The 58,048-nt window shown below is 37.4% G+C and overlaps 4 protein-coding genes across 16 annotated transcripts; 2 read left to right on the top strand and 2 right to left on the bottom strand.

The window, feature by feature from the left end:
- Positions 1-8,693: 8,693 nt before the first annotated feature.
- On the top strand, positions 8,694-9,290 carry LOC126689947 (proline-rich receptor-like protein kinase PERK9). The gene is made up of 2 exons (XM_050385099.1): positions 8,694-9,180; positions 9,256-9,290. Exons 1-2 carry the CDS (start codon positions 8,694-8,696, stop codon positions 9,288-9,290), a joined length of 522 nt encoding a protein of 173 aa, XP_050241056.1.
- Positions 9,291-13,363: 4,073 nt separating this feature from the next.
- LOC126733125 (uncharacterized) lies at positions 13,364-20,720 on the top strand. Of its 13 annotated transcripts, XR_007659631.1 has the most exons (7): positions 13,364-13,674; positions 13,768-13,835; positions 14,242-14,306; positions 16,268-16,348; positions 18,308-18,518; positions 18,606-19,827; positions 19,909-20,720. XR_007659631.1 is itself a non-coding variant. In XM_050436310.1 (4 exons), exons 2-4 carry the CDS (start codon positions 13,776-13,778, stop codon positions 20,395-20,397), a joined length of 630 nt encoding a protein of 209 aa, XP_050292267.1. In that variant the 5' UTR covers positions 13,374-13,674; positions 13,768-13,775; the 3' UTR covers positions 20,398-20,720. The 13 variants fall into 13 exon arrangements, 3 of the variants coding, with proteins under 3 accessions (XP_050292267.1, XP_050292266.1, XP_050292265.1); XR_007659629.1 differs by having other exon boundaries at positions 13,365-13,835; XR_007659625.1 differs by lacking the exons at positions 13,364-13,674; positions 13,768-13,835; positions 18,308-18,518 and adding an exon at positions 14,533-14,611 and having other exon boundaries at positions 14,301-14,418; positions 18,606-19,179; positions 19,484-19,827.
- Positions 20,721-21,778: 1,058 nt separating this feature from the next.
- On the bottom strand, positions 21,779-24,320 carry LOC126733124 (G-type lectin S-receptor-like serine/threonine-protein kinase LECRK2). Its single transcript, XM_050436306.1, has one exon. It carries the CDS (start codon positions 24,244-24,246, stop codon positions 21,829-21,831), a length of 2,418 nt encoding a protein of 805 aa, XP_050292263.1. The 5' UTR covers positions 24,247-24,320; the 3' UTR covers positions 21,779-21,828.
- Positions 24,321-31,095: 6,775 nt separating this feature from the next.
- Positions 31,096-33,539, bottom strand: LOC126689945 (G-type lectin S-receptor-like serine/threonine-protein kinase LECRK1). The gene is made up of 2 exons (XM_050385098.1): positions 33,053-33,539; positions 31,096-32,940 (listed from the first exon to the last, which is right to left on the bottom strand). The coding sequence occupies exons 1-2, from the start codon at positions 33,537-33,539 to the stop codon at positions 31,142-31,144; spliced, it is 2,286 nt and encodes a 761-aa protein (XP_050241055.1). The 3' UTR covers positions 31,096-31,141.
- Positions 33,540-58,048: the final 24,509 nt, after the last annotated feature.

Genomic DNA, 58,048 nt, shown 5'->3' with positions numbered 1-58,048 from the left:
TGGGTTCACTGGGTCAGTATCCCATACATTTTGGGCCTGGGCTGAAAATCGTGTTCCTACAATACTTTTTCATCGTAAACTATCACCTCAGTCACACTTAATAGCCTAAACTATTAAAATGCATTATTGACCCGCCTCCCAATTTAAAAGTATTTTACACTTAATCCACTACTGTCTGTTTTGTTATTAAATCTGTCATAAGTTAACATTGAAAGACCAATTTATCCCTTTGCCTTTTATGTGTTAGATGGGGCAAATTGATATTTCAATGATAATTTTTGCCTGCTTAACACCAAAACAAATTGCAGTTGGGAAATATTTGGGGGTCAATTGTGCATTTTGACATTTAAGGTTGTTAAATATAATTGGGTTGATGGTTTAAGGGGATAAGTGTAATTTGATTTTTTTTTTTTTTTTAAGAAAAAAACTAGGTTTGCAACAAAATTAACGATAATTTCTTAAAACCTCCGAAAGAGTAAAAATTTGGCAGAAAACAAGCTTCTGTTCTCTTCCCTGTAAGCTTTCTTCTTTGGCTCTCTCTGTCTCTGCCTTCCCTCTGTAAAATCTCTCTCTCTCTCTTCTCGCAAATCTGCCTCAGCCGTAGCAGCTCCACCACAAAGACAAAGAGACATACCACAAGAACGAACAATTCGGTTGTGTTTTGATAAAAATTTCCTTGTTGATTATTAGAAGGGTAGTGTGCAAGGTGAGCCAAAGACTTGAGTTGGAGACTTTTCACAAAACCCGAGCTGGAGTTTTTGCAGAAAACAGAGCATTGGAAGAGTTGGTCCTACATAAATGACAGTAGCTTATCATGTATTTTTGTAATGCTACATGTAGTTTAGGCTTTACTTTAATTAGTTAGTTGTAATTATTAGCACATGTCATTTGTTGATTAGGATAGTTTGTAATAGATTTTAGAGGGAAGATTCGTAGAGTTTGGAGTTGGTTGTTTTAGGATTTGCTTAATTCTTCTTGTATAAATACTCAGTGTACATTCAGTTTTTAATTAATGCAAATATTCAGTTCTCACAATCTTTATATGGTATTAGAGCGCTTTGAGCTCTTCTAGATTCTTCTTTCCACCTCAAGCTTTCTTTCTCTATTCTTCAAAGGTCCTTCAATGGCGACCACCATTGATACTGTTACTACCATTGATGAATCTCATCCCTTCTTCTTGCACTATAGAGAAAATCCAGGAGCAGTTCTAGTTGCTCAACCTCTAGTCAATGACAATTACCCTACTTGGGTGAAGTCAATGTAGAGGGTGTGGACACAAGGGATTGGAGTCACCATCTAGTTTTTGTAATGGTCTATTAACCATATATATAGTGTCCTCTCGAGGAATGACCATTTGATCTTACTACCAGAGATATGGGTTCAGAGTTTAGGTACGTTCTTAGGAAGGTGTTAGGCACCCAAGATCACCTAACCCTAAGGTTGGCCTCCCATTATTGTTTCTTATGTCTTAACTTTGGTAAAATTATGTTCAATACTTGTATCTTAAACTCACACACACACTAGCATGCATCTAAACATACAATCATGGCATCATTATCCAAAACACATACATATCTATCCTAAAGCAAAAGAGAGCCAAACCCACACATAACTCTAACATTCATCTAATCATCATCAAGGTATTAACATAAACCATAGTGTCATACATCTAAGCATGCTCCATCATATCATACCAAGGCAGCAAAGTAGGCATGGATCATCACATGTACCCTAAAACACTTAGACATGAAATCATACATCAAACAAGCATATTCATCTCTATCATCAAAATATGGCCATAACACAAATGCATGAACATTTTTGATGCATGACTGACCCTTTACTTACCTTGCAGCAACTCAGCACCTATGGCATTAATGCATGGACATGTGAATGAAAGACATTAAAACTAAGGAACCCTAATCTAAACATGTGATAGCAAACAAACATGTGAACCAAGCAAACATAAGCAGATGGAGCATGAAACATATGAAAAGAAGCTAAACAGAACAAAGATGCGAAAGCCGAAGCAACAAATAAATAAAATTAGGGTTTCTAGGCTGCGGCTTGCGCATGCAAGAACAAGCCTGTGTGCGCATAATCAAACCTATGTGTGCAGGCAAGATTATGCGTACGCAGCCAATTGCCCAGGAAACCTAAAAACACATGTAGACACTTGATTTCGCACCCATAATTTAATCTTGGAAGATGGCTAAAATGACCATTTCATATACCCAAAAATTATAGTTGCATTACTTGCATTAATTCATTCATTGCATATCATAAAAATGATCTTGAGATTCTAACAGTTGTGACGATATGACCGATTCCCAAGTCGGACCATCGGATTGAAAGATATCACAAGATCAAATGTTCACGGTTTGCATGCATTTTGTTTGGGTGGAATCGATCACATGTGATTAATTAATATTAATTCCGATTGGTTAAACAATTAAAATTAATTAAATCATTTTGTGATTGGTAGTTGGTTTTTGTCAAAAATAAGCCTACTTGCATGGGAATAAAATGGATAATCAGATAATAAAGGAATTGTTGATAATTAAGTCTTTTTTAGAATATTTATCTATCAGATAATTATTGTTTTAAAGATCTGATTATCAAAATAAAAGGAATTAATTTTATAATATGAGTTAAAAATATGTCTAGGTGTGATTCTTGACTTAGAAAATCCCTAAAAAAGAGTCCAAATTGAACCAAAATTGGAAGTGGGGCTCGGCACGCGATAGGACCAATCGACACTCTTGGAGTGCCGATTGGCACAACTCCGAGGCCTGGCCTAGAAACCCTCTAATTAAGCTGGAATACATCTATTTTGAATTTTTGGGGATAAAGACGCAATCCAATTCGTATCTGATCTTATTCAGCTTATTTTTCAAGAATCCAACCTCTATAAATAGGGGAAAAACATCAGAAATCAGGGCCCTTCTTTTTTTGACCTTTTTCTCCCCTTACGTTAAAGACGTTCTGGAAGCCTTGGCTTTAAGAATTTTTTTCCATAAGTGAACATATTTTAGATCTCAAAGAGGTTATACTTCTTTGATTTCTAAAATATCCTTTCATTGAAGGGTATATTCATGCAAGTATGTCTTTATTCTTACTCTTTGTTTATTCTTTTCTTTCTTAACTATGTGTTTTGTTCATTGCATGATTTTTAGGAATGTATGTTTGATTTTATTTATTGTTGATACAATCTTGCTCATTTTTTTCTCTACTATGTTTACATGTTTAATTTGTTGTTTAATAGTTGATTGACATTTCTAAGATATAGTTCCCCTTTAAATTTCAAGATCTGCAATTAATTACTAAAAAAAAAAAAAAATAACAACAAAACTGACTTGTATTTTCATTAAATACAGATCTGAAATTTTTTCTGAAACAACAAAACTAATCTGTATTTTCATTAAATACATATTTGAAATTTTTTCTGAAACAAAACTAATCTGTATTTTTATAAAATATAGGTCTGAAATTTTTTCTGGATAAAAATTGATCTGTATTTTCATTAAATACAAATCTGAAATTTTTTATGAATAAAAACTTATCTGTATTTTCATTAAATACAGATTTGATTTTTTTTTTTAAAAATAAATACTGATCTGTATTTTCATTAAATACAGTTCTGAAATTTTTCTGCATATAAAACTGATTTGTATTTTCATTAAATACAGATCTAAAATTTTTCATAATAAAAAATGTTTTCTTTGATGTAAAATATCACCAATTTTTGTGTTCTTCTTAAATAAAAATTGCAGATTTTGAATTTTTAAAGAGTGAATTAATATTGAATTTAGGAATTTCAATATGTCATTGTAATGTCATGCATCATTTAAATGGGTATATAAATGGTCATTTAGAGTCTAGAAGACTAGACTCCGTCTGGGCAGAATGGATGCCTAACACCTTTCCATTCTGTAATTTAGCCGCCAAATCTAGATTTTGGTTCGTAGCATTAGTGCATTATCTTCTTTTTTTTTAGATTGTAATCTAGGAAACAAATCCTTGTAAATTTCCGTTTTTAGATTGTAATTTAGGAAACATAGCTTTGTAACTTTTTACTATATTGTAATCTAGGAAACGAAGCCGTATATATTTCATTTTATCAAAATTGTAATTCATTCAAATTAATGAGAGGTTGTATTATTCAAATATGTACCCTATGTATTTTCTTTTTCTTATTTTTTGTAACAAAAAATAAGTGGTGATTTCACACATAATCCTAAAAAGGGAAGGTGCCGATGCCTCACCCCTTTTCTGAGAGCACCATTTGGGAGTTAGTCTTTTTTCTAGTCTCTCACAACACAAAAACAAAGTAGAAATTTAAAACAAAAATTTTAACAACCTACATGCATTTTAAGCATACAACAACGTAAACCTAACCTAAACAAACATACATAAATATAAACTAAGCAGAAAACAAGATTAAAACGCAGAAAAGAGAAAGAAAGGGTTGGACTCAATACCTTAAATGAGAAGCTTTACAAGCTTGATTTTGATTGTTCCCCTCAGTTGAATCTATCACAAGTCATTAAATAAGCAATTAGCAACATTAAACTAAAAGGATTGGGGGCCAAAAAAGATCTCAATAAAATAAAATTGACTTGAGGGTGTTTTGTGAAAAAAACTCCCCTTTGATTCACTATTTTCTAGTGAATCTTAGGTTTTTCCCGTGGGATTTCTGTGTTTTTGAAAATGTACCATGTAAGGCCTTTTATAGTGGAAAAAATGGGGTTTGGAATGGCTCCCAAATAATGTGGGATTCATTCCAAACCTCAGTTTTTAATGCAGAAAACTTGCTTTTTTATTTTTATTTTTTATTTTTACGTTTCTGAAATCCTAGCTTCGTACGCAGGAGTGTGCTTGCGTACGTATGCTTTGGCCCACATACGCAGGCCGCTGCCTATGTATGTAGGCCAAAGGCCACTTTAGTCATTTTATTTCCAAAAATAGATTTTTGCTCATTTAAAAGGTTATATTTTCCATTTTAACACTTCTCATGTCAATTTGATATCAGATTGGGCTCTAAACTAGCCTTGGGCCTTAGAGTTTGAACATCATTAGGGAACAGGGGCCCAAGTCTAAAGGGTACAAAATGTGGTGTTTGCAGAGGGCATTAGGTGCAAAGAGGAAGTTAGGGTTTATTGATGGAAGTCTTTCACTGACACCTGCTATGGCGAAAAGTCCATTGCTTGTTCAAGCTTGGACTAAGTACAATAATATGGTGGTATCTTGGATATTGAATTGTGTTTCTCCAAAGATTCTTGCAAGTGTTGTCTATAAGAACACTGCCTTGGAAGTGTGGAATGATCTCAAGAATCAATTTTCTCAAAAGAATGGGCCAAGACTCTTTCATCTTCAGAAGGATCTTGCAATAGTTTCTCAGGGAGACCTTTCTATCATAGACCATTTCACTTAGTTGAATGTTATGTGGGATGAGATTGAGAATTACAGAGCTTTTCCATGTTGTACATGTGGTTCTTGCACTTGTTCAATCAATGAGAAATTAACACAGTATCAACTTCAAGATTTAGTGATGCAGTTCCTTATGGGACTTAATGAGTCATATAGTCAGATCCGAGGGCAAATCTTGCTAATTGATCTCCTTCCTTCGATTAACAAGATGTATTCTTTGGTTATCCAAGATGAGAGTCAAAGATCAATTGGTCATTCTACTGGTGCTTATGTTGGTTCCACTGCTTTGGCTGCCAAGGCTTCTGGTGGATCTGGTAATTCTGGTCATGGTGGCAAGGGCAACAAGAACAAAGGAAAAGAAAGACCAATATGTAGTCATTGTGGAATTACAAGTCATGTGGTTGAAAAGTACTATAAACTTCATGGATATCCTTCAGGTTATAAGGCTAAAGGAAAGAATCCAATGGCTAATCAAGTTGGCGGTTCTGAGTATGGAGCCAATCTTGGTGTTATGGAGTTAGATTCTATGCCACATCAAGCTTTTCCTTTTAATGCAGATCAATATTAGAAAATATTGGCCATGATTGGGGGTTCAAGTGGTTTTCAAGGCCAAGGAAACACTATTGCCACTGAAGCTACTCTTATAGCTATGGCAAACAATGTTTCTGCTTCCACTACACTTGCTAGTATTTCTTTTAACTTAAAACACTATATTTTTGCTGCTAAAGTAGTTAATAGAAGTGCTTATAGTTGCAAGACTTTGGTTCTAGATACAGCAGCCATAGACCATATCATTTGTTCTGTCAATTTGCTTACTTCCATAACCTGTCTAACCTAATGTGTTGTTGAATTGCCTAATGGAGAAAGTGCTCAAGTGACTCATATAGGTTCAGTTAGACTTTCTGCTACCCTTCTCTTGACAATGTGCTTTGTGTACCTTCTTTTTCTTTCAATTTGTTATCCATTAGCAAACTCACTTAGAAATTGCCATATTGCCTTGTGTTCCTTTCCCAATTTTGTTTCATACAGGACCTTTCCTCTTGGAAGACAATTGGAATAGGTGAAGTGCATCATGGATTCTACTTGCTGCAACAATCAGATTGTATCAGTCTTTCATCTTTGACAGATCACCTCACCAAACAAAAGTTTGCTCATTCCTTGTCTTTTGTCAATTCTGTAACTAGTATGCCTAAAATTTGGCACTTTAGGTTAGGTCATCCATCTTTGAATAAGTTGCAACATTTGCAGGAAACTCTATCTGCTGATTTCAGTTCTTGTACTGATATTTGTCATGTTTGTCCCTTGGCAAAACAGAAAAGGTTACCCTTTCCTTTTAATAACAATTTCTCTGTTTCTCCTTTTGATCTTGTGCATGTTGATATCTGGGGGCCTTATTCCATTCCAACACATGAAGGTTTTAGATATTTCTTGTCCATTGTTGATGATGCTACTCAATGCACTTGGGTTTATCTTTTAAAAACTAAGTAAGATACTAGAAGTCTTCTTATTTCCTTTTGTAAAATGATTCAAACTCAGTTTAAGACTAATATCAAGTCTATTAGATTTGATAATGGACAAGAATTTGCTATGGTTGATTTATATCCTGCTCATAGTATCATACACCAAAAGAGTTGTGTTTACACTCCCTAACAAAATTCTGTGGTGGAGAGGAAACATCAGCATCTTTTGTCTGTTGCCAGAGCATTAAGACTTCAATCAAATATGCCTTTATGCTATTAGGGGGGATTGTATTCTCACAGCAACTCACATTATCAATAGGCTTCCATCTCCTATTTTACATAATAAGAGTCCTTTTGAGCTGCTTTTTCATTCTATGCCTTCTTATTCTCATTTGAGAGTATTTGGCTACTTGTGTTTTGCTTCCACCATTTCTGTTCATAGAGACAAGTTTCAACCTAGGGCTTAAGCTTGTGTTTTCCTAGGATACCCTTCTGCAACTAAGGGTTATAGACTGCTTAATCTTAGCTCAAGAAATATTTTCATTTCTAGATATGTAGTTTTTCATGAACATATATTCCCTTTCATTTCTCATAATGCCTGGTCGGCCAAAAACACATTGACCCCTTGTGATAAATTAACCAATTAATTTAGCCAAGTGAATTAATTAAGTTAATTACATGCAAAGTGCGTGGTAGTACAAACAAATCACCAGATAACTAAATATGCAGTGTAAAATAAATTTGACACGGTGATTTGTTTACGAATGGGGAAAACCTACATAGCAAAAACCTCACCGGGTGATTTTAAGGTCACCACTCCAGAGAATCCACTATTATCAAAGCAAGTGGTTACAAGTAAAGGAATCCTAGTACCTTATACCAACCTACAGTTGAACTCTTACCCCAATATCCAATTGGACTTGTTCTGTAGTAACAATCTCTCCTTGTAATGCACGGCTGCTAGTACATGACTAACCAATTGCGCAGATCCCAATACACGACTTCAATCACCAACTAGAGAAGGTTGTTGGTTGCAAAGTTCTTCAGTTCATTACACGATGAAGATCAAGAAGCTTCTTGGTTACAAAACCCTACAGTGTACAAACATAGCAGCTTCTTCACAAGAAAGATGAACTAGGGAAAATTCTGTCTCTGGTCACAATTTGCTTGAACAAACTTTGCTCAACACTTGTGCAACTTGTGTCACCTTTGATGGCCCTTAAAATAATCTTTTTATATGTCTAGGGTTGTGAGAAAAGAAAGCTCAAACATACAATCACGGATTGAATGAAAAACTAAATTTCATAAATCTTGACAAATACCTTATTTGTCGAGCTGCTGTCAAGCCACAAGCTTCAACAGCTCTACAGGTCTCGATAGATAGCTAGTTGTCTAGCTAGCTGTTGAGCTTCAATGAACAGCACTTTGACACTTGAATTTTGGACAGACTTACATGGCTTTAACACTCGAATTTGAAACAAGGTTTCTTGAAGTATTAAACACATCCTAGATCTACCCAAATACAAGTAAAGTGCGTTTTGTCAAAGGATTAGCCAATTACATAAAATAGTAATATATGTTCCTAACAAGTGAATCACATATGTCCTAACAATGCCATATCTCCATCTCCAGCAGATTGTTTCCTCACATTCCATCTGATCCCAATTCCACTCTTTCCTCTTTACCTACTGCTTCACCCATTTTCCATGATAGTTTCTTTCATGATCAGCATTTTGCTCTTGATATTGAATCAAATTCTAGATGATGAGGTTGATGATTCACCTCCATTTGATTTAATTCAAGATGCCCCTCTTGGTGGTGCTTCTCAGTCTGATTCAGTTCAGATTGCCAAATTTACCACCTGAATCAGATGTTGTTCCTTTACCTGATACTCCTTCAAAGACTGTGGCCTCACATACATCTCCAATTGTTGTTCCACCTGACGTGTCATCTGTTGACCCATCTATTCAAGCTAATGCACAACCTAATGTCCCATCCACTACTCTACCTATACCTCAGCTTATTGCACAGCCTGCCTCGCATACATCTCCAATTGTTGTTCCACCTGATGTGTCATCTATTAACCCATCTGTTCAAACTAATGCACAACCTGGTGTACCATCCACTACTCTACCTATACCTCAGCCTGTTGCACAGCCTCACCTTGCCCCATCTCAAGGTCTTAGGAGATCCACTAGAGTGTCACACACCCCATCTTACTTACAATCTTATTACTGCAGTCAAGTCAGTGCTTCATCTACACTTTCTACTCCAGTTCTTCCTAAGAAAGGTACGACTCATCCTTTTCCAAACTTCCTTTCTTACTCTAACCTTTCTACTAAATATAGACACTTTTGCAATTCAGTCTCTTCTGTTGTGGAGCCTACTTCTTATACCTAAGCAATTAAGGACCCTAAGTGGAGAAAGGCTATGGCAGCTGAGGTTACTGCCTTGGAAGCTAACAACACCTGGTCCCTCACCTCTTTACCTGCCCACAAGAAGCCTATAGGCTGCAAGTGGGTGTATAAGGTCAAACACAGGGCAGATGGTTCTATAGAGAGGTATAAGGCTCGGTTGGTTGCCAAAGGTTTCACTAAGAGAGAAGGTTTGGATTACACAGAGACCTTTTCTCCTGTGGCCAAGATGGTTTTTGTCAAGACTTTGCTTACAGTGGCTGCTGTGAAAGGGTGGCATTTGTTTCAACTTGATGTGAACAGTACCTTCCTTCATGGGGGTCTTGAGGAGGAGGTTTACATGGTCTTACCTCTTGGCTTTCACAACAAGGGGAAGGTTGTTTGTAAGCTCAATAAGTCTTTGTATGGTCTAAAGCAAGCTTCTAGACAGTGGTTTTCAAAGTTTTCTAATGCTTTGATTCAGTTGGGCTTTCTACAATCCAAGACAGATTACTCTCTCTTTACGAAGACTAGTTCTGGAGATTTCATTGCTTTACTTGTGTATGTGGATGATGTTCTTATTGCCAGCAATAGTGTACAAGCTGTTGCAGATCTTGAGATGTTACTAGATAAGCAGTTTAAGCTTAAGGACCTAGGAGACTTAAAAGTTTTTTTTGGGCTTAGAAGTTGCAAGGTCTAAAGAAGGCATAAATCTATGTCAAAGGAAGTATGCCTTAGAGCTTTTAGATGATGCAGGGATGCTGGGTTGTAGACCTGCAAAAACACCTATGGATCAAAATTTGAAGCTAAGCAAGTATGAAGGTAAGGAGTTGAAGGATCCTGGCATCTATAGAAGATTGATTGGCAGATTGTTGTACTTGACTATTACAAGACCTGAAATCACATTTGCAGTACATAGGCTTAGTCAATTCATGGCTAGACCTAGAATGCCTCACCTTCAAGCTGCAAATAGAATTCTGCAGTATATTAAGGGCACACCTGGTCAGGGGTTGCTATTTTCTAGTCATTCTGAACTGCATATTAAGGCATTTGCTGATGTAGATTGGGCAGCATGCCCAGACACTCGAAGATCAACCACAGGATATTGTGTTTTCATTGGTGAATCCTTGGTTTCTTGGAAGTCTAAAAAGTAGCAGACAGTTTCTAGATCATCAGCAGAATCAGAATATAGGGCAATGGCTATGGCTGTGTGTGAACTTGTGTGGTTGATTAGTTTTCTCCTTCATCCTAAATCAGCTTTGCTCTTTAGTGATAGTCAAGCTGCATTGCATATTGGGACTAACCCTGTGTTCCATGAGAGGACTAAACACATAGAAATAGACTGCCACATTGTTACAGATAAGGTTCAGGCCAAGGTTAGACGATTATTGCATATTAGGACCAAGTCTCAAGTTGGAGATCTTTTAACAAAGGCACTTGGCTCACAACAGTTCTCTCATTTGCTGACCAAGATGAATATGATGAATATACATTCCCCTCTTCCTCTTGAGGGGGAGTATCAGAAGGGTAGTGTGCAAGGTGAGCCAAAGACTTGAGTTGGAGACTTGTCACAGAACCTGAGCTGGAGTTTCTGCAGAAAACAGAGCATTGGATGAGTTGGTCCTGCATAAACGACAGTAACTTATCATGTATTTTTGTGATGCTACATGTAGTTTGGGCTTTACTTTAATTAGTAAGTTGTAATTATTAGCACATGTCATTTGCTGATTAGGATAGTCTGTAATAGATTTTAGAGGGAAGATCCATATAGTTTGGAGTTGGGTTGTTTAGGGATTTGCTTAATTCTTCTTGTATAAAGACTCAATGTACATTCAGTTTTTAATTAATGCAAATATTCAGTTCTCAAAATCTTTATATTGATCTTCGGAATTTACTTCATATAAATATTTAAGAAGATAGTGGCTCTGCATACTTTGTTTTTGTGTTTACAAGAGTCGACCGTTTTTTTTGTCTTCATTTGCCTATTTCTAGCTCTACTGAATTTAGTCTTCTCGTTTTGCTGAATATATATTTATGCAGTAAATGAATACGTCCTGGACTTGTTTGATAGAATGCGTTAGAGGAAATAGCAGCTCTTGGAAACTTCTAATATGCGTTGATTTGATAATGTTTGAGAACTATTTTATCACTTTCCTTTATTAATGGATGCTTCATAGAGAAAAGCCATGTGAACTACATCCACTAAAGGAGATCCTTTTAGTAGGTAAATCTATTATTGATATATTGTCATATGCACCTCTTATAAATAAAAGAGCATAATTTTTTTTTCTTCTCTTATTAGTTAATCATTAATTTTTGCTATTAGTTTGTTTACGAATTGGTGGTTGTAATTTTGAATGCATATAGATTGGATTTTTGTTGGTAATTCCAATAATAGGGTGTGAAATATAGGTGGTTGTTGGAATTGTAAATTTGAGGGTATTATCCCTACGAGGCAGTATAGAAAGGCTTGTTGCTTTTGTGAACTGCTTATTGTAGGAATTTATGGAAGAAGTTGCAAATTTTAGCATTATAAGCTTTTTGTAGCTTTTAGTAGCTGTTTTTGTTTCAAGAATCCCTAGCTAAAGTATCATTGCATTATCATATAGAAAAACCATTGTTTCCATGCTGTGGGGTGGTTTGCTCGTGACTCATTGAGGAAGTAATGAGATCTTGAAGGGTTCTTGAATTAGGATTGATGTTAAGGGGTTTAGGTAAAGAAAAGATTGAATCTTGAATATGCTGAGGGTTGTTAGGTGTTAAAACAGGGCATAGAATAAGAAATAAGATAGATAAAACACCAAGGCAATCACATCTAGGGACATGTTTGGTAGACTGTAATAGACACTGTAATGTAATAGTTATTCCTATGGTTTAGCTATTCAATAGTTTGGTTATGTTTTTATTACAGGAAATAGTCATTCCTTATGAATAGCTATTCTTTAAAATAAGGAATAACTATTCCTCTTTAAAATGGTTGTAATAACTATTCCTTAGTAGATGTAATAATTTCCAACATTAATATATTTCCAAATAAATAAACTTTTCATATCTACCTAACAATTATGGAAATAAAAAATCATAAAAAAATAACTTATCTCTCTAAAATTTAAAATATATTATTTTCTAGGAAATATAGTTGTATGAATGAGATATTTCCTAAAATAGATCACAAGTTTTATTTTAATGTTACAACTCACAACCAAACTAATGAATAGGTTTAGTTATTCCATTACAACATATTTTATTCCTGGTAATAAAGATTACCATTCCTGTTGTAATCCACATTCAGTGTACCAAACGTACCCTAGGTTTTTCTAAGCAATCACATTTACTTAGGAGATGGAAATCACACCCTCAAAGCTTAAAATAAGCTGCTAATTTTTTTAATATTATAATCAATCTTACTATGAATATTATCGAGTACAATAAAGATTTTGTATAGCTGCACATGTTTTCCTCTTCCCCAAACAAGAAAGCTCTCCTGATTACACGGAATTCCCATTTCCATCTCAACTATCGCATCTCATGTTGGTCTCTCTCGTTGACAAACTCTCTCAACTTTCCCAATTGGTGAGACCAATATGACAAAAGGCTACATCAATCATCCAACTAAATACTGCATCAACCGCAAACTGACTCGTGGCATAACAGGCAGTATCTTAGAAATTCCTTTCGGCATTTTCAACTACTGGCAAAAAAAAAATGATAAAGAAGAAGAAAAAGAAGCTTTGACGCAGATATTGAAATCTGATATACTTTATTGAGAAAGAAAGAAATAAATTAAAATGATAAATTTATGAATGCTCTAAAGATAGTTAACTAGCAATTCTATACTGTGAAATCCATACATAACAGACTTGATACACTACAAGAAACACGCTTTGGAACTGCGTTTACAAAAACACAGCTGTAGGGTACTGTTTATAAAGCGCAGCTCCACAACTGGACGTATAGCCGCGTTTACTAAACGCGGCTATAGATCCAACTGGGGATTTTTTTTTTCTTTTTTTTTTTTCAATATATCCTAAAACTACGTTAATTAAATGCGGCTTAAACATGTATAGAGCTGCGTTTATTAAACGCGGCTTAAACTTTTATAGAACTGCGTTTGAGTAAATGCAGCTTAAACATATACAAAGCTGCGTTTTATAAAATGTAGCTCTGGGTTTGTTATAAATAAATTAAAAAAAAAACCCTCAATTCAACACAACAACGAAAAAAACCCTAAATTGAAAAAAACTCTCAGCTCACTCTCAACCTAGCTCTTGATCCCTAATCTCACCACCGTGCTCTGTGCCATGCAGCGCCGTGCTCTGACCGATTTCCTTTCCTCCCAAATCTTGAAGGGATCATTGATAAGGCTGCTTTTCCTTCCTATGAGTTTTTGGGTCTCTTTTATATACATATTTAATTTTTTGTTATTGTTGTTGTTAATCTTATTTTAGTAGAAGTAGTTAAGGCTTTGTTGTTGTTGTTCTCAGAAACTATCATGCACTCTCTTCCTCTGTTCTCAGTAGTCAGTGCTTCTTTCTCTCTTTCTTGCAGCAAGGTTTGTCTCTCTCAACTCTTTTCTTCCTCATCCTCTCTATTTCTCTCTTTCTACTAAATCTGAATCATAAAGGCTTTGGGGTTTTTTGTGGGTTTCATATTTTTTTTTTGTGGGTTTGTTTGGGTTTTCTCTGATTTGTGTGTGGGTTTTTTTTGGGATTCATTTGATTTGTTTGTGAGTTTTGTTTCATAGTATTTTCAATGATTTGTTTTGAGTTTGTCTTTATTTTCTATTTCTATTTTCGTTCGTGGTTTTGTAATGCAAATTATGTGTTTGATGAAATGCTTCTATGAACTGATATACATAAATAGAGCATGTGATTTGTTATAAGCTTTTGGTTCATTTTTTTCAAGACCCTATGTGTGTGTTTAAACAGTTCTTGTAGCTATTTGTTGAATTTTTTCAGTGAGGCTGTACAACTGAGATGGTGGTTTGGTAAAAGCATCATGCAGTGGTAGGTGAGGAGGCAAGGTACATTGGATTAGATGACACCAATCCCATAATCATACACTTGAACTATCATTAGAGAAGAGAAGGAAATTGAAATGGTAGCGTAGGAATTTTCGCAGCTAGTGATGGATTTGTAAGCTTGTCAATTGTGGCACCAATATCTGTCCTTATAAATCCAATTGAATTCCTTTTCTAAGCTACCTTCTGGGTTAAGAATAGAATTTTGCTACCTTCTCATTTTTTGCAGCCAGTGGGGTCTTGATTTTTTCGATATTTCTCGTCTTTTTCGCATTTGGGTCTTTCTCTATCGAGGATTTTCACCAAGCGTGAGTGATTTTTAATGCTTTTATTTTTTTTAGTTGTCTGGGTTTGAATCTGAGGCTAATTTGATTTATTTACTGCTTCAATTGGTTTTAGAGTAGTTAAAATGATTAAGTTCAAATTTTTATGCTTGAATGTTATGGAAAGTTGCAATTTTGAATTGGGTTCGTTGTAATTTTCGTGATCTTGGAGATACGTTTTTGTACAACGGTTGGTTGGCACTTTGTATGTACTTTTAATTGCTTTTAGGAGCAATGTTTGGTTTTTCTTTTTACAAAGAAAAATTGCTTTCAGTGTGCTAATTGAACAGTACCTATATTCTATCTTAGTTCCGTTGTAGTTTGAAACTTAAATTTCTTATTAGTTTCATCGTAGTTTGTGGTTAAGTTGAAACACATTGATGATTTGGTTTTTATGTGATCATGGTAATGTGAAGTAAAACAATGTAGTGCTTGGACTATGAGATAATTAGGCCAAATTATGACCTTTAAGTTCAATTTAAGTTGTAAGAAAATGAATGATGACCCAGTAGGTTCAAGAGAAGTAGGTTCTTAGTTTATGGAATAGCATAGGTTGGGTTGGTTATTTTGGTTTGAGGCAGTGAAAAGGTGAAGAAAATTAATTGAATGTGGCTATTTTAAACTTGAAAAATAATTGAATTTGGCAATTTGAATTTTTAGATTTAGATGTGCAGTGATTCCTAGCAAACTTTGGTGAGTAGATGTAGCTATAATCGGCTTTGTGCCATATATGATACATCTCTTGAAGCTTCTTTGGAGAATTATTCAATTGTGCTTCATTTCTATTCTCCTATGTCTAGGTCCTTTGGTCCATAATGCAGTCATCATGGTTGGTTTGTAGGTATATCTTATATGAGGAAAATGTTTGGCTGTAAGGAAGAATTTATATTGTTGGATCTAGACTTAACATATATTTTGTAGGATGGTATCAATCTAATTTATGCTCAGCGATGCTCTTGCAGTGGAAATTGAAATGTTGTTTATTATTCATATTTGGTGTGATTTCATGGATTTTCTTTGATAACCCTTTTTTTTTTTAAGTTATAGATTCTTATTGTAGACAAAAATGACCAATGATGGAAGAGATATATCCATTCAACGAAAACGTAAAAGAGAGGAGATGGAATAATTTTTTAGTTTGAGATTTTGAATTTTATGAAAAAAATTGATGCAAATGGGTTTTCTCTATAGTTGATATAAAAATTTTAGTTGTCAATAATTGGCAAGATATTTTTCTAGTTGTTTATAACTTAAGATATTTAGTTATTATCTTGTCAATTGAATTATTAATATTTCCTCATGTATTTATTAAAAATGTTACTAAAGTTGTCTAGACTGTGTAGCTGCGATTTTTTATTTTTATTTTAATTTTATTTATTTATTTATTTTTTTCATGTGAGAAGTGAATGCCAATGCCACTGGGGGTTTTTGCTTTCATGTAGTACTTGTACATTTGTGATATTGTCTTGTTTTGTTAATTTTTTTTCTTGCTATTATTTTAGCCTGGTTACCTTGTGTTGCTTTTCATGCCCATTTTGGATTTGCTACTTACTGCTTGTCTGCAGGAAGCAAGATTTTTGTGTTCGGTTTATATCCTGTATTGTTGACTCAAGTGTGTTAAATGGATGTTTTGTTTTTCAGAGTGGGGAAGCTAAGCTTTTAACTGAGGATTGGGAAGGAGCTGTGGAAGATTTGAAAACAGCAACTCAACAGTCACCTCAAGTTAGTGATAATATTGAATTCCTTTGAGATGTGTTCTAATTTTACAATCTACTCTTGCAATTTTCTTGTAGCTGCTAATATATTGCTATAAACGGTACCTTTTGCAAAAAGACACCATTTATGAATTTAAACTTTAAATGATCTTTTCCTTAGTGAAGATCATAAATTACTATAGATTTCAGACCAATTTCAGATGGTGCACTTGATACACATAGGGTGCAGGAAGTTCAAGTCTTGGGCTATCCATTTGATTTATGTTAGACATGCTTTTTCATTTTTATTTTTTTCCCTTTGAATTTAACATAAATCCCAAGGGTAGGTGGTAAAGTTCTTATTAACGAAAGTTTAGGCTTTGAAAACGCATACACATATATACACAAGAGGGTTGATGACAATATAAACATTATGAAGAATGGATAGTTACGTTGCAACCACATCAATGAGGAAAAGGCTGATTAGTTTTAAGCAAAAAACAAACACAGGAATGTTCTTAATAAGAGAGAATCAAATTGTTCTTATGCAGAATGTTATTGTAGGACCTCCAATTAGAAACGTAGTTAAAAATAGTGATGTTGCATCGTGACCAAAGACTACTCTCCTGCCAAACAAAAATTTCTGACATGAAAGCAAAGGTGCTTCATTAGTGTTAGGAAGTATGATAACATAATGTAAATTAGCTTACTCCTAATCAAATGTCAAATATTCACCCTACTGAGATAGCCATATAATAATTAAGGATCAAAATGTAAGCTCTACCAAACTGTCATACAAGAAACAATATATACAAGTGAATGGAACCCCCTTAAAGTGACAAAAATATCGCATAGAGATAGAATATTAGAGAGAGGGAGAGAGAAGCCTGTACTTAGAAGAAGGCTAGACAAAAAAACTTAATTAGTCCAACAACTTTCAAATCTATCACATAACTTGATCTAATTGGTAAGTGAGTTGCATTATTTTCTTTCCACTTATAATATATGTATAAACTCTCAAACCATGTACTACAAGTATTATTACAGTTTTCTTATGGAGATAAGCAACCAATAAATTCACTAGAATTTCATTACATAAATGAATGTAGTAATCAATTGCTGCGTTTATGTAATTATTTGTTTATGTAATTAATCTTTTAGCAATGAACTTGTTTTGTTTGTTGGCAATTGGTTGAAAACTGTTGAGCGTTGGCAATTTGTTTTGTTGGTTTCAATTGGTTGCATCTGTTGAGTGTTGGTAGGAATTACAGGTCTTGTTTTGGGCAAGAATGTGTTTCAGGAAGAAAAAAAAAATTATTACCTATAGCTGCGTTTTTAAAAACACGGCTACAGAAAAAACAAATGTCGGGACCTATAGCTGCGTTTTTTATCCCCTATCGCTGCATTTTTCCACAACCCATAAGCTAAGACCTGTAGCTATGTTTTTGTAAAAAATGCGGCTATAGACCCTCTTTGGGCTGCGTTTAAAACGCGGTTATAAGTTGGACCTATAGCCGCACTTTAAACGCAACCCAAAGCGGGTCTATAGTTGTGTTTTATACAAAAATGCAGTTATAGGTCTCAACTTATGGGTTGTGGAAAAACGTAGCTATAAGGGGTATAAAACGTAGCCATAGGGTGATCTGTAGCTGCGTTTATAAAAACGCGGCTATAGGTCCCTGTAGGGGGCTATTGTCGCGTGGGATAGGCTGTGTTTGAACGCAACTATAGACCTCTTTTTTGTAGTGTACCCCAAATGGCTAAGCTATTCTCCTAAAAATTAATGTTGTATTTGTAGCACATATAAACACATTAATAGGCAAAAATATCACAAACAATTGCCTCTTTTCTTTATACATTTAGATGCAAGCATGGCAATATGACTAAGATAGTAAGCAGTGACTCTACAAACATACATGCCCACCTTACTCTCCACTTTGGGCTTGAGTGCTTCCTTCTTCCACTTATCGACTATTGTGTTGTACAGCCACAGTTTTGGCAATGGAATTGATGGTTGGGATGAGCTCAAAGAATTGATATAAGTACAAATAAGGCTCGTCTTCTTGAGCTTGATTGAGTTGGGGATTTGGAGGAATCAAATTGGGGCAAAGGGTTTGTAGAATTTAAGGAGCGTACATAGCCATTTTGGTCTTTCATTCAATGTTGAAAGAGTGAGTTGTTTTTTTTTGGGGAAGGAGGTAGGTTTCTATTTTCGTCCAGGACTTTTATATGTTTACATTGTCCTTGCAATGTAAACTAAGTACCTGTTTGGATTGGTGTTTCAGGAAGTGTTTGTGTGTTTGCGTTTTACACTTCGTGGGACCTACGACTACAGTGCCCAGAAATATACGAGCAACTTCCAGCTAAAACGCATGGATGATATTCCTGAACGCACCGTTTCATTAAGCTTTTTGCTATGCGTGTATTGTTCATGGACACATCCACTAAAGGAAACGTGTTGCTACAAGTTGGGATATTTCTCACTGTATACTATTCATAAACGGTGCGTTTTGCAAGCACTTAAACTTGGGATATTTCACTCATCTGACCCACAAAGTAGAAGCACAAAACAGTGCGCAATGCCAACGGCTATTTTCACATTCACCCATCTTCTTTCTCTCAACTACCGTGGCAGAGATGTCTTCAATGCGCTTCAATGTTCCGTCCTCTTCCTCTTCAATGAATTGCACCTACCCACCAACTAATAAACCATCAAAACAGAGGAAACACGGTAATTGCAAACCCATTACGTGAAACAAACGAACTTGATCCCCTCTGTTTTTCCTTCGCTCGAGCCCACCTTCTTTTCGCTTGGGACGTTGTTGCCGCCATTGTGGGCGAGAGACGCAGCATTTATCTGTAAGTTATGTCTAATTTCTCATACTCTCTGATGTGTTGGTATTTTGTATTTATTTGAGTTGTGTTTTGCATTTAAGGATTAACTATGTTCAACTCTTGTGTGGTTTTTGTGTTTACCGTGAAATTAATCTGTGGGTTTCTCTCTCCTTCGTGTAATTTTGTGTGTTTCTCTTCCTGCCTATGTTTGTATTTGGACTACATGAGTTTTTAATTTGTATTTATCATGTGGGCATGTGTAACCGATTATGATATGCATACGAACTGTTTGTTGAAATGCCTCAATGAATATAGAATTTCGTTGTAGCAAAAATGGGTAAGAGGAAATCGAAGGACGCTGGTAATGAAGTGAGAACTGGGTGGAAAGAGCCAAAGGAACTAAAAGCTTTTTGTGATTTATGTGCTGCTCAAGTCCTAGATGGCAAGAGGTATGAAGGATATTTGAGAAAGGAAGGGGTTGAAGCAGTGATAAAGCAATTGGGTGAAATGGGAAAAGTGGTGACTCATATGCAGTTTAAAAACAAATAGGATTATTTGAGAAAACAGTGGAAGGCTTGGAAGGAGTGTTTTGAGCGTGAGACTGGGTTGGGTTATGATTCTATAACTAGGAAGATTGAGGCCAGTGATGAGTGGTGGACCCGAAAGATTGAGGTTAGTTTACTTTACATAATTGTGAAAAACTCAACTGTTTACAACTATATTGTGTTCTAACTACTGGTTGTACACATGTAGGCATGTCCCAAGGCATCAACCTTTAAAAACAAAGGTTTGCCAAATGTTGAGTCCATGAAAATCATGTTTGAAGGCACGGTTGCAATGGGGAAAAATGCGTTCTGCACGAGTGGTGAAATACCAAAGGAATGCACTGAAGAGTCTAGGGACTCTGCTAATAACAAAGAATTTGTTGACCCCCAATGTCAACCCTCTGCGAATGTTGACCAAATGGAGGTTGAAGGCCCATCATCGTCGAGGGCAGGACCGGCAGTGAATAAGGGGAAAGGCTTGGCAAGCGGTGTCCACCTTTTCAGGGGAGTTTGCAAGAAACCAAGAAAAAAGCGTTCAATTGTGCAAGAGATGTCCAACTCTTTGAAGAACATCTCATATGTTATTGTTGAAAGTAAAAGTGTAAGTACTCGTACACCATTTGCTTCCACAACGGCTACTGAGGTTCTAGTAATTCTGGACATGGTGTTGAGTCTTACTAGAGTGCAATTTAGGTGATCGCCTTCATCTGTTTAGCACCTGCTTCTTCATGGGAAACCTAGAGGGTAGGAACATGTTTGTAGCACTTGTTCATCAAAAGGAGGTCCAGCTGAAGTGGCTAGAGATGCAGTACAAATGAACCCTCAATATCATTTTTTCTGAAGGAAAGGGGATTGTCTCAATAGGGTTTCTTAGGCTTGGTGTTGTAGTAATCGGATTTTCTTTATGTACTTGTTGCACTTTTTTTTTGGCAAAAACTATGCTTACCATGGGTGTGTATGTAAGACAATAGTTACTAATTAATTGTCATCTAGTGTATGCTTATCTATTCTTTTTTCTTATGCTAGTGTTTATAATTGTCATCTATAAGTAAGACAATGGTTATCCTTTGGTCCAAATATTAAGCTTGTAAGGGTATTTTTGTTATTTAGACATCACTTGTTGGATGTAAGGTTAGATCTATCTTTTTAATTTTTTGGGGTCATGTGCAAGTCACATGGCCATTAACTTTGGCCTTCATTTGGAAGGCAATATGCTATTTGATGAATTTAGTCTAGTTAGGGTGTTGATTGCAAGTTTTCAAAGTTTAGGGTGCAAAGTATCAATGACTTCATAGTTTAGGGTGGTTTTCTGCAATTAACCCAAAACTTTATGCATATTAATGTTTAACTCAAAATTTTTTTTTTTTTGAGAGGAAATGTTTAACTCAACTTTTTTTTTTTTTTTTTTTTGGTTGAATAATTTGGATGTCTCCTTGTGATTCTATTTGGCATCTTGAATTATTGTGAACAAAGTATATGGTTATTTTGAATTATGAGCAATATGGTTGATTTTTGTAATATATATAATTTTTTTTATAAAGTTTGTGAACTATTTTATATCAATTATGTAGTTGATTTTCACAATATACATGTTATGCATGTTTTGAATTATACAAGAAAAATTATTGACTTTCTAACTGTGACAAGCACTAAAAAATGGTCACAACTCATTCTCAAGGTTGCTACTAAATACAAGAAAATGAGCCAATTTTTCAAAAAAAAAAAAAAAAAAAACAAAACTTCTTAAAAAAATGAGTAATTTTCCAAAAATGTTTCCCGTTGAAACAAAGTAAAAGTGATAATGTTGTTGCTTTCACTAACTGTCCCCCTTGTGATAAGATTTCATTTCATTTAAATCCTACACTTCTCTTCAATTTTTAACTAGATGTGAGACACGTGGCATTGAATTGATCTTTTGTAGTTTATATGAATTTTTTATTTTTAAATGCCACGTGTCTTATTTCTAGATAAAAATTAAAGAAATTAGGGAATTTAAATGGGAGGGGATCCTACTGATACGACTAATGAGTAAACTGCACATGATTTACTCACATGAACGGGAAGAAAAAAAAAAAAAATACAAAAACTGAATTAAAATAAATATAAAATTTTCCTTACAAGAGAGAGTTTAAACGGAGGTATTAGTTGGACATGGAGGACTAGATATGTCAGTAATCCCTTCTAACATCAATACAACACTCTTCATGGAAGGACGAAGAAATGGTTCATCTTGAATGCACCACAATCCCACCTTAACCATATTCTCAAAAGTACTCTTATCTACTTCTTCACCACCCACAATCTTGTCCAATTCTCTAGCGACAAAGCATTTATATACCCAAGTAGAAAGAACAATTTCTTCAGGTCTTGGTACATTAACTTCCATGCTCCTCCTGCAACATATAATTTCTAAAAGCACTATTCCATAGCTATAAACATCTGCTTTCACTGATATTGGGGTGTTCTTTTGCCACTCGGGTGCTAGATACCCTCTAGTCCCTCTGACTATTGTGAATGTCCTTGTTTGATCTGGCATTAACAATTTTGCCAAGCCAAAGTCGGAGATTTTAGCAGTCCAAAAATCATCCATCAAAATGTTTGAGGACTTTATATCACAATGAATAATAGGGGTCTTACACTCCTCATGTAGATAGAGAATCCCTCTTGCAACATCCAATGCTATTCTTGCTCTTTCATCCCAATCTGGACGCCTTCTACTTTTAAAAAGAACATCGGCAAGGGATCCATTGCTCATAAATTCATAGACAAGAAGTCTCTTAGAGCCCTCAGCACAATAGCCTAGCAATTGAACCAAATTTTTGTGGTGAGTTCTCCCTATTGCTCGCATCTCTGCACGAAACTCCCTCTCACCTTCTTCCACCAATTTCTCTAGTCTTTTCACTGCAACAAGTTTTTTACCTTTGTATAGAGCTCCTTTGTATACTGTTCCGAAGGAACCCCTTCCTAACTCATCTTTGAAGCCATTTGTTGCTTTTCTGAGCTCATCATATGAATACAAATTTAATGTAAGCCCCTTAGTCAGGTCCAGTGTTTCACTCTCTTTCAGTCTTTTATACCTTAGAACTCGAATTTTGAACATGTAAAGGCCTGAAACTCCAAGACCAAGACAGGAGAACGCAGTAAAAGCTAAAATTAAAACAAGAATTTGCACTATAACCTTTTTGCTTGTGAACACGTGGACAGGAGTAGGCTTCACTGGGATGGGAACAGTTTCATTCCAGCTTCTTATGCTCACTTTGAAGAGAGCTACGGTATCCATGCTTGTATCCCTTCTAACATATTTCAGTGGAAGCTTGTGTCTCCGGCAATCCAAATCAGTATTGAACTGTGCTGCCTCACAATTGCAGTCTTCCAAGCAAGACTTACCACATTCTTCCTTTGTTGACATGGATTCATGTGTGTAAGGAATATCATTCCACATCATATTTTCTGTGGTAGTGATGTTATATGATTCTACATGATCTTTGCCGCTGCTGCACCCTACTTTTGAAAAGTTTCTCTCACAGCCGAGAGATGGATTATTCACGTCAACCAAATCGGTTCCAGGAAGACAAACACAGTACGGTTTGTTGTCATTGAGTGTGCAAAAGCTGTTGAAGCCACAGAAACCGTTCACCGTGCAGAGCTCCTTGTCCTCCAATGCTGACCACTCAATATCTGATGATAGTAGTTTGCCAGTCTTGTCAAAGGTATGCGAGTACAACCGAAAAAATCCGTTAACATCGAGAGTAGCACGATAAATGGTGTTATTGCTTTCCGATGACGAGCCCAAATTTTGAACAGAGTCCATACTAGTGCTCTGGATGATTTCTAGAGACCCGTTACGACTGAGATAAAGTCGATATTTAAGGCCAATCCCATTTCTATATCCATCAGTTCTAGAAGCCCAGTAAGCTTCACTTGCAATGTCTAAAGTGTTTACGGGGTATAGAACAAGGTTTCCATCTATCTGCATCTTCAGACGATACCGTCCAGTTGAGTGGTTGGTCTCTGATAAACTAGAGAACAGTTGAAAACCGGTGGACAGAATCTGCCCACCCAAAATAGTATCAGTAGGATAGCTGAAAGTCTCCCAAATGACGGAATGATTTTTGTTGTAGAGAACAAAATTCCCAGAATCAAACATGCAGGCATAAGAAGCAGACTCCGACATCGTATCACTGATAATATTCTTCTTTCCTAGCTCATCTGTAGTCAAAAGAAGCTTACCACTTTTTGTTAAATTCAGTGTCGTCCCATTTGAGGTGACCGGAGGATCATCACGGTTTGCTGTCCAGACAACTGTGATATTGTCTATTCCCACCAACCAGATTCCAACCATAAAACCACTGCCTTGCCCATAGAATCCAAGTGCGAATTGGCCCGAGGGGGAAGTCCATGAGGTGGGGGGATAAAGTGAAGAGCCCAGGCTTATATTCCTACATTGCTTTTGTTGAGGTTGAGCTCCTCCACATGTAAAGGATATAGAGAGTAGAAAGAAAACAGTAAATATGGAAGCCATGAGAGAAGGATAACAAAGGACCATCACAACAAGCTGTATGCATCAACTAAGGATTGTAAATTATGGAAACTTTTTTTTTTTTTTTTTTTTTTTTTTTTTTTTTATATATATAATTTTTTAGAGCCTAGTGCTATGGAAACTAGCTTGCAATTGTTGGCGCTTTTGTGAAGTACTATATAGTATTTATTTACATAATTATTTGTAAAAATATAGCAATAGATATTTTAGTAGGAAAAACGTTCTAGTTTTTTTTTAAACGTGGAACGCAAATCCACTATCACACGTTCCACGTTGAACTGCGAATGTTTTTGTCAATGTTAACGTTTTGGCGAAGACTTGTTATATACAAACTTTTATATAACAAATTTTGCCACAAGTCTGATCTGACAAATTATAAATAGTTGTCTATCACTTTCATATTAATTAATTACTTTTTTTCTCTACCATTTTCAGTCAACCACGTAAAAAATGCTACAAAAGTTGTGACACAAAATTTCCCCCTTTTTTTGTTAAAGGAGAAATGCTATATACATAATATTTTCACAATACTTTCACAACAAATTCTAAGTAATAAGTTGTTATTGATTGTTATGAGTGGACAAAAAAGTAATTTAAGTTGTAGATTCAAATTAGAACTAATAACAATTTACCAAATATGATTTGTTATGAAAAATATTGTAAAAATGTTTTGTATATAACACTTTTCTAGGAGAAAAACGTGTTGCACCTACCCTTTCTCTTAAGTTAGCAAATGTTAATCTTTTTGGACATTACACATTATGAAGGTTTTATTTTATATTTTTTGCTAGGAAGCATGGGTACGAGTGTGGGTGTGGGTGTGGGTGCAGAGCGGTGTGGCGACACGACAATTTTTGGAAAAGTAGGACACGGGTGGGATAGGATACATTTATTAATTAATTATTAAATATATTTTTATTTTTATTTTCTATATATTGCTAAGCATTTTTTTCTTCATATAATTATAAACATATATCAATTTAAGAGCAATAGTAAATAATAAAGTGAATACATAAATATTACATGATGTTCATAAATTAGAATAAAATATCAAAAGTGTGAAACTATAACTAATAAAAGATAAGTTGAAATTAAATTTTTATATATATAATTATTTCGGCCCATATTGGGTCATATTTCGGACTGAATTGGGCCATGTCGAGAAAAAAAATGTCAAGGGACGCACGGGCAACCGTGTCCAGGCCGCATGGTGTGTCCCACCAAGTACGACACGAGTGCACCAACCAATATGGCGCACTTGTGCTTCCAGGATTTTTTGTATTTTTTCCCCGTTTGGGCGTTGATCACATGGAACTCTATTTGATACAACTTCTGTAGCATTTTTCTTTTTCTCTCTCTACAGCTTCAGTCGCATTTCTTCTCTGTTAATCTGAATTATTTGGTTAATTTTTCATTCTTTATGAATCTGGTGCTACAGCATGAGTGAGAGAGAAGGTGAAAGGGAAGGGAAAAAAAATGTTAGTGGCTATAATATTTTGGTACTTATTTCTCCCACTATTTTTCTTTTTAGAAAAAAATATATATAATTTTTTTTTAAAAAAATTATGATTCCTAATTATATTTAGGTTGAATAATTTTGTAGTTTCAAGTTTTCTTGGTCAATTAATAATATCAATTATGGGGAAATTAAGTTGGTAATCCTTTATTTGATTTGGATATAAATGTTTAATTCAAAAAGGGGATAACTTGTTTCTCTATGTTGGATTACAAAAGGAAAAAAAAAAAAAAAAAAACCTTGGTTTGTACTTTGTGGAAAGTTTTGCCGTGATAAGAAAGCGGCAATCAAAGGAGGAGCTTGAATGGTGGATGACTGTCTGTATCGTGGTCAATAATCATATGGAACGCAAGAAACATGTTTATTTCGAATAGACACAACATCATCCATCAGTAACACATATTTGAACCACATACACCAAAAATTAATTGATGTCTTGATTTAATGATAAATATTTTTTTTTTAAATTTCTTGGTCAATTAATAATATCAATTATGGGAAATTGTGTTGGTAATCCTTAATTTGATTTGGATATAAATGTTTAATTCAAAAAGGGGATAACTTGCTTCTCTATTTTAGATTACAAAAAAAAAAAAAAAAAAACCTTGGTTTGGACTTTGTGGAAAGTTTGGCCGTGATAAGAAAGCAGCAATCAAAGGAGGAGCTTGAATGGTGGATGACTGTGCCTATCATGGTCAATAATCATATGGTTGGACTTTGTGGAAAGTTTTGCCATGTTAAGAAACGGGCAATCGAAGGAGGAGCTTGAATGGTGGATGACTGTCTGTATTGTGGTCAATAATCATATGGAACGCGAGAAACACGTTTATTTCGAACAGACACAATATCATCCATCACTAACACATATTCGAACCACCTATACATAAAATTAATTGATGTCTTAATTTAATGATAAATATTTTAAAAAAAATTTCTTGGTTAATTAATAATATCAATTATGGGAAATTGCGTTGGTAATCCTTAATTTGATTTGGATATAAATGTTTAATTCAAAAAGGGGATAACTTGCTTCTCTATGTTAGATTACAAAAGGAAAGAAAAGAAAAAAAAAAAAAACCTTTGTTTGGACTTTGTGGAAAGTTTTGCCGTGATAAGAAAGTAGCAATCAAAGGAGCTTGAATGGTGGATGACTGTGCCTATCATGGTCAACAATCATACGGTTGGACTTTGTGGAAAGTTTTGCCGTGAAAAAAAAGCGGCAATCAAAGGAGGAGCTTGAATGGTGGATGACTGCTTGTATCATGGTCAATAATCATATGGAACGCGAGAAACACGTTTATTTCGAACAAACACAACATCATCCATCAGTAACACATATTTGAACCACCTACACCAAAAATTAATTGATGTCTTGATTTAATGATAAATATTTTTTTTAAAATTTCTTGGTCAATTAATAATATAAATTATGGGAAATTGCATTGGTAATCCTTAATTTGATTTGGATATAAATTTTTAATTAAAAAAGGGGATAACTTGCTTCTCTATGTTAGATTACAAAAGAAAAAAAAGAAAAAAAAACATTTGTTTGGACTTTGTGGAAAGTTTTGCCGTGATAAGAAAGCAGTAATCAAAGGACGAGCTTGAATGGTGGATGACTGTGCCTATCATGATCAATAATCATACGGTTGGATCTTGTGGAAAGTTTTGCTGTGATAAGAAAGCGGCAATCAAAGGAGGAGCTTGAATGGTGTATGACTATGCCTATCATGGTCAATGATCATATGGTTGGACTTTGTGGAAAGTTTTGTCGTGATAAGAAAGTGGCAATCAAAGGAGGAGCTTGAATGGTGGATGACTGTCTGTATCGTGGTCAATAATCATATGGAACGCGAGAAACACGTTTATTTCGAATAGACACAACATCATCAATCAGTAACACATATTTGAACCACCTACACCAAAAATTAATTGGTGTCTTGATTTAATGATAAATATTTTTAAAAAAATTTCTTCGTCAATTAATAATATCAATTATGGGAAATTGCGTTTGGAATCCTTAATTTAATTTGGATATAAATGTTTAATTCAAAAAGGGGATAACTTGCTTCTTTTTGCTAGATTACAAAAGAAAAAAAAGAAAAAAAAGGAAAAAAAAAAAAAGAAAAAGAGAAAAAGAAAAAGAAAAAACCTTGGTTTGGATTTTGTGGAAAGTTTTGCCGTGATAAGAAAGCATCAATCACAGGAGGAGCCTGAGTGGTGGATGATTGTGCCTATCATGGTCAATAATCATACGGTTGGACTTTGTGGAAAGTTTTGCCGTGATAAGAAAGCGGCAATCAAAGGCGGAGCTTGAATGGTGGATGATTGTTTGTATCGTGGTTAATAATCATATGGAATGCGAGAAAAACGTTTATTTCGAACAGACACAACATTATCCATCAATGACACATATTTGAACCACCTATACCAAGAATTAATTGATGTCTTGATTTAATGATAAATATTTTTAAAAAAATTTCTTGGTCAATTAATAATATCAATTATGGGAAATTGTGTTGGTAATCCTTAATTTGATTTGGATATAAATGTTTAATTCAAAAAGGGGATAACTTGCTTCTCTATGTTAGATTACAAAAGAAAAAAAAAAAAAAAAAAAAAAACCTTTGTTTGGACTTTGTGGAAAGTTTTGCCGTGATAAGAAAGCGGCGATCAAAGGAGGAGCTTGAATGGTGGATGACTGTGCCTATCATGGTCAATAATTATACGGTTGGACTTTGTGGAAAGTTTTGCCATGATAAGTAAGCGTCATTCAAAGGAGGAGATTGAATGGTGGATGACTGTGCCTATCATGGTCAACAATCATACGGTTGGACTTTGTGGAAAGTTTTGCCGTGATAAGAAAGCGGCAATCAAAGGAGGAGCTTGAATGGTGGATGACTGTTTGTATCGTGGTCAATAATCATATGGAACGTGAGAAACACGTTTATTTCGAACAGACACAACATCATCCATCATTAACACATATTTGAACCATCTATACCAAAAATTAATTGATGTCTTGATTTAATGATAAATATTTAAAAAAAAATTTCTTGGTCAATTAATAATGTCAATTATGGGAAATTGCGATGGTAATCCTTAATTTGATTTGGATATAAATGTTTAATTCAAAAAGGGGATAACTTGCTTCTCTATGTTAGATTACAAAAGAAAAAAAAAAAAAAAACACCTTTGTTTGGACTTTGTGGAAAGTTTTGCCGTGATAAGAAAGCAGCAATCAAAGGAGGAGCTCGAATGGTGGATGACTGTGCCTATCATGGTAAATAATCATACGGTTGGACTTTGTGGAAAGTTTTACGGTGATAAGAAAGTGGCAATCAAAGGAGGAGCTTGAATGGTGGATGACTGTGCCTATCATGGTCAATGATCATATGGTTGGACTTTGTGGAAAGTTTTGCCATGATAAGAAAGTGGTAGTCAAAGGAGGAGCTTGAATGGTGGATGATTGTCTGTATCATGGTCAATAATCATATGGAACGCGAGAAACACGTTTATTTTGAACAGACACAACATCTTCCATCAGTAACACATATTTGAACCACCTACATCAAAAATTAATTAATGTCTTGATTGAATGATAAATATTTTTTTAAAAATTTCTTGGTCAATTACTAATATTAATTATGGGAAATTGCGTTGGTAATCCTTAATTTGATTTTGATATAAATGTTTAATTCAAAAAGGGGCATAACTTACTTCTCTATGTTAGATTACAAAAGAAAAAAAAGAAAAAAAAAAAAAACCTTTGTTTGGGCTTTGTGGAAAGTTTTGCCGTAATAAGAAAGCAGCAATCAAAGGAGGAGCTTGAATGGTGGATGACTGTGCCTATCATGGTCAATAATCATACGGTTGGACTTTGTGGAAAGTTTTGCCGTGATATGAAAGCGGCAATTAAAGGAGGAGCTTGGATGGTGGATGACTGTGCCTATCATGGTCAATGATCATATGGTTGGACTTTGTGGAAAGTTTTGCCGTGATAAGAAAGCGGCAATCAAAGGAGGAGCTTGAATGGTGGATGACTGTCTGTATCGTGGTCAATAATCATATGGAACGCGAGAAACACGTTTATTTTGAATAGACACAACATCATCCATCAGTAACACATATTTGAGCCACCTACATTTCTTTTCCACGATTTTCTTGTTACATTCACATTTTAAGTCTCGATTTTTGTCCTTACACTTAAGGTCAATCAATGGATTGATAATTTAATTTAAATTCATCCCTTCTTATCTGTAGTTGTAAAGTAATAACACGTTATATTTCAAGTGACATAAATAAAAAAGGTAAAATATTATTTTTCTGTCTTTAAATTTTATAAAAAGTTTGTTTTCATCTCTAAACTTATGAAAAGTTTATTTTTAGTCCTTAAAACTTTTGCAAATGTTCTACTATATGTCTTTCTGTTTAAGTTTTTTGTTTTCATCCTGCATGCCCTAACAAAAAAATGACAGGGTATTTTTTTTTCTAGCATTTAGTGACTTGATTTGGACCCTTTATTATTATTATTATTATTAAATATGCGATTCTAGCCATGTGACTTAGTTTTTTACCATCACTTAATGTGAAATAGGTTTTGTTTTTTTGTTTGTTAAGATGTTATAAAGTGTATTAGGATGTATTGATTTTACAATGAGTTTAAACAAAAGTTTGATATGGCATATCCTTATTGGCTGGTGTAAATTAAAGGGTTTACACCTCGTCCTTATTGAATTTAATCTCTTTTATGAAACCTCAACTTCATCATCATTCTCTCCAGATATCTCTATTCAACCCTTTCATAGTTCTTACTTATATCCAACTACCATGGACCTCACTTTCCCTTGCCTCTTATTCCTTATGGTGTAATTGTTTGAAAGCCGTCAAAAATCAAAAGCACTAGGAAGAAAGCACTTTAAGAATCACTTATCACTTGGGTGAGGACATCTATTGCTAGCACTTTGGAGATGCGATTGACCTGAATTGTGTTGATGTGAGGGTAAACGTTTGCGATTTTAGGGATTAGGGCAATATGTGTGTAATTAGCTTTGTTAAATATATTTCAAGAACCTATAACTCAGTGACGGAGTCTAGTGCTTCCAATGTACATATATGATTCAAATTTCCCTTCCCCACTTAAAAATTTTGTTAAGCAAATGGCCCTTTCTTAATTTAAATAAATATTTTGTATATATGCAACTAATATCAAAACTATTAAAAGAAATCAATACGGCATCTTTATTTAAAAAAGATCCATACACACCAAAAACAGACAAAGCTACTCGTAAAAAAAAGAATAATACCAGAAACATATAGCCGTAAGCAAACATACTAACTAAGCTTAACAAATATGCATATGATTGCAAATTTAGGGTAGACATATCAAGAATGAGAAATAGCTGGAGATGGAGGGATTGCTATACTCATTGTCCCCTCCAACATCAAGATTACATTCTTCATTGGAGGACGTAAAGCTGGATCATCTTGGATGCACCACAAGCCGACCTTCACCATTCTTTCTAGTGTCTTCACGTCTACATTTTCATCTTCCAGAAGATTATCCAACTGTCCAGCCACAAGGCAATTATATATCCAGTCAGAAATAAGTATCTCATCTGCTGCTAAAACATTCACTTCTATGCTGCGTCTACAACATACAATCTCCAACAGCAACACGCCAAAACTGTAAATGTCAGCTTTTACTGATATCAGAGCATTTTTCTGCCATTCAGGTGCAGAGTACTCACTTGTCCCTTCAATGCCCATCACAATCCTCATTTGATTCGGCACTGATAGCCTCGCCAATCCAAAATCTGAGATCTTTGCAGTCCAAGTATCATCCATTAGTATATTTCGGGGTTTTAGATTGCAATGGATGATATGGACTTCACACTCTTGATGTAGATAGAAGACCCCTCTAGCCACTTCTAGTGCGATTCTCACCCTTTCCTTCCAAAGGGGGCGCTTCGTAGCCTTGAAGAGAAGATCTTCAAGTGAACCATTGCACATATATTCATAAACAAGAAGCTTCCTAGATCCCTCAATACAGAAACCAAGCAACTGAACTATGTTTCTATGATGAGTTCGTCCAATGACAGTCATTTCAGCTCGAAACTCCCTCTCCCCTTCTTCCACAAATTTCTCCAGTCTCTTAACAGCAATAGTTTTATTAGCTTCAGATACATACCCTTTATAAACTGATCCAAAAGAACCCTTACTTAATGCTTCCTTGAACCCATCTGTTGCGTTCTCAAGCTCATTGTAAGAAAATGAACGCAATGTAAAATTTTCAGCAATTTCTACATTCACATTTTCTGGCGACAGCTTTCTGTACCTATGAACTTGATGCCTATACATGAAGAAACAAGATATTGCAATTACAGAACACATCAATGCAATGGAACCCAAAGTTAGGGAAAGAATCAAAATCATCATTTTTTTGCTATCCATCAAGATTTCTGGAATTGGAGGTTGATGGTCTGAAATTTTATCATTTCTCCGAATCACCTTAAAGAAAGCTATAGATGATAAATTATGACTTCTACCATACTTAAGTGGAAGCTTATATTTATTGCAAGTACCATTCATGTAAAATGCAGCGTTACAATTACAATCTCCAAGGCAAGACTTGTAACAGTTTTCCTGCTTTGTAAGTAACACTGAATAAGGAAAATCACCCCAAGATATATTCCGTAATGCAATAATGTCGTAGGGTATCATTGGACCTTTGCTGCAACCATCTTCATTGAAGTTGCTGTAACAGCCCAACAACTTATTTTTGGGGTTCATGAAATGAAACCCAGAATAACATTGACATTCAGCTTTGGAGCCAATGCCTATGCAGTAACTGTTGAAGCCACAAAAACCTTTGACTTCACATTGATCACGCAAAGATGACCATTCCAAGGACACCTTGGAGCTAGTATTACTATTGCCCCCAAAGTCAAAGTGGTGAGAGTACAACTTAAAAATTCCATCAGAATCAAGTATCGCACGATAGATAATACTGGTTTCTTTCATGCCAGGGTAAGAATTATTCACCAAAATGATTAAGGTGGAACTCTCTTTGGTTAAGCGTAGAAGACCCCTTTGATTAAGACGGAGAATTACAGAAGAGCCATAAAAAGTATCCAAGGACCAGTAGGCATTTTCTGAATCAAAGGTTTCCATTGTTCCGTTCACTGCAAGGTAGGAAAAAAGGTTTCCTTTTTGAGTCCATCGTGAGATGATAACGTCTACCTGAGTGGTCTGATCTTGACACCAAGTGGGCACTATAAGAGGAAAAATTCTGACCTCCTAATATGGTGTCTGTTGGGTTATCAAAACTTTGCCAAATAACTCTGGAAGAGTTATCGTAGAGCACAAAATTACCAGAATTATGCATAGAAGCTGAAACTGCAGGTTCTTCTGGGATAACTTCTAGAAAGCCAGTCATGGAATTTTCTTCACCTTGCTCTGTGCGAAGGAGCAGCTTACCATCACTTGTAAAGTTCAATATAGCATTTGAGGAGACAGTAAGGTTATCTGGATATGCAGTCCAGACAATAGTGTTATTTGGTTGAGTATGCAACCATATTCCAATAACGAAGCCTCCACCTTGTGGGTAGAAACCAAAAGCAAAAAGGCCAGAAGGTGAGAGCCAAGAAGTACGGTTAGCAATAGGGGAAAGCCAAGAACCTAATGGTATCACATTGCCGGAATGGTTTCGTTGTAGTTGGGCTTTTACATCAAAGGCAAGTAGAAACATGGATAGTAAGAAGAGAACTGATATAGAACCCATGAGACAAGAGTGAGGGAAAGAGATAAGAGAAGGCTTGTTAATGAGATTGAAATGAAATAATAATAAGCGATTTATATGTTATCCTTCTTTTTTTGGAATTAGAAAGGCCCCCAACCCCAAGTTTACGCAGAATGAAAGAAATTTCTAACCAACTTCATCTATTAGTGGCAGCTGCCCCACAGCCCCGGTAGACTTGACTTACTTTCATCGGTGCTGTTTAGTCCTATCCCTGTCCCTTTAACATTAGCATCAGATTTTCTGAATGAAATTAATGTCCTGCCATTAGAATTCCACAAAAGACCAAGCTAGTGGTACTGGACCAACTTTTTAAGAATTCCACAAGCCATCTGATCTACTAGTCTTTTTTTAGTTGTGAAATATATATATATATATATATATATATATATATATATACACACACACACAATTCAGCAAAAAAAAAAAAAAAAAAAAAAAAAAAAATACACACTCATATATGCACTAGTCGTAAATTAGTGTTTCACACAAATGTTTTTTTTATTTATTATTTATTATTATTATTATTATAAAGGTATAATGTGCTTTTGATCAATATTCATAATATTAATTTAGCGTAAAAAAAGTAATCCATTACCTTTTAAGTATACTAGTTGTAGACTCACACGATGTGTGAGAATAAATAATTATTTTGTAATTTTAATATAATGTATAATTTGTTCTCTAAAACTTGTTGAAGATAATTTGTTCTCCCTAAAAATTAAACAATTGCTATTCAGTTCAATTAGGTCTACTTTAGTCCACTTTGGTCCATTTCGATCCATTTTGGACTTATTGAGCCTTAAATTAATTCTTTTTGTAGGTTGCATTTTCAAGTTTAACTCAAATTCTTTTTTTTTTCCCCTTAATTTTTGGGTTGAAAAGTATGAGATTTTATCATATTTGGGCTAAATTCATTAATTTTGAGTTAAAAAAAATACAATAAAAAATAGATTATAGAAATTAGAAATATAAACCCTAAAGATGCAATAAAAATGATAAATATTGAAAAGTCTTATTCTGTCATATTTGGTCCACTTTGGTCTATTTTGTCCACTTTGGTTTTGTTCGGTCCATATAGGTCCTATTCGACCTGTTTTGTACACTTCAGTCCAATTTAGTTGACATTGGTAATATTCGGTCCACTATGGTCCTATTTGTTCCTATTCAGTCCATTGTGTCCACTTTGGTCCTCATCTGTCCATTCGTTCTTATTTGGTCCACATTGGTCCACCCTATCCTATTCAATCCACTTTGGTTCTTATGCACTTACATATGGTGAAAAGACCATTTTTTTTTTTTTTTTTTGAAAACGAAAAAACATCTTTAAATTGAGAGTACCTATTCTAAATCCAAATTTATTTTTTTAATGTTGTTTTAAAAAAATAGACCTAGTCAAAAATAGATCTATTTATTTTTGACTTACTTTCATCGGTGCTGTTTAGTCCCTATCCCTGTCCCTTTAACATTAGCATCAGATTTTCTGAATGAAATTAATGTCCTGCCAGTGGAATTCCACAAAAGACCAAGCTAGTGGTACTAGACCAACTTTTTAAGAATTCCACTAGCCATCTTTATCAACTAGTCTTTTTTTAGTTGTGAAATATATATATATATATACACACATATATGCTCTCACTACAAAAAAAAAGGGACTATCCCAACATTTGCAAAATTGCTGGGATAACCCCAAAAAGCGTCGGAATAGGCCCTTATTCCGGCGTTTTTTTTTCTTCCCGCGCACTTTAAATTGCTACGTAGTGACAGTCGGTATAGAGTTGCGGGACCTGTACCAACGCTTTTTAGACCTTATTCCAATGCTTTTTAAACCACTGCTATAGGTTTTTTTATTTATTTTTTTTTATTTTTTTTTTATTTTTTTATTTTTTTTAAATACAGGCTACAGCGGTGGTTTAAAAGCATCAAGATAGGTCTTTTTTTTTTTTTTTTTTTTTTTTTTTTTTTTTTTTTAAATATAGGCCTTTTTAAATACAAGCTAAAAAGGCCTATAGCGGTGGTTTTAAAAGCGCTGTTATAGGCCTCTTTTAAATACTGGATATAGCGGCGGTTTCAAAAGTGCCACTATAGGTCTTTTTAATACAATCTTGAAAAGGCCTATAGTGGCAGTTTACAAAATGCCACTATAGGTCCTTCTTTTGAAAAAAAAAAAAAAATTGGGCAAAAATATTTTACTTGCATTTTGTTTTCAAAACCTATTTATAGCTAAACAAAAATCAATTTAAAATAATCGTCCAGATCTAGTTGACACCCTAATATAGTTCCCACAGTAATCAAACATATTCAAACTATCAAATTAATATAATACAATAATACAATTTCTAGCTATCAAATTAATAATACAATTTCTAAAAATAGAGCTAATGTGAAATTTGTAGTGATTATACATTTGGCAGTTTCCCAATTCCATGACTCTCCACTTCCTTCTCTTCATAGAGAACCTTAGCTTCTTACTGCAGGTTAACACACTATTTTCACTAAAATGGCACAAAAATGAGCTAAATTCACAGGTATTTCAATATACTTTCAACTAAATACATCAGATTATACTCTTATTACACCTAATTTTCACTCAAATTTCAAAGCAGAATATAAGGCAATAATTCCTTGCATCTAATGATTTAACTAAACTCAATGTCCATGATCTACAACACTAATTATGACAATGCATTTAATGAATAATACAAAATACATTAGGTTGACAATTACACTTTCAACTAGTACTTTACATGATACATCCAAAAAAAAAAAAAAAAAAAAAAAAAAACAGGGAAAAGATAAAATGGTATAACTTTCAAATATACTAAAACCAACGAAAAATAAACATGAACAGAATATTACTAGATGCATCTCAACAACAATCTTAATCAGCTAATAACCAAGAAAGTCTCTTCATTATAAAAATAATATACTACTTCATGTCCACCTATGAAATATATAAAAGATATAACCTACTTCATGTATAATTCACCATAAACTCATAGCACAAAATCAAGAAGAAAAAAAGAAGAAAACATACCAATAGCAAAATCAAACTGTAATGCTATGTTCATAGCCAACTTATGTATAGCTTTTAAAGTATCACTTTTCCTAATTACACTTATACTTTTACACTACTTATTTTGTAAAACTAAACTCATCCAAACAAACTCAAGATAAACTTTACATAAATTATGCACTTCAACAATGATGATTGACAATTGAATAATAGTAGAATAATTAAATGACTATATTTCATGAAAGTGTGATTCTATGGAAAGAAATGGGATAGAAAATAAAATTAAATGCTTTACCAAGGGAAATATTCCATTTGAATATATAAAAAGGTTGATTTAATCTTGTTCTCTTGCCCAACAGCATCAATTGAGTTTGTGCCAAAGTAGCTGAAAAGTGATAAAAATAAAAAGAACACATAACAAGCATTTTCACTAATTTCCACAAAAACTATTCTCTTACAAAAAACATTAGACAGTAGATCAATTAAATCCATATTCAAAGTTGTACATATAGGAAGGCTAGCAATTCTATGGAATCCAAGAAAACAATAGAGAAAAAAAAAATGATTAATCCAACTCTAAGTCTCCACATATTCATGAACATTCCCAACTCCTAAATTTTCTTTTTTAGCACTATATCTAATTTAGACACAAACCCCCACTTTGAAAAAGAAAATGCAAGCAACCCATGAGTTCATAATAGGATTTTAGTAGGCCAAAAATTAATGGTTATATAGCATACATGTGGTTGACTATGAAAAAAGATACTGTTCACAGAGCCTGTGATCAATCTACTATAGACTGGGTCCACATTGCATCCTTAACAAATTTGACTCCTAGACACAAAATTACCTCAGCAATCACACCCAAAGCACCTTGATTACTAGAACCCCAAGCTATGTCAAGTTTTAAATGACACATGCTTAAGGAAGCCAACATTTTTTTTACAATGGATAATAATGCAAATAAAATCAAAAACTCTTCACAGTTAAATTCCATTAAAAAAAGATAGAAAAACAAAACTAAAAGGACAATGTTGAGTCATGGATTGCACTTCAATTATTATAATTCAAAAGCACCTCTTTGAAAGGGGTATATTGTATCAAACATTGGTCATTCTTGCCCCACAGAGATCATTTTTTTTTTTTTTTTTGGGGGTGCATTTGCATTAAACATTGGTCCCTAAATTTGTGACTCTACGACCTCAGGGAGAAGTGGAGAACACATGCATACCATGTCAATGCACAATAAACTCTAAGAAACAACTGAGATATTACAATATTGAGCATAATATTCTTCTGTAAAAGAGTATCAATTCTGAGTCTCAAGCAATGAATAATCCTCACCTATCTTCCCTTGCTCATCCTAGAGAAATAACAAGAGCAAATTAACTAAACTTGCAAGTTGCAACTCAGTTTAACTTAACTCCAATTCTTAGCTCCTAACTTAGGAAACTCATGATTAAATCTTAGATTCCTTAACTTAAACATAACTAAATTGTTCTATGCTTGTACTAACCGACACAACATGTTCAAGGCATCCCAAACAAACTAACATGGCAACTACAACTCAATATACAACCACAAAAAACAAAATATAAACTTCCTTGCACATGGAAAATTCTCAAACTAACATTTATATCAATAAATTGGAAAAAAAAAAAAACATAAACTTCCCCTGCAAACAGAAAATTCCCAAATTTTTTTTCAATTTCCAAGAGATTAAAATACCTTCAAAGATTGAACTTTGCGGTTCCCACACCTAAGAGTTTTTCACTCTTGGAATCAACAAGGTGTTAGTGTTACTCTCTTCCATAATTGGATTGCAAGTCACATATCAAATTCTAGTAGTCCAAAAATAATTGACTAAAAGACAAAAATAACATTGGCAAAGAAAAGTAAGCATTACATGATGAAGAAGATAGAGATTACCTGTAAACGGCGAGCAAGCTTTGAAGTGATTGGTGGCACCCAAAGAGAGAAGAGAGGCCGAGATAGGTCAGAGAGGGAGAGATGGAGTAGGTAAAAATGGGGTGACCCAAGTTGCCATCATAGGAAGTAAATAAGTAAAACAACATAGTTGATAAGGGTGTTCTCGTTGGAAGACTCAAAGTATGATGCACAAGTAAGCCGATGGTTCCTCTAAACTCATTAGCTTCCTTTAAGCGGATAGGGATCCAAAGCAGTGACACCATTAAGCTGACGACCCCACGATACCCAACGAACGTCTCCATAAAGTCAACGGGAAACCTTCGGATGAAGCAAGAAACCGATGGGGTGAAGAGGCCGACGGGTCCAACATGGCTTAGCTTGATCTCCACGAATATCTGTGCAAGGAAATATCTTGTATCCCACGATCAACCCTAATCAAAGGAATCTCCTTCTCCACCAAGAAACGAAAATCAGCTTTATACTACTATAAAAACCCCAAAGCCCTCACAAGCCAAGCTACGCGTAATTTTCCAGCTTTGACACTCTAGAGTTGTAGAAATTCTCTCTAACTTAACCTTTGGACGGCATTTGGCCAATGCCATACCGGTACTCTCTGTAAGGTCTTCTTTGTTTCTGTTTCGTAAGTTTTGTTTAAAGCATGTGGGGACTGTACGACTTTGATGATTTTTAGCATCATCAGTTGGCATTGTCTATGGGAACCTCTCGTAGTAGAAGCCATACAACCACTTCCTAGACAAAGAGTTGTATGGTACTCACTCGCTCGATGGCAACCAACAACCACCAAGGAGATGAACCATGAACTACTGCCCTTAAAAGATAGGTACAGACTCTCGTCGTGGCTGTAGAATGCCTTACTAAGCAAAACCACTACTTGGAAAAACAGCTGCGCCAAAGGAACGTAGGACCCAACAATCATGGAGAGGAGTAGGAGGGTACCAGCACCGAAAGGAGGGACCAAGAAGGACCAGAAGGCAGTAACGCCCTGAAAAGACAAGAGCGACAAGACACTAGACATCCATTTGTCATAGATACGACACCACCGTAAATGGTTGTAGAGATGCAGACGATGAAGGAGAGGATGGACTTTATGATGAACGCTCTCAGGGGACTGGTGTCGAACGACCTCGACGAACTGGTCCACCGGACAGACTTGCCCTTTACTGCACTCGTCACTTCATTCCCCTTTCCACCAAAATTTCGTATGCCACAGATAGAAGCCTATGATGGGTTAAAGGATCCCTTGGATCACTTTGAGTCGTTCAAAACTCTTATGCACTTACAAGGTGTTATGAATGAGATTATGTGCCGAGCTATCCAAATTATGCTGAAGGGTCCCGCAAAGGTATGGTTCAGCAGGTTGACGCCCAACTCCATCAGTACCTTCAAAGAGCTAAGTGCGTAGTTTGCATCGCACTTTATCGGGGGACACAGGTATAAGAAGTCCACATCATGCTTGACGAGTATCAAGCAACATGAGGATGAGACACTGAGGTCTTACATAACATGCTTCAATAAAGAAGCCCTTTCGATAGACAAAGCTGATGACAAGATACTTGTTGTTGTGTTCACCAATGGATTGTGGAAGGGGAAGTTTTTGTTCTCTCTATACAAAAAAGACCTAAAGACCATGTCAGATGTGCTTTATCGAGCCACTAAGTACATGAACACAAATGACGCATTACAGGCTTGAGGGGGAAAACCCAAGAAGAGGGAAAGGCAAGAAGATGTGCGGCAAGACAGGGGACGGAAGACGACTTGAACCGGAGACCGATGGGAGGATAGGCGCTCCAAACCCCCACTGGAAGGTTCAAGCCACTGATTGCCTCGATCGATCAGGTCCTGATGCAGATCAAGGACGATACGACCTTGACGTGGCCTGGCAAGTTGAAGGGAAACCCCAACAAGAGGTCCAAAGACAAGTATTGCTATTTTCATCGAGATCACGGTCACGACACATCTGAATGCTATGACTTGAAGCAACAGATTGAGGCCTTTATGAGACAGGGGAAACTACAACAATTCGTTAGCAAAGAAAGGATAGACCCACCACGGGAACAAGCTGCTAGAAGGGATAGCAAGCGCCCCAAGCAACCTTTAGGAGACATAAGGATGATTGTAGGGGGCACCACAACATCTGGTTCATCTAGGAAGGCACGTAAGACTTAACTTAGGATGGTTCAGAACGTCCAGCTAACGGGTTTCGTTTCAACAATGGCACGGGTTGACAACCCTATAATTGGGTTCTCAGAGGAAGATGCTTGACATCTCCACCACCCTCACGACGATGCACTCGTTGTTAGCATACGAGTAGGAGACTACAACACTCATCAGATCCTAGTTGATAATGGAAGCTCTGTTGATATCCTCTATTACTCGATGTTCCAACAGATGAGAATTAAGAGAGAACGGCTCGTACCAACCAATGCGCCACTCGTCGGATTTGGAGGAACGAAAGTATGTTGATGAAACATGAATTTTCCTTGTCAGTATGTTCCTCGTTAGTTGATGGACGACCTGTCAAAACTGTGTCATAGAAAGCACTCAGTGGATAGGGGCATCGGTGTGGGGCCTACCAAGGACCCTTCAATGCTTAAGTTAGTTTATTTTGTTTTTGGAAAAACTGTAATTTGTATTGATGTGTGTGTTCGTCTCCTTTTTACCTTTTTTTTTTTGGCTTTACATAGCCTTAGGCTGAGTTAATACTCAGCATACCGTTGTATTACAGCTGGATAATCAATGCTTAATGATGGCAATTTAACTCTAATGTTTACTACTCATAACCAATCCTTAATTAAGCATTATTGGATGAAGGCAACGGCTTTGTGCTATTCATTGCTCAATTATTAATTATTGCCTAGAGTTAATGCATGCACGCTCGTCCATACCTTTACTCGTCATTGTTAGTGACGGTTTGTGAATGATAGACAATCATTTGTATGCTACTCATCAGTTGCCCCCTTTATTCCTTTATCGTCTATCATGTGGACGAGCAAAGGAATATGGAAAGTTCGTTTTGGGTGGATCACTTTGTACGTGCCCTGAGATCCTTGTCCCATCATTTTATTATGGGGCGATATTTTCATCAGTTGATTGCCATGTTTTATGATTGTGTCGGGCGCATGTGTAAGTTTTCCTTGAGTTTCCCGTGCATTGAATTCATTTCCATTTTTCATCAAAAAGCCTTCTCATATCCCTTTTCTTCTTCTTTGCTATACACTAAACTTGGAGTTTGAAACTAGAAGAGAGTTCCTGTTCTTTCTACACGATAAGACTCCTTTTTCTCTCTTAATGGTTGATTTTTATTTTATTAGGAAGCAAACTCCCTCTATTTCATTCTTCCTTGCTAGGTTAGGAGTGTTTCTTGAGTCTTCTGGTGGACGCCGTCCCCAAGTAGGCTTATTTGTTCCTTGAAATTGTGGGGCTTTTAGGCCTGTTTTGATTGGCCTTTACCCTTTGCTTCATCGTTCTTTAATTGCCTATCATCTAGAGATGACTGCCATAGAGTACAAGGATAGTGACGTTAGGTCTAGTGAGTTAGAAACTGGTTTGTCGTCAAGTGGTGAGTCCTCTGACAAAGATTTCAAAATTATAATGTCAAAACCTTCGTCGTCTTCAAAACCCTCCTTTTCTTCAAAAATTCCTTCATCTTCAATTCCCTTTCATGCTCTCTCTGAAACTTGCTTTTAAGAGACGAGGCATTTGAAATCTATTTGTAAGAGGTTTCAATTCCCTGAAGGGGTATCTATAAGATTGCCTCGTCCTAATGAGAAAGCATGCACCTTTGCCCATGGCAAGGTGAGTTTTTACAAAGCTATTTTTTCATGTGGCCTTCATTTTCCAGTTCATCCTTTTATTATGCAGCTCCTTTTTTATTTGAACGTTGCACTTGGTTAGCTCGTCCCTAATGCATGGAGGACAATCATTGGTTACATGTTAATCTGGGTGTCTGTCCGTGACGGGGACATGATTTCCCTAAATGAGTTTCTTCACTTGTATTGTTTGAAGCCTTCCACCCATTACGGGTATTTTGAACTTTGAATAGGGAATCTAGAATCATCTGTAGCTTCCTTACTTCCTTTCGTGACTGGAAGTCATGGTATTTCTTCATTTCTAGATCTAGATGGGAAACCAAGTCAAATGACTTGTGGGGTGAGGTCCCGTGGTTGCTATGGAAATGGGAAATCCCTTTTTTTGGTGCGTTTCTTTCTTCCTCTTCACTAAATAGATTGTTTTGAGTTTTACTACTTTTCTGATCTCTTTTCTATCTCTTCTTTTGTAGTTGCTGGTCGTTCTTTATTGGAGAAACACTACCAAGGATGAATTAAGGTAGCCCTTGAGTTTTCCCTCACAGTTGACGATTTTGATGAGTTGGTTGACCCTCGTCAACTGTATGAGTGTTGTCTTGGACCTGAGCCTTCTACATACGTTTTGAGAAAAATTGCCCAGGAAGAGAGGAGTAGGTTTTTAGTTCCTTCTTGTCTTATCTTATAGATTTTCAATCTACTAACCTTCTCTTTGCAGAAATGGCTACTAGGTACAGCAAAGACAAGTATGCCCGTGTTAAGAACTTGAAGAATGAACCCCTGTCTCTCTTTACCCCTAGGTTAAAGAAACTCAAGCTAGATGAAAGGAAGGATGAGACTCCTGTCCTTAAGTCACTTTTTGGTACCCCTTCTTCTCCCATACCTTCCTTCGAGATGATGACCTTCAGTCCTTCAACCATGCATTCTAGACCCTACTACTGCCCTTAAACGAGCCCATAATGTCGTCAATAAGAGTCTTTCGTCTATCCCCTCTCATGAATTGGTCAGCCGTCACATTCACAAATTGTACAGGTATTTCATTCAATCGTTTCTTCATTACATGTCAAGTGGTTATATATGTTCAAAATCACTGACCCTTTCATCTCTCTAGGTTCTTGGTAAGTCTCTTCGTTTAACGACAGACTACTTGAGCGGCAAGGAGAAGGTAGTGGTGGCCAACTCCAAGGTTGATTCTGTTGAGGCCAAAAGTTCTAGGTTGAGGAAAGATTTGATTGAAGCTATGGACCAGTCGACCAAGGCCAAAGAGAAGGTGAAAGAACTGAAGGAAGCTTTGAAAGTTGAGAAAAAGCTCGTTATTCAGAAAGACAAGGAAGTCCAAGCTGCCCTCCTGAGAATGGACGAGGAGCGGGAGAAAGTGATTGCCAGGTTCCTGGAGTTTGATCGCTTCTCTGATATGCAGTTCGAGTATTATTTCAAGGGCTTCGAGCTTCTTCGTCATTGGATGATGAAGCACCATAGCCATGTAGCTGACTTCGCAAACCTGGACTTTAAAGCTGTTGACACTGAGATCCTTGCTGATAAGGCCAATGAGAAAGAGGGTGAAACCATTGCTGAAACTACTGAAGTTATTGAAGAAGAGGGCGCTGTTACAAGGGGAGCTAATGACGAGGCTCAGACAGAGGCAGATTGTATGGAAAAGACCGTCAATGCTCCTTAAAGCAGAAAAGATTTTTTTCTCTCCTTTTTTTTTTTTTTTTTTTTTTTTTTTTTTTTTTTTTTTTTTTTTTTTTTTTTTTCATTTTAAAGACAATGGATGCCTCCTGTTTTGAGGCTTTAAATTTAGAAACAATGAGTGCCTCCTGTTTTGAGGCTTTTATTTAGAAACTATGCACTTAGAACTTTGAAGTTCTTATGATTCATGCTTGCTCTTTTATTATCCTGTTTAATGATTCAACTCGTCTTTTGAGTTTTCACCATATTCTGTGATTTCAGCTCATTGTTAGAGTCATTACCACGTCTATGATTTTTGACTCGTCATTTGGAGACTTTATCATTTGCTGTGATTTTAACTCATCTTGTGAGTTTTTACCACTTCTATGATTTTAGTTCGTGATTTAAACTTTATCTTGTAAGTTTTTTTATCACATTTATGATTTTCACTCTTCGCTTGAGCTTTTTGTCACTCTTGTTTGAACATTTCAGTTACTTCCTTTTTGTCATTGGACTTTAGCTTTGACATTTTGTCAAACTTTATTGAGAAAAAGGATGTCTGATCAGGCCTTATTATTTCATGCATTCCTCATACATGAGGGAATTACAAGGGAAACAACAAACTAAAAATAGCTTTAAAATACTAGGTAGCAACTTTTACTGATAGTACTTCTTGAGATGCTCCATGTTCCAAGGACGAGGAAGTGGATTGCCTTCCAAATCCTTCAAGTAATAGCTTCCTCACCTGGAGTAACGGACGTCCTTGTATGGGTCTTCCCAAGTGGGCCCCAACTTCCCTTGAGCTGGATCCCTAGTAGCTTGGGAGACTTTTCGCAGCACCATATCATCAGGGTTAAACCTTCTAAGTTTTACCCTTTGATTATAATACTTCTGCATTTTTTGTTGGTACCTAGCCATTCTCAAGGCTACCTCATCTCTGACTTTAGCCAAACAATCCAAGTTGAGTCTCAGTTTGTCATTGTTTTTGTGCCTTCATTGTAATGAGCTTGCCTAAGATTGGAGACTCCTATCTCAGTTGGAATGAATGCTTCAGTGCTGAAGGCCAACTTGAATGGAGTTTCTCCTGTTGGTGTTCTTGTTGTTGTCTTGTAAGCCCATAATATCCCAGGCAACTCTTCAGCCCATACACCCTTTGTCCCCTCAAGTTGTGCTTTGATAAGTTTAAGCAAAGTACGATTTATTACTTCGGTCTACCCATTAGCTTGTGGATGCCCAAGTGACGAGTAGTGATTTTGTATCCCTAGTTCTACGCAAAACTCCTTGAATTTTTTACTATCAAATTGACGACCATTATCAGATATAATCGTTTTAGGGATCCCAACCTATAGATGATGTTCTTCCAAACAAAAGTCTGTATCTTGTCTTCAGTGATTTTTGCTAGTGGTTCTGCTTCGACCCATTTGGTGTAGTCAATGGCTATGAGCAGGAACTTCACTTGCCTTTTTCCCAAAGGGAGTGGCTCGACGATGTCAATTCCCCATGTATAGAATGGCCAGGGTGAAGAGATGCTCGTCAGTAACTCCCCAGGTATGTGTTGCACATTGCCAAATCGTTGACATTTATCACATTTCTTCACAAGTTTAGCTGCATCCTTCTGCATAGTTGGCCAAAAGTAGCCAGCCTTAATCGTCTTTCCAACTAGAGATCGTGGCCTGGAATGGTTACCACAGACACCCTCATTTATTTCTTATAACACGTACATCGCTTCATTAGGGGTCAAGGATTTCAGGTACGGCATTGAGAATCCTCTTTTGTAGAGTTCTCCATTCAAAATAGTGAACCTCGCTGCTCGGATTCTAACTTTCTTCGCCTTTGATGATTTAGATGGGAGTTGGCTGTCCCTAATGTAGGCTATGATTGGTTCCATCCAGTTGCTTGGCTTTTGAATTGCAAGGGTTTGTACTCCGTCAGTACTTGGGATTGTCTAAACTTCCATAAGCAAACCTACAGTTGCTGGAGCATCTTCTGTTGAGGCTAGTCTAGCTACCTCGTCAGCGGCTGAGTTTTCTTCCCTTAGGATTAGCTCGAATTTGACGTTATCAAACTCATCAATGAGTTGGCTCGTCAGCTGCAGGTATTTGTTCATTCTTTCCTTCTTTGCTTCATATTCGTTGGTTATTTTCCCAACAATCAATTTAGAATTAGACCTCAACTTCAAATTCCTGACTCCCAAGTCTCTTGCAACCCTTAAGCTGGCAAGAATTGCTTCATACTCTGCCTCATTGTTTGTTGTAGGAAACTGGAGTTGAACCTCGTATTTAAGGACGTCATTCTCTGGCGACGTCATTATAACACCGACGACTCCAAATCTTGTTATAGACGAGCCATCTGAGCAAGCTGTTCAATACTCCATTTCTTAACCAGAATCTGGAAGGGTGAATTCCACAATGAAATCTGCTAAAGCTTGCACTTTGACTGCTATTCTTGGCCTGTACTCAATGTCAAATTGGCTTAGCTCAACTGCCCACTGAATCATATGACATGCTGCATCTGGTTTGCTTGTTGCTTTTCAGATTGGCTAGTCTATCATAACTATAATGGTATAAGCCTGGAAGTATGGACATAGCTTCCTTGAAGCCATAATTTATGAGAAGGCCATCTTCTTCATGAGTGGATAGTTTGCTTCGGCACCCTGAAAAGCCTAACTAGTGTAAAACACTAGTCTTTGTATCTTGGATTCCTCGCGGACTAGAGTAAAACTAACGGCTGTCAGTGATACGACCAAGTATAAAAACAAATCCTTTCCTTCAACTGACGGGCTTAGCAATGGAGGCTTGGATAGATACTCCTTGAGGCTCTAAAAGGCTACCTCACACTTGTTCGTCCATGGAAGAGCCTACTTAAGAACTATTGATGCTCATTTTAGGAAAGCTCGGTAGAAGGAAGATTCCTAGAAATATGGGTAGAGAAGAGTTAGGGAATGGATAGAAAAACCATTAAGCCCAAATGGCAAGAATAATGGATCATAGGCCCCTAAAATAAACATATGGGCCTTGAGGAAGCAAACGGGCCTAAAAGAGCGTGGAGAGAGATATAGCAAACCCATGGGTAGTATGTGATGTAGAAAAGCAAGAATAGGCCATAGCAAGCCCAAAGTAATGCAAGCAAAGAATTAAGGGGTTGATGGCAAGCCCATGAGCCCTAAGGATGAATGATAAGGTAATTGGGCCAAGGAAGCCTAAAGGAGTTAGTAAAAGCCCATGGGAACACAGAGTTAGAAAAAGGGCCAAGGAAGCCCAAGGAAAGCAAATGGGCGAAGGATGCCCAAGAGGAAATAAATGGGACAAAAGAGCCCACAAGCAATGTAATACAAAGCCCAAATGCCCATATTGAGTCATTGAGAGAAGAATAAGCAGCAGGCCTAAAGAGGCCTAGCAGGTTGGAGTCAAATAATATCACAATAGAAATGGCAAAGTGGTACGGTAGGAAATGGTGGCAAGATTTCGGAAGGAGTAAGAGAGTAGGCTAAAGGAAGAAAAACCCACAATCAAGCAAAGCCCAGCCCTTAAAGGGAGTAGGCCATAAAGAGTGAGGAATCAGAAAATAGTTCACGCCATAAGAAGTTAAGGATGGGCGGTACAAGGTGCAGACGAGTCTCTAGACCATAGCAAATGCATGAGCAGCAGGCAGGTTTTGGACATACACAAAAGTAGAGCACAAGCAAGGCCCAGATATCACTAGCCTGTACCCAGCCAATACAGGAAGTGGTGGGTCATGGGTCAGAGGTAAGAGAGTATGGTCTTGTGGTGGGGAGAGGGGAAAACCTATTCTGGGGTTCCCGCTCAGGTTCTTTTGGGGGAAATGTTCTGCTGGGATGACATACTACCCAAAAGAAGTAAGGATGAGTTGGAACCACTAGATGCATGCCATGGGGGATAGGGAGAAAGAGAGCACCCTCATCGTGGCAGGTAGGAATGCCACGGTGAGTAGGTAAACAAAACAATCCTTTTTGTCTAGCAGTAATGGTAGCACAGCCAGCACAGGAAAGTAGTTGCAGCTGGTCAGCTGACAAACCAGTAATGGTTAGCAAGGACACCCAAACCAGAAAAAGGTAGTCAAAGGCTAAAATGGTAAAAAGCTAGTCAGAGCAGGCAGTATATAAAGAACCTTTGTCGTGCACAGAAGGGGGGCGACAGAACAGTAAAAGTAACCATTAAGAAAAGAATCACAACTTGTTAAATGGGTAAGCACTGACAGAAGAAAAGGAAAGAATTAGAAATCACAAAAAATATTGAGAAAAGATAGAACTAGTAAGAGAAGACGGAGAGCATAGAACAGCAGGCATGCACCAATAGGTTAATCCCTTCTCTCCCTCTAAAGGCATACTCTCTGCCAGAGGCAACAAATTCTTTTGGGCACAAGCCATTCAGGTTCGCTTCCCTCAAAGTGATTAATTTCTACGGCAGGATTTTCTTTGGAGATTATTCACATTGAGGAAAATGGTTCCCTCTTTGGTCTTGGTTGTGTGACATAACTTGGCATAACAGATTGATCTTTTTCTTTCTTTTGATAACTCATGTCTTCCCTATTTATTTCCACCATTTTCTTTACAAGGTGTTTCTTATTGTTGTGATTATCATTTTAATTAGGGATCATTTATTTACTTTGTCTAATAGCAAAAGTACTTTCTTTTATTATTATTATCATGTTTGCTTGTCATGACTCATCCAAAGTAGCTCCACCTGCCATGGGCATGTGAATAAAGCTTTTGGCAAACGAGGCATAGTTTGTGCACAAGTCGGACCAAAGTAAGTTGCAGTTGGACCGGTCTCAACTCCCTTATCCAGAACACTTGGGCCTCAGTGCAGTAGGAGGTAGTCTAGCCCAAAATCATAAAAAGGCCCATCGCATTTAAATTGGCGACTCCACTGGGGAGTTGGGAAGTAGATAGGGATAGATGCCTTCATAAACAAATGCCTCCAAAATCCAGGACGACGCGAAACATGAGCGCCGTGCCCTCACAGGTAGAATCTAGGCCAACAACGCCTCACCAACAGCAACCTAACCAGACGGAAGGTGTTAATAGAATGAGGGCTGAACCCAACCACGACCAAGAATCCCCATTGATAATGCCAACGTCTTCATTGAGGTGTTGCAGTTGCTGCAGCACTCACAGCAGCAAATGATGGAAGAAATCCGTCAGCTGAAAATAGACAAAACAAAGGAGAAAGGGAGCTAACATGACCTGGAGCATGTAGTAGACAAAGAGGAGACAACAGCAGGAGGTGTCCCATAGAATGCAGAACAATGGTCATCACTATGGCAGAAGTAGTGGCCCTCCTAGAGCAAGAGAGGGTCAGAACACCTAAGGAGAGATTCTATGCACAAAGACTTTCTTATCCACTAAGGATACTTAGCAAACCATACCCCAAAAGGTACGAACCATGGGTCTTTGCGCAGTACGATGGTAGGAAGGGAAGTGCCGTTGAACGTGTGAGCAAATTCATTGATACTCTTGGCCCTTATGTGGCAAATGAAGACTTATGCCTTTGGGAATTCTCCAAATCACTATGTGACTGGGCATACACATGTTACATCGGCCTAAAGCCAGGATCAATCTCAACTTGGAATGACATGGTGGAAGTATTTTGCACTAAATACTTCCATGGAGAAGAAACGATAACGCTTGCGACCTTGCAAGCAACCAAGCAAAGAAATGGTGAGGATTTAATGGAACACATCAAAAGGTTCAAGGACATAGCACTCGACTGCTATGATTATTGTGAAGAAAGGACATTGGTGGAAATGTGTATGACAAACATGATCAGGGAGCACAGGGCTGTCTTGGAAAACTTGGAAATCTCCTAGTTTGTGCAGTTGTTACAAAAGGCCAGAAAGACTGCCCAGTCAGTAAAGCCAAGCTCTGACAAAAGAAACGTTTTACAGGTTATGGCAGTATCCACTGGTGAACGAAAGAGGAAGATTGATGGAAAGGAATACGACACTCTTCCACTTCCACCAATACCTGGTACCCCAAAGGAGCTAGATGTGCTTCTAGACAAATGGATCGCAGATGAAGTCTTTAAGCCTAATCAAGTTTCCAGAGAACCCACAAAGGAAGAGAGGAGGGACCCACGCTTCTACCGATTGCACAACTACGTGTAACACCCTACTGCAGAGTGTCGGACACTTCATAGGTTGGTGCACTGTAGGATCAAAGAAGGGACTCCAGAAATATCCCAACCAGAAGTTCAAAGAAACCCACTCCTAAATCACAAAGGGAAGGGTATAGCAGCAATTGTGATTTGTGCAGATCCAAGGGAAGACGAAGAAGGGAATCCAGCCCTGCCTGCCGTAGCAATTACCACATTGCAGAAGAGCTCTAAGTTTAAGATTCTATTTGACCAATTAAGGCTTATGACAAAGGAGCGAAGGATAGCCACAGAGACCCTGGTAAGCATTGCCTTTGGGACAGGAATAGAATGTTTAACGGCAGAGGAAATAGATGACAGAGCTCTTTTGTAGGAATCAAGTGAGATCATTTTTAGTGATGAAGATATGGAGGTGGGGTACTTATACCACAGGAGGCCCCTTTACTTAACAGCATCTATAAACCAAATCCCCATCAAGAGAGTCTTGGTGGATACAGGCACTTCTGTAAATCTCATTCCATTAAGCACTTTACAAGTGGCATGAATTTTAGAAAGGAAGATTCAGGGGTGCCCAATGGAAGTGACAAGGTTTGGAGGAAGGGGCGAATACACTGTAGGCCAAATCCAGCTATGGCTAAAGGTGGGCCCCATAGCTTCCCTAGCTCAGTTCTATGTGGTAAAAATGGAAGTCTCATATCATGTGCTTTTAGGGAGGCCATGGTTGCACAAACAGCGACTAGTCCCATCCACCTATCACCAGTGCGTGAAGGGAAGATTGAAAGGTAGAATGGTACACATAGCAGCAAATACATCGCCATTTGAGCAAGCAGAAGCTCATCTAGTAGAAACTATGTTCTATGACCAATGGGCACCATTTGGAGAGAACTCAGTATCAAAACTGTGAGGCACCTTCGTTCCTAGGTGGAAGGACGTCTAAAGCGATCCTGAACCTAATTTAAGGGAGTTACTATCGCAGAAGAAGAAAAGGAAAGAAGCACCCACTGCAGAGTCAGGTGACACACCGCAATGTATTAGGGTCCAAGGACCTGATAGCAAGATTGTATACAAATTATGAAGGTAAGTGGGGCCTATGTGTGAAATGCAAACGGGCCCCAAGCTAGAGTGGTAGCACAAAAGCATGGTGTGTTGCATAACTTAGGAGGGTTCGGAGGAAGAAACTAGCAAAGAAAAAGACCAGGAATTTGTGGCAGAAAGAGATACACAAGTCGTGGTAGAAGAAAAGTTGGAGGAGATTAACCTAGGACCTAACCCACAGGAACCAAGACCCATCTCGATTAGTTCGAGAATGTCAGGAAAGGAGAAATCAGAATTGACATTGTTGCTGAAAGAATTCAAGGATGTCTTTGCATGGGATTACTGTGAAATGCCAGATTGGATCCTGGGCTAGTAGTGCATACATTGAATGTGGACCCCGAGGCTAAGCCGGTGGCCCAACCTGCCAGGATATTCCATACTGAGATAGAAGGGAAAATAGTTAAGGAGGTATAGAAATTGCTAGCCGCAAGATTCATTAAGCCTATCCAACACCTACGCTGGTTATCCAACATAGTACTAGTGAAGAAGAAGAACGGGCAGATAAGGTGTTGCGTAGATTTCAGAAATCTCAACAGAGTCTGCCTAAAGGACGAATTCCCATTGCCAAACATGGATTTATTGATAGATTCTATGGCAGGAAGTGCCATGTTTTTATTCATGGACGGATTCAATGGGTACAATCAAATCAGAATGGTGCCAAGGGATGCGGAGAAAACTGCTTTGAGAACACCTATAGGCAACTTCTACTACACTGTGATGCCTTTTGAGTTGAAAAATGCAGGTGCAACTTATCAGCGAACAATGACGGCTATATTCCTTGATATGATGCATCAGGAACTAAAGGACTACGTAGATGACATAGTGGTAAAATCAAAGAAGTGAGAAGACAATGTCCAAGTGTTGAGAAAGGTATTTGAGAGGTGTAGAGCTTTCAAACTGAGGATGAACCCTTTTAAGTGCGCATTTGGAGTGTCCTTTGAGAAATTCTTGGGTTTCTTAGTTCACAGCAGAGAAATAGATGTGGACCCAGCTAAAGCTATGACCATAGCAACCATGAAACATCCAACCACAGTAAAAGAGTTGAAGAGTTTCTTGGGGAAGGTCTCATATATCCGAAGGTTCATCCCTAGATTGGCATCAATTACTTCTACTTTTGCCAAATTGCTCAAGAAGGGGCAAAGCTTTGAGTGGGGTGAAGTGCAACAGACAGCCTTCAAAAGGCTATAGTAGATTATGATGAACCCCCTACTGTGCAAGCCCCAATCCGCAAGAAGCCATTGTTGCTCTACCTAGCCACCAACTCATATGCCATAGGTGCATTGATCGCCTAAGAGGATGGAGGTGGCATTGAGCAACCAGTTTACTACATCAACTGTGCCCTAAAAGATACATAAACCTTTTACCCAATGGCAGAAAGGGCGTGCCTGGCTATTGTATATGCCTCACAAAGGCTACGCCATTATTTCTTAACTTACGAGGTGTGGTTGATGACTAAGTCTCACGCAATCAAAGCTTTGTTATAGCAACCGATTCTCTTTGGCAGAATATCCCAGTGGTTATTACAATTTTCACAATACGGCCTGAAAGAAGGGACGCCCAAGGTAGTAAAAAGTCAGGCTATAGCAGATTTATTAGCGCAGTTTCTGGGAGAAGAAGAATTCCCGCTAGATGATAAAGTCCTAGGAAAAGTAGCCATGGCATAAGAAGTTAAGGAGCAATGGGTGATGAAATTTGATGGGTCTTCTACCACCCAATCAAGAGGAGTGGGAGTAATTTTGTATCATGAAGAAGACAAAGCTGTGGCGCTATCATTCAAATTAGGATTCCCCTGTTCAAATAACATGGTAGAATATGAAGCCTATCTAACCGGGCTAGCCACGGCCCTCTAAATGGGAATCAAGCATTTAAGAGTAATGGGTGATTCTAACCTAGTGGTCTGCTAGACCAAAGGGAGCTTCTCCTTAAAGGAACCCAACCTAGCCCCATACACAGCAATGGCCCAGAAGATGGAGGAAAATTTTTCAACCTTTGAGATAGAGCATGCTTCAAGGGATGAAAACTGGTTTGTAGATGCGCTGTCTGCATTAGGCTCACAAATAATTTTTGAAGGGGATAGCACCAGGATAGAAGTTAGCAAGAGGGAAGAGTCTATTATTGAAATGTTGAAGGAAAGGTTCTAGGAGGAACAACATGAAGGAGATTGGAGGATTCTCATAAGGGAGGCCTTGATAAAGGAAGGAAACGCTGCTGAACTAAAAGTGCTAAAAGATTATGCCTTGGTAAGAGGAAAGTTGTACAATAGGATGCCAGGTGGGGTCTTTTCCAGATGCGTAGGGCAGAAGGAGGCCCAAAGAAAGTTAAAGGAAGTGCATGATAAGACTTGTAGATCCTATGGAGAGGTCAGTCTTCACCGCAGACTTCAAAGGGTAGGTTTTTATTGGCCAGGTATAGGTAAAGATGCGGATCAAGTCCAAACCCAATACGAGACCTGCCAGCTTGTAGCAGACAGAGAGGAAAGTTATGCTGTGTTTGTCAGCAAAGACTGGAGAAGTCCATTCACGCAGTACTTAATAGAAGGCATCCTACCACAAAAGCACAGTGAAAGGTACAAGCTTAAGAGGTTGGCAACACGTTACTTTTTGCATAACGCAGTCCTTTTCAAGAAAGGGTATGATGGGGATCCCTTAAAAAGTCTGGGCCTCGAGGAGGCAAAAGGGATGATAAAAGAAGTGCACTCAAGGGAGTGTGGGGAACACCAAGGGAAGAAAAAGCTGTACAAATAACTGCTGCAAATGGGTTACTACTGGCCTACCATGAAGAAAGATACAGCAGAATTTGTGAAAAAATGCCACAGCTGCCAAATGCAAGCCAACCTGATTCACACTCATCTGTAGAACTTACACAGCATGATCACCCCATGGCCCTTTCACACTTGGGGGCTTGATTTGGTGGGACCAGTTAACCCACCCTCGTGCGGATACATATGGATCCTAGTGGGTACAGAATACTTCACCAAATGGGCAGAGGTAGTGCCATTCCATAAAGCCACAGGAGGAGTAGTAGCAAACTTCATCAAAGAAAACATAATTGTGAGATTTGGGGTACCCCGTAGGATTATCAGTGACAATGGCACACCCTTTGTCAACAGTGATGTGAAGAAGATGCTGGAATTCTACCAGGTCAAGCACCATCGCTCATTGCCCTATTACCCTCAAGGAAATGGGCAGGTAGAGGCGACAAACAAGACCCATATAAAGATCATTAGCAAAATGAGCCAAGAGTATATGGGAGGATGTGCAATGCACCTACCAGACGCTTTTTGGGCTTATAGAAATTCACCAAAGTCAGCCACAGGGTTTTCACCCTTTTCCTTAGTCTACGGGACAGAGGTAATGAGCTTAGCAGAAGTGATGACTCTGTCTTTAAGAGTAATGCAGATGCGGGAGAAGGAAAAAGAAAAAGGAGTCTTTGCGGCAGAGAGGTATGAAAACCTAGAAGGGCTTGATGAAAGAAGGGAAGAGGCCTAAGAGCACAGCCGCAGATATAGACAAAGGATGACTGAAGCCTATAGCAGAATGACTAAAGAGAGAGTGTTCGCGGAAAGACAACTCGTGTTAAAGGTAGCGGACTACGTCAGGCGAGGCATGGCAGGACCATCTAAGTTTGCACCAAAATGGGAGGGACCTTTTGTGATAAGAGAGGCACATCCAGGTGGGTATTATCGTCTAGCCTAGATGGATGGCAAGGAGCTGATGGATCCCATCAATGGGAAGTGGCTAAAGTGTTATTGTGCTTAGGAAAAAAAAAAAAAAAAGGTTATGTAGTTATCCCTTTTGTTCAATGAGTTTTATGTTTCCTTTTTTTCCTTCAAGTGACTATGTCACAAGACAAGATTGTAACGTGCTTTTATGAGTAAGTAATGAAAAGATACGAAGTATTACTAAAGCATTCTATGTCATAGCAATAGTAAAAGCAGTAACAAAGTGTAGCATCATAGTTACAAACCCAAACTATGGCAGTCATATCAAACTTGCCAAATATGTGCTATAGGAAACATAAAGTGTACTAGATGGGGTAGTAAGAGAAGGAAAACAAAAAAAAGGGGGGGGGACTACATCATCATCAACGAAGCCCAGAAATAAGAGGCTAAACTCCAAAGCGACTGGACCCACCAATGTTGGAAAGAAGATGCTCACGATGACCCTCCAGGTCTGCCGCCTCCTTCCTCAGAACCTTGATGCGTGTATCAATGGCATCAATAGTAAGCTGAACCTTCCTCATGAAGAAGGCTTGGGCAATCTCATGAAGATGGTCCAGAACAAACACCACAGCAAAGCCCATGCCAACAAGCTCTTGAATCGTAGCCCTCCACTGTAGGATCCTCTCGGTGGAAACTATGTCAACAAAATTATGCTCAATATTGTTCATCACGCTCCCCAGCAGCTTCAAGAAGTGTTCCCTAATAGAGCAACCAAGGCGGAATCCCTGCATGAAGTCATCGCGGCTGCTATAGACCGCCTCCAAATGAGAAACACAATCCTTGGGAACTCTGAAACCATGGAAGTCTACGTAGGGAGGCCCAGAACCCCAGAAGTTTGCAAGATCGAGGTCATTAACCTTAGGCTGATCAAAATGAACAAAGAAGGTTGTGGCCTCACTCACAGGGTCTGGAAATGTGGCAAACTGCTGCCCATCTCAAATTGAGATGAGGCATTGGGGAGTGGACCTAATAAGAAAAGCATGAAGCATGGTGTGAGAAACCATGAGCTAAGAAGTATGAACTCACAACGAAGAAGTGAAGAAAGAGATGAGGAAGAGAAACACACTAGGACCCGTGAGAATAGGGGTTGTGGAGATAGCAGGAATTGGTGCTGGGGGAATGGCAGAAACTGATACGGCAGAAACTGGTGCTGAAAATATGATAGAAACGGGTGCTACAGGTGCGGCAGAAGGAGTGGCGGTGGGTATCTCTACGTCTGCTGTAACTCTTGGCTCCTCAAAGGTCTCTACAGTTAGAGGAATAGATATGCAAGATAAAGGGAGACCACATCAAAGGTTTACATGGATATATATATATATATATATATAAATATATATATATATATATATATATATAAAAAGAGAAGAAGAAAAAAAAAAGGGAGAGCAATAATAATAAAATAAAATAAAGAGGGAGGAGGGACACATACCCATGAATTCGGCCTCATGGTTAATACTCCCCTCTTCCTTAGAATCAGAAACCCTCTTCTTCATGGTGGATTCGTCATTAGGATCCTTAAGGACATCCTCAGATCCTTCAAAGGACAAGTTTGCATCAGGTCCACATGTAACAAAGCTTGGGATGGAAGAAGGGGTAACCACCAAGGAGGAGCCATCCTTCATGGCCTGAGATAGAACCGCGAAGGGATCACTAGTAGAGATAACAAGAGGTGTGGCAGGAGAAGCAAGCTCGATCTGAGCAACAATAGGAGGAATGGCTCCCTCTTGGGGAGTAAGTGTCTCGACAAGAATGGGAACAGTCTTACTAACCCTTTCCGTATGAGTACCTTCATCTATGGGTACCAGCTTAGTGGAAGGGATAGGAGCCTCAGCAGAAACTCCTTGTGCAGCAGCAGGAGTGGCAGGAGTCGCGGCCTCAAACACCACATCAGCCCCATCAAAGAGACCTTCCATGGGTTTGTCAATAGAGGCAGGAATTTCCTTAGCCGTGGGGTGATATATGGAGATAAGCTCAAGCTTGGCCTGGGCAACCAAAAAAAAAAGAGAGAGAGAGAGAAAATGAGGAAGAGAATGATGCATGAATGTTGATGATGTAGAAAGGGAGATGAAAAAGAAGAAAAAGAAAAAAAGAAAGAAAGGGAGGAGATATACCTCAAACCTGGGCTCATCAAGTAATATAGGACGGGTGGTAGATGCATCCTCTTTATGCTTAGACTGCAAAAGAAAAGAAAACAAAAGACAAGGATATAGATTTGAGTCAACAAGAGTATAAGGGTTAGCTGTAGGAAAGACCTATAAAAGCATAAAGAAGACAAAGCAAAATTAGAGATAACATACTCTCCTCTCAGTAGTGGTGGACGCAAGAGGAGGAGATGTCTTTCTCTTACTGCCTCAAGTTCTACTAGAAAAGGGAGCATCGGTAGATGGCCGCAGAGCAGTAGGCTCGGGCTTGATGGCAGTAGGGTGCCTGCTAGAACGGGTATGGGCGGAAGGAGGGGGAGAGCTCTCTAAAACTATGTTGCCAATGGGATGGGGGCCACTCTCGAAAGGTACGATGTCTGAACGAGCCTCAGAAGAATCATCACCCTTTTTGGCGGACTTAGGATTGGCAGAACTCTTCTTAATAGGCACAGAAATGTTTATCACCTTTACTCTTTTCTCCCAACCTGCGGGATAATCGCTAGCATGCCAGAACCACCCTTTACCCTCCTCAACCCACTAAAAAATGGTAGATCGACTCTGCTTCCTAGCATATGCCAACAGAGATTTAGAGGGCAGAAGTAACCGAGGGTTGGCAGAAATAACCGCACTAAGCCTGCCAGGAGGAATAAAGGAAAACCCACAACTGCCCATCAATTCCTGCTTAAATGAAGTCATCACAGCTTGCTAGTATCCGAGCATGGTAGGAGTACAAATGCCCTATCTCTGTGAGCCTGGAATAGTAACCGCAGTAAAACGCTTGCTCCAGAACTCAAAGGCAGCGTGCTGCAGGAATGGCTGAACGGAAGTTGGAGACTCCATAAGGGAAGAAAGATCATTAGGAATATCTTGATCCAGTCCAAACTGTCACTTCACCCTGTTAACAAGATAGTGCAAAAATCTAACGCCCTCATCGGCCAGATAAGGCAACCACCCAACATTGGTGGCTGCCAAATAAGTAATCCC

The sequence above is a fragment of the Quercus robur genome, chromosome 6 (assembly GCF_932294415.1).
Source record: "Quercus robur chromosome 6, dhQueRobu3.1, whole genome shotgun sequence".
Taxonomy (NCBI): Eukaryota; Viridiplantae; Streptophyta; class Magnoliopsida; order Fagales; family Fagaceae; genus Quercus; species Quercus robur.
The sequence above is the reverse complement of the archived record's forward strand: the minus strand, read 5'-3'. Positions and strand labels throughout refer to the sequence as shown.

Bases quoted from the DNA above. Each gene is read 5' to 3' on its own strand.
- LOC126689947 (XM_050385099.1), top strand. From the start codon at position 8,694: ATGCCCCTCTTGGTGGTGCTTCTCAGTCTGATTCAGTTCAGATTGCCA. The intron at 9,181-9,255 runs GTACGACTCATC...TTTGCAATTCAG, and splicing joins TCCAGTTCTTCCTAAGAAAG to TCTCTTCTGTTGTGGAGCCT.
- LOC126733125 (XM_050436308.1), top strand. The intron at 14,612-16,267 runs GTGAGTGATTTT...TTTGTTTTTCAG, and splicing joins ATCGAGGATTTTCACCAAGC to AGTGGGGAAGCTAAGCTTTT. The intron at 16,349-19,908 runs GTTAGTGATAAT...GTACACATGTAG, and splicing joins CAACTCAACAGTCACCTCAA to GCATGTCCCAAGGCATCAAC.
- LOC126733124 (XM_050436306.1), bottom strand. From the start codon at position 24,246: ATGGTCCTTTGTTATCCTTCTCTCATGGCTTCCATATTTACTGTTTTC.
- LOC126689945 (XM_050385098.1), bottom strand. From the start codon at position 33,539: ATGGGTTCTATATCAGTTCTCTTCTTACTATCCATGTTTCTACTTGCC. The intron at 32,941-33,052 runs GTCAGAATTTTT...CCTACCTTGCAG, and splicing joins AACAGACACCATATTAGGAG to TGAACGGAACAATGGAAACC.